This window comes from Tachypleus tridentatus, chromosome 3 (assembly GCF_004210375.1).
Source record: "Tachypleus tridentatus isolate NWPU-2018 chromosome 3, ASM421037v1, whole genome shotgun sequence".
NCBI lineage: Eukaryota > Metazoa > Arthropoda > Merostomata > Xiphosura > Limulidae > Tachypleus > Tachypleus tridentatus.
Genome location: NC_134827.1, coordinates 74,338,258 through 74,399,205, shown reverse-complemented (window position 1 = coordinate 74,399,205; position 60,948 = coordinate 74,338,258). Strand labels below are relative to the sequence as shown.

Below are 60,948 nucleotides of genomic sequence, written 5' to 3'. Positions count from 1 at the left end.
AACTAATCTCACAAGAATGATGTAGCCTAATAATATCTATATGAAAGCTGGATTTTCGTTATCGACTACTTCTAACTTTGGCCAAAGTCTTGTGATATGTGTTCTAAAGCTTATAGTGATTTGGTTAAGTGCCATTGTATCAAGCTATTTAAAAAGAACAAAAAACAACAACATTAATTTCCTACCTTGATTTCAATATTACGACTTGCATGAAAAAGCCACCATAACATAGCAGTTCCATTAGAAGTCACTAGATGGATAACTATAGAAAATACTTTAAAAATCATCAAAATTAAGATAGGTAAATATAAATCTTACTAAGCTGAAAGTTAATGTAATAGCTGTGATTTATATACTATTTATACCTCGGAGTCTCCTGCTATTATATAAAGTAGTTAGAGGTTTACTTAATGTGATTTCTAAAATTAGTGAAGTTTGAGTTCCATAATTTTTACAGAACACCGGCCTCTTTGACAATGTATTTAGTGCAACAATACACTTACATTTCGTTATTGTAAGCACAAATGCTAAGAGCGCTATCTACCCAACGTTCGGCTTTCTGAGTGAAGTCCAAAAACTCCAATAATAAATAATTAAATTTTCAAGTATCCATAAACAGTTGCGTGACCCGAAAGAGAAAAACATAATTTTTTACACTAACGAAAACCCAAACAAATAAATATCTATATAATTTGTACTTTTCATGTTACGATAGAAACAGCATATCAAGAAACAAATAAACATATATACAACTTGTGCTTATTGTGTTACCATAGAAATCAAAAAACGACAGACAAATACATTTTTTTCATGAGACTAGATTAATCAAGGTAATTTAATTACTTACCTACCTCTTTAAAAGATCAGATGAACAGCAATTTATGAGATTTGTGTATTTCAATATTACCAATACTTCATTATTAGCACTATTTCATTTTACAGTTTCTTCATTATTAGTACTATTTCAATATCACCATTACTTCATTGTTAATACTATTTTATTATTACCATTACTTCATTGTTACAATAGTTTAATCAACTAATGACAGAACATTCTGTTGTATTCAGTACAAATGTTTCGAACTGTGTTTCAATCAACACTATTTGGACAACAACGAAACGGTTCATTAATACGTAACACTAATGTTGGCGGCAGTGTAGTTTATATTGTACTTTAAAATAAAACGAGAGATGTTAGAAAATGTTGTATAGCTTGCTTCACTGTTTTCTATCATGTGACATCTACGAGTTACATAGAAATTGTAATCACGTTACTAACACTGCTGCAGTTAATATCACTAATTACTACTAGGGGTCATCTGTGTATTAAACACGTATGTATTAAATTGGCAAACATACCCTTAAAGGAAAACAAGTGAAATTACTCAACAATATTAATGAATTAGTTTTAGAAATATAATAATATCTTATTATAAATTATTTTTTCATATAAAATTAATAAAATGTGTACTTCACTGGCGTATTAAAGAGATGTTTCAATTGCCAACTTATACCACAACTTATACCAGTTATTACAAAGTTAAATTATTTTTATTTTGAATTTGATGAAATTACAACATGTTTCCTACAAATGTTTTTCTTTGGTTTTAACTTCATTTTAAGATCCATTTTGTTTCAAAATCTGTTGTGTTTATTGCAGGTGCGTGAGACATACTTCATGCAAATACGTGGTGTATGCTGTCCTAATACGTCATTACATTTCGCTGTAACAAAAGTTCAAAATCCTAAGATAATACAAGATTCAAAGTTTAGATGAGAGAAAGTGGATTATGAACTTCAACAGAACTCGATCCTCTGAATGAAAAGGTGATTGGGTTACAAGATTACGGGTAACTTCTGTAGCCTATCTTCAAACTTATAGACTTTCTTTTTCTCAGCGATTTCAGGGCTCCTAAAATCCATAATTCATATTCCCTCGTCTTTAAAACACAACCTAGATTATTTAAGAATTTCGTTTTTTGTGGTTAAAGATGTTCAGTGTTAAAAGAGAGCAGAAGGGTTTGCAATGGCGAGAGAACTCTCAAAGAGAAGTCAATACTTAAATAGCTACACAAAAAAAAAGGAGAGAGGGAAAGAGAAAGCATTAGGCTTATGTCAATTGTAGAAGTTCCTGTACCCATTAACATATTATAAACTATTTATCTGTGAGTATTCCCTCCTGTCTTTAAACTGGTGCGATGCTGTCAGCTTCATTTTGCAATTCTCTATATAAATTTATGTATATAAAATACATGTTCTGGTAAAACTTAAAGGATGGAACACGTATTGCTTTTGATAGGTGGCCAATCTGGTTGTGAAATGTTTATACAACAGTTTGGACGGTTTGCTCTATCAGTAAACACAGAAACGTTTCCTTGATGGTGGCTTTGAATACCCCCATCGTGGTACATATGAGAGTACATTGGTGGGAAGGCAATGTAACTAGGAAACCAGTCGTTCATTGTGTGCCAATGCTGCGTACAGTTACAGTGGCGATGTTTCATCCCCCTACCCCCAGTCATGATAGCGGGATATGGTTCAGTATCCCAGGCAAATCGAACATTGTTAAACTTTTGTTGACTGCCTGGGTAGGAATAGAGGTTGTTTGAAACGGACAACGACATCGGCCCTGAAGTAGAGGGTGCTACTTTGGTTCCTCTGCCATATTTCATGGACGAACCTACCATCGTAGTAGGTAACGCCTTCTTACTCTGGACCACAGACGTGTTTACATTATTAGACGTGAATCGAGAGTTCGGAGAAGGAGACAGTCTAGCGACCTCATCAGGAGTAATTGGAGAATACAAGGAGCGATTGTCATCCCGGTTTTGTTTCGCGACTTTAGTTCCAGCAACGAGTGCAGAATGAGACACTTTAGGTTGATCTGTGATTGGACGATTTACGCCTCTTCTTCTGTGCAGCCAATAAGTTTTCATTTCTCCTTTACCCTAGATTAGATATAAATAACACACTTTAAGCCTTAACTAATGGAAAAGAAACAAAAAATGAAACTTTAAACAGTAAGACATCACCTACGCGGAAAGAAATATTCTTTGGTAGATTGTTTAGGCAAATTATTCATGATAAAACTTTGTAGAATGGACGGCAACGCCACAACAGGCAGTTATCGTCCATTTTACAAAGTTTCATCAGAAAGAAATATTGTTTCTCAAGATTTTAAGAAAAATATTCTTGAAATTTTTTATCCAGAGCAAAGTTACCCAATTGATTTGATATAGAATATGAAATAAATAACATATTAATCACATTCTTTGCTCCTGAAATTTCTATTGACACTAGATTTTCTTTCTTTTGTTTGTAATTAAGCACAAAGTTACACAATGAGTTATCAGTTGGTATCGAAATTCGGTTTCTAGCGTTGTAAGTTCGCAGACAACCGCTGTGCCACTGTGGAATCTTTAAGTAAAGATCTTCTCTGTCTAGACCATCTGTCTCTAACAGTTTTCATCTGTGAAATCTCCATGTAAATATTTTATTTGTTTCAGTCTTCTATTTCTGAGTTTTATCCGTGACATCTCCATGTAAATATTTTCTATTTCTGGTTTCCATGTGTAAAATCTCAAGTAAATATTTTTTCCATTTAGAGTTGATTCATGATACAAAACATTATTCATTCATCCAAGAATGTTGATTGAAATGTTTTGAAGCAGTCCGCTATGTTGTTTGTGACTGCAGGATTTAATGAAGATTGGATTTTCTGAGTCCATAAACTACACGTAATCTACATTTCAACATACTTCAAAGAAATACTCAATGAAATCGATGAGTTAGATGTCTTGATATATTTTCCTAAAAGTAATATCACTGTAAATATAACATATGTACAACAACAACAACAAAATTACACACTCGAGATTAGGTCTAGAACTGTAAGACGGACATGATCAGTTACAAAAACTGTACGCATTGTACAATTGTTTTAAATTGTCCTATTACAGAGGTGGTCTTTAGTTTGAATGTTCTTTTGTAACAGTGAAAGCTGAATTGTCCTTTCTTATCGAAAACCGTTTTTTTGAAGAGTCGTTAGAACAACTATAACATGTTAGTTTTGACAACAATGGAAAGTTAACCGATTATTTTGCCGTCACAACAATACTATAGATTTGGAATATTAAATACACTACTTTCATCACAGTATAACCTGAATATATATTGTTTTGATCATAACAGAATGTGAATCTATCTACATATAGTAATACTGTCTGTTTGTCTGTCGCAGAGCGTGGATGGATCTTCCCCAAGTTTCACATGAAGGTTTGTTGGATATATTCAGAGATACATAATATATTACGGTATCACATCTTGTGTTTTGTAGTTTTTATGGATATTTTTGATGTTTTAACAATTACATATAAGAAAAGTAACTTTTCATGTCCTTAAGATAAGCTTACATTAATCATGAATTTACATAAATTCCGTCCAGAGGTTTGGTAACCCAGCTAGTAAAAATATATCACTTTAATCACAACAGATGTTGGATGTTAAATATATTACTTTGATAACAACAGGTGTTGGATGTTAAATATATCACTTTAATCACAACAGATGTTGGATGTTGAATATATTATTTTGATAATAACAGATGTTGGATGTGAAATATATCACTTTAATCACAACAGATGTTGAATATATTACTTTGATAACAACAGGTGTTGGATGTTAAATATATCACTTTAATCACAACAGATGTTGGATGTTGAATATATTACTTTGATAACAACAGATGTTGGATGTTAAATATATCACTTTAATCACAACAGATGTTGGATGTTAAATATATCACTTTAATTACAACAGATGTTAGATGTTAAATATATTACTTTGACAACAACAGATGTTTAATATATTATTTTCTGACCTTCACGGGAATGGTTCCTCTCTCTGAGAACTCCCACTCCATTTCATTCAACCGTTCCTTCGTCTTCTCACTGATATGTATCTTCAGAGCCTGTAATTCAGGTGGAATCACTAAGTTATTCATTCTTCTCAGTTGCTTGGTAACATGCTGGATCATCCAAAGTTTATTATTTTAGGGGCGGTTTGAATGATGAGTATTTTTTTTTTCTGATTTAAATACAATACATTTTTGATTTACTTAAAATATCAAACACAGTTTGCTCTTATCACTGTTTAAGGGAATTACTCGTCCAACTTCGTTCTATGTTTCTTGGTGACCATAAGAAACGAATTAGAAGTGTTCAACGATACTAACGTTTATCAGTTGATTTTAGGGACCATTTCGATCTAGTTTAATTTATTATATAAAACAACAACTTTCAAACTGACTGAAGAGTGTAATTTTTGACAAAAATATTCATTTCATTTTCACAACAATTTATGATACATCTCATATTTTCGCTTGAAATTAAGTAAAAAGCAAAAAAAATGAGTAATCTGTGCTCTACTCACCAAAGGTATCGAAACCCGGATCCTGGAGTTGTAAGTCTGCGGACATACAGCGATGTCACTGGGGGTGTGGCAAAAAAGTTGTATAATGTAATTCACTGTATAGTGTTTCAGAACGTAGAATAGGAATTTAAACTACTGACCACTGGGGGAAACAGTGAATTAGCAGTTGGCTCAAGGGCTTTGTTTAACTCTCTGGTTCAATTAGAGGATTGGCTGTTGTTTATATAACGCGCTCACAATTGAGCATTCAATGGCATCACATCTTGAACGTTGAACCATTACGTGGTACGAAGTGTTAGCCTAGGCAGTTTTCAGCCGCTTCTTAGAAGCTATTTGAATTAACTATACAATCAGTAACTTCGAAAACGACTACAGATAAGAAACTTAAAGACCATCACATCATGTCTATTTACCTCACTGGTACTCTCCATTCGAGATGCTGTGTTAACAGTGTCTCCAAAAAGACAGTATCTGGGCATTTTAAGACCAACAACTCCTGCCACAACCGTGCCGGAATGGATACCTGTAGGATAGGAGAAGATTAGATAAAACACATGATAGTTATTACCTTTAATCTGTTAGAGAAATATCGAACTTGATAATCGCTAGTTCTCTGCCATAGCAGAAATCGGGTATCTTTCCAAAGAGTGAATGTTTGAAAGACGTAAAATAACCCATCACAAACATTGGCTGAGCCCAGATTTTGGGCGTTACTGTCGCACACACAACCGACAAAAGATGGAAAAATATTCGAACAGCAGTAAATTATAATAGCAGTGGTCAACCAATTACTATCAAGTTTAGATAGAAATTGTTGACACAAGTTGAAAACTTTGTATTTAATTCACACAAAATTTATTATTAATTGACTTTTGTTGTTATAAAAAACTTTTAAATAGAGCAATATATAATTTTCGAGAAATTAAACCATAAAACTACGTATTACAATTAAACTAGTGAATATGTAGTGTTTTATTTCGAACATTTAAAGCATAAAAAACATCTAATATAATTAAACAAGTAAAGTTTTAGTTTTTTGTTTAGTTTTCTCTCATAACAGTTACTTATATTAGAGTCCTTCATTACGTAGAAAAGGTTTAATACACACGTCTAAGAATAACAATGTAGTTCATTTGTAGTTTTATTTACTTTTGTAAGAAAACAATACCCCTATAGACATCGCGGGAAAATATTTCTAATTAAAAATAAATCCTGTGATCTGAAAAACAAACGAATTTTTAACCATTGCTTTCAATTAAAGTAAATGGTGTTCGGAAAGTCACTGTACAGTTTTGTAATCATATTTTATTCAGTCTATTTCAAGCCAGCAACTGATAGCGGTGTTTAGAAACAAAATAAGAAGGATCCAGGCCTGTATTGATGACAACGGGGGTCACTTTCAACATTGTTTATAATTGTCACTCATATTTACCTCCTGTATTCTATATTGAAACATGTCTGTTAATAAATATATAAGTGCACAGTGACTTTCCGAACACCCTGTATATTACAATGCGGGGTTTTTGTTTTAAAGAAGTAGGAAGACAAGTGTTATGTCAAGAAACATAAACAAGTTTATCTTACATGTTACACGAGTCTAAACATGACTGTAATTCATCAGATGGAAAAATTCCGATTTTTGTTAAATTTTAAGAGGTTTTTGTAATATGATATACTTCCAGTGATCATAGAAAATTAAGGAATAGTAATTACGTTTTTTGTCACAAGATGCCACTACAATATTTATATAATGCTTAGCTGGAGTGGAATCGGAAACTTTTTTCAGTTTTGTGCCGCGAGATGTCACAACCTGCATTTAAATAATGTTCAGTTTAGTGTGGTCTCGAAAACATTTTTCTGAAAAGTGACATTATAATTGCTAAACGTGGAGCACAGCAATACTTTGAAGATATAGAGAATTATACACGGGCTTTTCTGTACGTTAATATATTGTTATTTACGAGTTTTCGGCCATCTTAGTAAAATAACCTAAAGCTAGCAAACAAAGTATTTTAGCGTATAGAAAATCCGTGTATAATTCTACACATTAATTTACCTACGTTATGAGTCTTAAAATACAGGATTATTAAGAAATACGAGAACACGCTTATGGTTCCATAAACGAGAAAATAATCAATCCCATTCGTTTAAACCAAAGCTATATTGTACTTAACATATATACCCGATATTACTTCAAAACTAAGTACATTTATTTTTAATTTATACTCAAATAAAAATAATTTATTTTCCATTTTAAAATTAACAGCTGTTTTATCGTCATTATTTGTTTATTGTTTAAAAAATATATGATGTTTACAAGATGCAGTATTGAAGTGGGTGAATCTTTAAAGATGATAATTAAACAACCATGAAGTAGTGTTGAAAAGAAATCTGTTTGTGAACATTATATAAATATAGATCATGACATCTTATAGCAAAAAAACAAAGAAAAAACACACACACAAAAAATGAAGTGCTATTTAACTATTCCGGTGATGATTATAATTTCTGCGACTAACTAGATATATTTAAACATTCGGATGATATTCTCTACTGGGAGTTCGAACTGACTAATAATTATAAATGATTAATCTTATTTCATATAAGGCTTACGTGCTTATGTGCTTTGGCCTCATGCATATCATGTGTTTATGTCTTTTTCTCACATCTGTTAATTTCATCTATTTATTAAACCGCTAGGTGTTTAGAAGTGTTCTGGAACTGTTAATTCAATTTTCCATCTCTGGTGATTTGCGTGAATGTTTAGTCGCCTGAAATATGTAAGGTCAGCTTGTTTGTATATGTTGTTCACTAACATTCTTCGTTGCACAAAATAAGAGTTACATGGTAATTTAACATTATGCCTTACACAAGAGTTACCTAAGTAAAAGGTTAAACATTAGTTTGAAGATAGTTTCAAGATTTGATTTATTTTCTTACTTTGTTATCTAATATTTGCTTTGCCTATAGGAACCTGGCAGGGATTCTGTTAGATGGAGTTCTATTAGTAGGGTTCTGTTACGTTAAAAACCAAAATATACTGACACACGTTTTTTTTGTTTTTGTTTTTAAATAAAATAAATGTTAGAAGGTTGATTATGTTCACTAACTCTAAAATTATTCAGTGTAGCATAATATGTCTAGGCAAATAGGCGTATTATCAAATAAAGACTAAAAGTCTTGTTAAACACTATCCTTAACAAGCCCATTAGGAGTCAATATGTTACAAAATGAATTTCTACAAAAATAAATCTTACCGACTCGAATGCGAAGACTTTGACCCGTGGATGGATCTTTCAAATCACCAATGACGTCTACCATATCTAAAGCTATGTCACAGATGTTTTCAGCGTGTTTTTCATCGACATCTGGAGCCCCAGATACTACCATGTATGCGTCACCGATTGTCTCCACCTATGAATAAACATTGTAAACGACATGAAGTTTTAATAATATTCAGTTAATAACATCGGTCTCTAAATAATTATTTTCTTTGGAAATACAAACGCATAAAAGTTTAAAATAATTCATTATTTTACCTATGAATAAAACTGCAAGTCGTTTGTATTGTTTATTAAAATACACATTTATTTCATTATTATTTCAATTTTCCTTTTCAGTTATTCACCACTTCAGCCTGTGAAAAAAAAAAAAGTTTCTAGATAAGTTATTAATTTTCCATTAACAAAGAGATGATAATTATACGTGGAGCCACCTAATTCCATGTAATGGTCTCTAAAGGTCAAGAGCACGCGACGTAATTCATCTCCATGACCCCAGTTTTCAACCAGATCATACTCATGTTTCACTAGTACATTATGCCCAGAAAATATAGGCACAATACACATGATGACCTGGCCTTTTCGTCTATATTGAAAATTAGAATACAAAAGTACTTCCGTCACACCATATGTGCTTGCACTTTTAGCTCTGTTGCGTTATAATGTTACGATCAATCCTACTATTAATTGGTAAAAGAGATGGCTGACGCAAATAGCTCTCGTATAGCAAAATCCAAAAACAAATGAACAAAACTTACCACGGATTTGCTTTGTGATCTACATTTATAAAACTTTGAATGACGAAACTTTGAATTTCATTTTAGAATATTTCCATCCAAACTTGATGAAACTTCGTGAAATATCTGAGAGAGGTGGGGGGAATACAGTCAGAGAATAATATCTAGAGATTTTTAATATAAATGACAGCTATTGCCAGTGTTGTTTTTACTAAGTCTAATAACAGGAAAACAGCATTTCCAGTCTTGTTCTACGCCTCCCCTAGAATGTTTTTATTGATCTTACCTTATAAACCTATGTTTTTGTTGATTTTACGTTGTAAACATGTGATTTTGTTGATCTTACTTTGCAAATCCTGTGTTTCTATTGATATTATCTTGTAAACCTTGTGTTTTAATTGATCTTACATTGTAAAACATGTGTTTTTATTGATCTGACCTCGTAAATCCTGTGTTTCTATTGATCTTACTTGGAAAACCTGTGTTTATATTGATCTCACATTATAAAACTTGTGTTTTTATTTATCTTACCTTGTAAAACCTGTGTTTCTATTGATCTCACATTATAAAACATGTGTTTATATTTATCTTACCTCGTAAATCCTGTGTTTTTAATGATATTACCTTGTAAACCTGTTTCTTTATTGGTCTTACCTTGGAAATTTGTAATTCTATTGATCTTACCTGCAAACCTGTTTTTCTATTGATATCACCTTGTAAACCCTGCATTTCTATTAATCTTATCTTGTAAACCCTGTGTTTCTGTTGATCTCACCTTGCAAAACCTGTGTTTGTATTGATCTTGCCTTGTAAATCCTGTGTTTTTTATATTACCTTGGAAACCTGTGTTTTTGTTGATCTTACAGAGTAAATCCTGTGTTTCTATTAATCATACCTTGTAGATCCTGTGTTTTAATTGATCTTAGCTTGTAAATCCTGTGTTTCTATTGATCTTTTCTTGTAATTCGCTGTGTATTTATTGATCTCACCTTGAAAAACCTGAGTTTTAATTGATCTTACTTCGTAAATCATGGGTTTCTATTGATTTTATCTTGTAAACCTGTGTTTTTATTGGTCTTAACTTAGAAATTTGTAGTTCTATTGATCTTACCTGCAAACTGGTGTTTCTATTGATCTCACCTTGTAATCCCTGTGTTTCTAGTGCTCTTATCATGTAAGCCCTGTGTTTCTGTTGATCTTACGTTGTAACACCTGTTTTTATTGATCTTGCCTTGTAAATCCTGTGTTTTTATTGATCTTACCTTGTAAGCCTTTGTATTTGTTGATCTTATCTTGTAAATCCTGTGTTTTTATTGATCTTACTTTGTAACTCCTGTGTTTCAATTGATATTATCTTGCAAACCTGTGTTTTTATTGATCTTACATTGTAAAACTTGTGTTTTTATTGATCTTACTTTGTAAATCCTATGTTTCTATTGATCATACCTCGTAAATCCTGTGTTTTTTTGATATTATATTGTAAACCTATGTTTTTATTGCTTTTAACTGTAAAATTTGTATTTTTATTGATTTTACCTCGCAAACCTGAGTTTTTATTGATCTTACCTTGTAAATCGTGTGTTTCTATTGATCTTACCTCGTAAATTTTGTGTTTCTATTGATTTTACTTGAAACCTGTATTTTTATTGATCGTACCTTGTAAATCCTGTGTTTTTATTGATCTTACCTCGTAAATCCTGTGTTCCTATTGATTTTACTTCGTAAAAACAGTGTGTTTATTGACCTTACCTCTTAAATCATGTGTTTTAATTGATCGTAACTCGTAAAACCTTTTTTATTGATATTACATTGTAAAACATGTGTTTTTATTGATCTGACCTCGTAAATCCTGTGTTTGTATTGATCATACCTGATAAACCCTGTGTTTTTAATGACACTACCTTGGAAACCTGTGTTTTTATTAGTCTTACCTTGGAAATTTGTATTTCTTATGATTTTACCTTGCAAACCTATGTTTTCATTGATCTTATCTTGTAACTCCTGTGTTTCTATTGATCTTACCTCGTAAATCCTCTGTTTTTATTGATTTTACCTCGTAAAAACTGTTTTTATTCGTCTTACCACGTAAATCCTGTGTTTCTATTAATCTGACTTCGTAAACAATGTGTTTGTGTTGATATTACCTTGTAAACCTGTGTTTTTATTGATCTTACATTGAAAATTTTGTGTTTCTATTGATGTCATCTCGTAAATCCTGTGTTTCTATTGATCTTACCTCGTAATTCTTGTGTCTTTATTGATATTACCTTGTAAACCTGTGTTTTTATTGCTATTAACTTGAAAATTTGTATTGCTATTGATTTTATATGGCAAATTTGTGGTTTTATTGATCTTAACTTGTAAATCTTTTTTTTTATTGACTTTACCACGTAAAAACTGTTTTTATTGGTCTTACTACGTAAATCCTGTGTTTCTATTGATATGACTTTTTAAACCCTGTGTTTGTGTTGATATTACCTTGTATCCCAGTGTTTTTATTGCTCTTACCTCGTAAATCCTGTGTTTTTATTGATATTATTTTGTAAACCTGTGTTTTTATTGCTCTTACCTTGTCAATCCTGTGTTTATATTGATGTTATTTCGTAAATCCTGTGTTTTTATTGATATTACCTTGTAAACCTGTGTTTTTATTGGTCTTACCTTGGAAATTTGTATTTCTAATGATTTTACCTTGCAAAATTGTGTTTTTATTGATCTTACCTCGTAAATCCTATGTTTTTATTGATATTACTTTGTAAACCTGTGTTTTTATTGGTCTTAACTTTAAAATTTGTATTTTTATTGATTTTACATGTCAAACCTGTGATTTTATTGATCTTACCTCGTAAATCCTTTGTTTCTATTGATTTTACCTCGTAAAAACTGTTTTTTATTGGTCTTACCACGTAAATCCTGTGTTTCTATTGATCTGACTTCGTAAACCCTGTGTTTGTTTTGATATTACCTTGCAAACCTGTGTTTTTATTGATCTCAACTTGTAAATTTTGTGTTTCTGTTGATCTCACCTCGTAAATCCTGTGTTTTTATTTCTCTTACCTTGTAAATTGTATTTCTATTGATTTTACCTCGCAAACCTGAGTTTTTATTGATATTACTTTGTAAATCGTGTGTTTCTATTGATCTTACCTCGTAAATCTTGTGTCTCTATTGATTTTACCTTGCAAACCTGTATTTTTATTGATCGTACCTTGTAAATCCTGTGTTTCTATTGATCTTACATCGTAAATCCTGTGTTTTTACTGATATTATCTTGTAAACCTGTGTTTTTATTGATCTTACCTTAGAAATTTGTAGTTCTATTGATGTTACCTGCAAACAGGTGATTCTATTGATCTCACCTTGTAATACTTGTGTTTATATTGATGTTATTTCGTAAATCCTGTGTTTTTATTGATATTACCTTGTAAACCTGTGTTTTTATTGGTCTTAACTTTAAAATTTGTATTTTTATTGATTTTACATGTCTAACCTGTGATTTTATTGATCTTACTTGTAAATTCTGTGTCTTTATTGATCTTACCTCGTAAATCCTTTGTTTCTATTGATTTTACCTCGTAAAAACTGTTTTTTATTGGTCTTACCACGTAAATCCTGTGTTTCTATTGATCTGATTTCGTAAACCCTGTGTTTGTTTTGATATTACCTTGCAAACCTGTGCTTTTATTGATCTTACCTTGTAAATTTTGTAATCTGTTGATCTCACCTTGTAAATCCTGTGTTTTTATTGATCTTACCTCGTAAATCCTGTGCTTTTATTGATATTACCTTGTAAACCTGTGTTTTTATTTCTCTTATCTTGTAAATTTGTTTTTCTATTTATTTTATCTCGCAAACCTGAGTTTTTATTGATATTACCTTGTAAATCGTGTGTTTCTATTGATCTTACCTCGTAAATCTTGTGTCTCTATTGATTTTACCTTGCAAACCTGTATTTTTATTGACCGTACCTTGTAAATCCTGTGTTTCTATTGAACTTACCTCTTAAATCATGTGTTTCAATTGATCGTAACTCGTAAACCCTGTGTTTTTATTGATATTATCCTGGAAACATGTGTTTTCATTGTTTTTACTTTGGAAATTTGTATTTCTATTGATTTTACCTTGGTAACCTGTGTTGTTTTTTTTTACCTTGTAAATTCTGTTTTTGTATTCATCTTACCTCGTAAATCCTCTGTTTTTATTGATTTTACGTCGTAAAAACTTTTTTTATTCGTCTTATCACGTAAATCCTGTGTTTCTATTAATCTGATTTCGTAAACTCTGTGTTTGTGTTGATATTACATTGTAAACCTGTGTTTTTATTGCTTTTACGTTTGAAATTTTTATTTCTATTGATTTTACATTGGAAACCTATGTTTTTATTGATTTTACCTTGTAAATCATGTGTTTCTATTGATCTCACCTTGTAATCCCTGTGTTTCTAGTGCTCTTATTTTGTGGGCCCTGTGTTTCTGTTGATCTTACGTTGTAACACCTGTGTTTATATTGATATTACCTTGTAAACTCTTGTTTTTTGTTGATCCTTCCTTGTAAATCCTGTGTTTTTATTGATCTTACCTTGTAAATGCTGTGTTTCTATTGATATTATGTTGTAAACCTTGTGTTTTTATTGATCTTACATTGTAAAACCTCTGTTTTTATTAATCTGACATCGTAAATCCTGTGTTTGTATTGATCATACCTGGTAAACACTGTGTTTTTAATGATATTACTTTGAAAACCTGTGTTTTTATTGGTCTTACCTTGGAAATTTGTATTTCTTATGATTTTACCTTGCAAACCTGTGTTTTCATTGATGTTACCTTGTAAATCCTGTGTTTCTATTGATCTTACCTTGTAATTCCTATGTTTTTTTATATTACCTTGTAAACCTGTGTTTTTATTGCTCTTAACTTGAAAATTTGTATTTCTATTGATTTTATATGGCAAAGCTGTGGTTTTATTGATCTTACCACGTAAATCCTTTGTTTTTATTGATTTTACCTCGTAAATTCTGTGTTTTTATTGATATTACCCTGAAACATGTGTTTTTATTGGTCTTACATTGTAAATTTCTATTTCTATTGTTCTGACCTCGTAAATCATGTGTTGGTATTGATATAACCTCGTAAACCCTGTGTTGTTATTGATATTACCTTGTAAACCTGTGTTTTCATTGCTTTTACTTTGGAAATTTGTATTTCTATTGATTTTACGTTGGTAATCTGTGTTTTTTTATTCTTACCTTGTAAATTCTGTTTTTGTATTCATCTTACCTCGTAAATCCTGTGTTTTTACTGATTTTTCCTCGTAAAAACTGTGTTTTTATTGATCTTACCTCGAAAATCCTGTTTTTCAATTGATCTTATTTCGTAAACACTGTGTTTGTATTGATATTATTTTGTAAAACAAGGGTTTTTATTGGTCTTTCCTTGGAAATTTGTATTTCTAATGATTTTACCTTGCAAAACTCTGTTTTTATCGATCTTACCTCGTAAATCCTGTGTTTTTATTGAAATTACCTTGTAAACCTGTGTTTTTATTGGTCTTAACTTTAAAATTTGTATTTTTATTGATTTTACATGGCAAACCTGTGGATTTATTGATCTTACTTGTAATTTCTGTGTCTTTATTAATCTTACCTCGTAAATCCTTTGTTTCTATTGATTTTACCTCGTAAAATATGTTTTTATTGGTCTTACCACGTAAATCCTGTGTTTCTATTGATCTGACTTCGTAAACCCTGTGTTTCTGTTGATCTCACCTCGTAAATCCTGTGTTTTAATTGATCTTACCTCGTAAATCCTATGTTTTTATTGATATTTCCTTGTAAACCTGTGTTTTTATTGCTCTTAACTTGAAAATTTATATTTCTATTGATTTTACCTCGCAAACCTGAGTTTTTATTCATATCACCTTGTAAATCGTGTGTTTCTATTGATCTTACATCGTAAATCTTGTGTTTCTTTTCGATTTTTCCTTGCAAACCTGTATTTTTATTGTTTGTACCTTGTAAATCCTGTGTTTCTATTGATCTTACCTCGTAAATCCTGTGTTTTTATTGAAATTACCTTGTAAAGCTATGTTTTTATTGGTCTTAACTTTAAAATTTGTATTTTTATTGATTTTACATGATAAACCTGTGGATTTATTGATCTTACTTGTAAATTCTATGTCTTTATTAATCTTACCTCGTAAATCCTTTGTTTCTATTGATTTTACCTCGTTAATATTGTGTTTTTATTGATCTCACATTTTAAAACGTGTTTTTCTATTGATTTTACCTCGTAAATCCTATGTTTCTATTGATGTTACCTCGTAAACCCTGTGTTTCTATTGAAATTACCTTGTAAACCTGTGTTTTTATTGCTCTTATTTTGGAAATTTATATATTGCTATTGATTTTACCTTGCAAACCTGTGTTTTTATTGATCTTACCTTGTAAATCCTGTGTTTCTATTGAATTTACATCGTGAATATTGTGTTTCTATCGATGTTACCTCGTAAACCCTGTGTTTTTTATTCTTAAATTGTAAAATCTGTTTCGGTATTCATCTTACCTCGTAAATCCTATGTTTTTATTGATTTTACTTCGAAAAACTGTTTTTTATTGGTCTTACCAGGTAAATTCTGTGTTTCTATTAATCTGACTTCGTAAACTCTGTGTTTTTATTTATTCCTCGTAAATCCTTTGTTTTTATTGATTTTACTTCGTAAAAACTGTTTTTTATTGGTCTTACCACGTAAATCCTGTGTTTCTATTGATCTGACTTCGTAAACCCTGTGTTTGTGTTGATATTACCTTGTAAACATGTGTTTTTATTGGTCTTACTTTGGAAATTTGTATGTCTATTGATTTTACCTTGTAAACCTGTGTTTTATTGATCTTACCTTGTAAATGTTGTGTTTCCATTGATCTTACGTCGTAAATCCTGTGTTTTTATTGATATTACCTTGAAAACATGTGTTTTTATTGGTCTGACATTGGAAATTTGTATTTCTATTGTTCTTACCTCGTAAATCATATGTTTGTGATGATCACACCTCGTAAACCATGTGTTTTTATTGATATTACCTTGGAAACCTGTGTTTTTATTGATCTTACCTTGTAAATGCTGTGTTTCTATTGATGTTATTTCGTAAATCCTGTGTTTTTATTCATATTACCTTGTAAACATGTGTTTTTATTGGTCTTACCTTAGAAATTTGTAGTTCTATTGATGTTACCTATAAACCGGCGTTCCTATGGATCTCAACTTGTAATCCGTGTGTTTCTAATGCTCTTAATTTGTGAGCCCTATGTTTCTGTTGATATTACGTTATAACACCTGTGTTTTCATTGATCTTACCTTGTAAACCCTTGTTTTTGTTGATCTTACATTGTAAAACCTGTGTTTTTATTGATCTGACCTCGTAAATCCTGTGTTTCTGTGGATGTTACCTCATAAACCCTGTGTTTTTATTCATATTAACTTGTGAACCTGAGTTATTTTGCTTTTACATTTAAAATTTGTAATTTTATTGATTTTACCTGGGAAACATATGTTTTTCTTATTCTTAAATTGTAAATTTTGTTTTTGTATTCATCTTACCTCGTAAATCCTCTGTTTCTATTAATCTGACTTAGTAAACTTTGTGTTTTTATTGATATTACCTTGTAAACCTGTGTTTTTATTGATCTTACCTTGTAAATCCCGTGTTTCTATTGATATTACATCGTAAATCCCGTGTTTCTATTGATTTTACCTCTAAATATTGTGTTTTTATTGATCTCACATTTTAAAACGTGTTTTTCTATTGATCTTACCTCGTAAATCCTGAGTTTCTATTGATGTTACCTCGTAAATACTGTGCTTCTATTGAAATTACCTTGTAAACCTGTGTTTTTATTGCTGTTATTTTGGAAAATTACATTGCTATTGATTTTACCTAGCAAACCTGTGTTTTTATTGATCTTACCTTGTAAATGCTGTGTTTCTATTGATGTTACCTCGTAAATCCTGTGTTTTTACTGATATTATCTTGTAAACCTGTGTTTTTATTGATCTTACCTTAGAAATTTGTAGTTCTATTGATGTTACCTGCAAACCGGTGATTCTATTGATCTTACCTTGTAATACCTGTGTTTATATTGATTTATTTCGTAAATCCTGTGTTTTTATTGATATTACCTAGTAAACCTGTGTTTTTATTGGTCTTACCTTGGAAATTTGTATTTCTAATGATTTTACCTTGCAAAATTGTGTTTTTATTGATCTTACCTCGTAAATCCTATGTTTTTTATTGATATTACCTTGTAAACCTGTGTTTTTATTGGTCTTAACTTTAAAATTTGTATTTTTATTGATTTTACATGTCAAACCTGTGTTTTTATTGATCTTACCTTAGAAATTTGTAGTTCTATTGATGTTACCTGCAAACCGGTGATTCTATTGATCTTACCTTGTAATACCTGTGTTTATATTGATTTATTTCGTAAATCCTGTGTTTTTATTGATTTTACCTTGTAAACCTGTGTTTTTATTGATCTTACCTTGTAAATGTTGTGTTTCTATTGATCTCACTTCGTAAATCCTGTGTTTCCATTGATCTTACGTCGTAAATCCTGTGTTTTTATTGATATTACCTTGGAAACATGTGTTTTTATTGGTCTGACATTGGAAATTTGTATTTCTATTGTTCTTACCTCGTAAATCATATGTTTGTGATGATCACACCTCGTAAACCATGTGTTTTTATTGATATTACCTTGGAAACCTGTGTTTTTATTGATCTTACCTTGTAAATGCTGTGTTTCTATTGATGTTATTTCGTAAATCCTGTGTTTTTATTCATATTACCTTGTAAACATGTGTTTTTATTGGTCTTACCTTAGAAATTTGTAGTTCTATTGATGTTACCTATAAACCGGCGTTCCTATTGATCTCAACTTGTAATCCGTGTGTTTCTAATGCTCTTAATTTGTGAGCCCTATGTTTCTGTTGATATTACGTTATAACACCTGTGTTTTCATTGATCTTACCTTGTAAACCCTTGTTTTTGTTGATCTTACCTTGTAAATCCTGTGTTTTTATTGATCTTACCTTGTAAATGCTGTGTTTCTATTGAGATTATCTTATAAACCTTGTGTTTTTATTGATCTTACATTGTAAAACCTGTGTTTTTATTGATCTGACCTCGTAAATCCTGTGTTTCTGTGGATGTTACCTCGTAAACCCTGTGTTTTTATTCATATTAACTTGTAAACCTGAGTTATTTTGCTTTTACATTTAAAATTTGTAATTTTATTGATTTTACCTTGGAAACATGTGTTTTTCTTATTCTTAAATTGTAAATTCTGTTTTTGTATTCATCTTACCTCGTAAATCCTTTGTTTTTGTTGATTTTACTTCGTAAAAACTGTTTTTTATTGGTGTTAACATGTAAATCCTCTGTTTCTATTAATCTGACTTAGTAAACTTTGTGTTTTTTATTGATATTACCTTGTAAACCTGTGTTTTTATTGATCTTACCTTGTAAATCCCGTGTTTCTATTGATATTACATCGTAAATCCCGTGTTTCTATTGATTTTACCTCGTAAATATTGTGTTTTTATTGATCTCACATTGTAAACCTGTGTTTTTATTGCTGTTATTTTGGAAAATTACATTGCTATTGATTTTACCTAGCAAACCTGTGTTTTTATTGATCTTACCTCGTAAATCCTATGTTTTTTATTGATATTACCTTGTAAACCTGTGTTTTTATTGGTCTTAACTTTAAAATTTGTATTTTTATTGATTTTACATGTCAAACCTGTGTTTTATTGATCTTACCTTAGAAATTTGTAGTTCTATTGATGTTACCTGCAAACCGGTGATTCTATTGATCTTACCTTGTAATACCTGTGTTTATATTGATTTATTTCGTAAATCCTGTGTTTTTATTGATTTTACCTTGTAAACCTGTGTTTTTATTGATCTTACCTTGTAAATGTTGTGTTTCTATTGATCTCACTTCGTAAATCCTGTGTTTCCATTGATCTTACGTCGTAAATCCTGTGTTTTTATTCATATTACCTTGTAAACATGTGTTTTTATTGGTCTTACCTTAGAAATTTGTAGTTCTATTGATGTTACCTATAAACCTGTGTTTTATTGATCTCAACTTGTAATCCGTGTGTTTCTAATGCTCTTAATTTGTGAGCCCTATGTTTCTGTTGATATTACGTTATAACACCTGTGTTTTCATTGATCTTACCTTGTAAACCCTTGTTTTTGTTGATCTTACATTGTAAAATTTGTGTTTTTATTGATCTGACCTCGTAAATCCTGTGTTTCTGTGGATGTTACCTCATAAACCCTGTGTTTTTATTCATATTAACTTGTGAACCTGAGTTATTTTGCTTTTACATTTAAAATTTGTAATTTTATTGATTTTACCTTGGAAACATGTGTTTTTCTTATTCTTAAATTGTAAATTTTGTTTTTGTATTCATCTTACCTCGTAAATCCTCTGTTTCTATTAATCTGACTTAGTAAACTTTGTGTTTTTATTGATATTACCTTGTAAACCTGTGTTTTTATTGATCTTACCTTGTAAATCCTGTGTTTCTATTGATTTTACCTTGTAAATCCTGTGTTTTGTATTGATTTTACCTCGTAAATCCTATTTTGGTATTGATTTTTCATTTTAAAACTTGTTTTTCTATTGATCTTACCTCGTAAATCCTGTGTTTCTATTGATCTTACCTTGTAAACCTGTGTTTTTTATTGATATTATCTTGTAAATCTGTGTTTTTATTGATCTTACCTTGTAAATTTGTATTTCTATTGATCTTACCTGCAAACCGGTGTTTCTATTGATCTCACCTTGTAATCCCTGTGTTTCTATTGATCTTATTTTGTAAATCCTGTGTTTCTATTGATCTTACCTTGTAAACCTGTGTTTTTATTGATCTTACCTTGTAAATCCTGTGTTTTTATTGATCTTACCTTGTAAACCTGTGTTTTTATTGATCTTACCTTGTAAATTTGTGTTTTTATTGATCTTACCTTGTAAATCCTGTTTTTTTATTGATATTACCTTGTAAAATCTTGTGTTTCTATTGATCTTACATTGTAAAACCTGTGTTTCTATTGATCTGACCTCGAAAATCCTGTGTTTGTATTGATCTTACCTTGTAAACCCTGTGTTTTTATTGATATTACCTTGTAAACCTGTGTTTTTTTATTGATTTACCTACTTTGTAAATTTGTATTTCTATTGATTTTACCTTGTAAACCTGTGTTTTTATTGATCTTACCTTGTAAATTCTGTTTTTCTATTGATTTTACCTCGTAAATCCTGTGTTTTTATTGATCTTACCTTGTAAAACCTGTGTTTTATTGATCTTACCTTGTAAATCATGTGTTTCTATTGATCTTACCTTGTAAACCTGTGTTTTTATTGATCTTATCTTGTAAATCCTGTGTTTTATTGATCTTACCTTGTAAATTGGTGTTTCTATTGATCTCACCTTGTAAACCTGTGTTTCTATTGATCTTACCTCATGTTGTAATCCCTGTGTTTCTATTGATCTTATCTTGTAAGCCCTGTGTTTCTGTTGATCTTACCTTGTAACACCTGTGTTTTTATTGATCTTACCTTGTAAATCCTGTGTTTTTTTGTTGATCTTATTTTGTAAATCCTGTGTTTTTATTGATCTTACCTTGTAAATCCTGTGTTTTCCATTGATATTATCTTCTAAAAAATTGTGTGTTTTTATTGATCTTACATTGTAAAACCTGTGTTTTATTGATCTGACCTCGTAAATCCTGTGTTTCTATTGATCATACCTCGTAAACCCTGTGTTTTTATTGATATTACCTTGTAAACCTGTGTTTTTATTGCTTTTACATTGGAAATTTGTATTTTACCTCGCAAACCTGTTCTTATTGATCTTACCTTGTAAATCGTGTGTTTCTATTGATCTTAACTCGTAAATTTCCTGTGTTTCTATTGATTTTACCTTGTAAACCTGTGTTTTTTTTTCTTAAAAAACTGTGTTTTTATTGATCTTACCTCGTAAATCCTGTGTTTCTATTGATCTTACCTTGTAAACACTGTGTTTTTATTGATATTACCTTGTAAATCTGTGTTTTTTGATTGATCTTACCTTGTAAATTTGTATTTCTATTGATCTTACCTGCAAACTGGTGTTTCTATTGATCTCACCTTGTAAATCCTGTGTTTCTATTGATCTTACCTTGTAAATCCCTGTGTTTCTGTTGATCTTACCTTGTAACACCTGTGTGTTTTTATTGATCTTACCTTGTAAATCCTGTGTTTTTATTGATTTTACCTTGTAAACCTGTGTTTTTATTGATCTTATTTTGTAAATAAATCCTGTGTTTTTATTGATCTGACCTTGTAAATCTTGTTTTTATTGATATTATCTTGTAAATCTTGTGTTTCTATTGATGTTACATTGTAAAACCTGTGTTTCTATTGATCTTACCTCGTAAATCCTGTGTTTGTATTGATCTTACCTCGTAAACCCTGTGTTTTTATTGATATTACCTTGTAAACCTGTGTTTTTATTGGTCTTACATTGAAATTTGTATTTCTATTGATCTGACCTCGTAAATCATGTGTTTTATTGATCTTAACTCGTAAACCCTGTGTTTTTATTGATATTACCTTGTAAACTTGTGTTTTATTGCTTTTACTTTGGAAATTTGTATTTCTATTGATTTTACCTTGTTAACCTGTGTTTTTTTTGATCTTACCTTGTAAATTCTGTGTTTTTATTGATCTTACCTCGTAAATCCTGTGTTTCAATTGATCTTATTTCGTAAACACTGTGTTTTTATTGATATTACCTTGTAAACCTGTGTTTTTATTGGTCTTACCTTGGAAATTTGTATTTCTAATGATTTTACCTTGCAAAACTGTGTTTTTATTGATCTTACCTCGTAAATCCTGTGTTTTTATTGATATTACCTTGTAAACCTGTGTTTTTATTGGTCTTAACTTTAAAATTTGTATTTTTATTGATTTTACATGTCAAACCTGTGGATTTTTGATTTACTTGTAAATTCTGTGTCTTTATTAATCTTACCTCGTAAATCCTTTGTTTCTATTGATTTTACCTCGTAAAACTGTTTTTTTATTGATCTTACCACGTAAATCCTGTGTTTCTATTGATCTGACTTCGTAAACCCTGTGTTTGTTTTGATATTACCTTGTAAACCTGTGTTTCTATTGATCTCAACTCGTAAATCCTGTGTTTTTATTGATATTACCTTGTAAACCTGTGTTTTCATTGCTTTTACTTTGTAAATTTGTATTTCTATTGATTTTACCTTGCAAACCTGTTTTTTTATTGATATTACTTTGTAAATCGTGTGTTTTTGTATTGATTTTACCTCGTAAATCCTGTGTTTTGTATTGATTTTACCTTGTAAACCTGTGTTTTTATTGATCTTACCTTGTAAATCCTGTGTTTCTATTGATCTTACCTTGTAAACACTGTGTTTTTATTGATATTATCTTGTAAATCCTGTGTTTTTATTGGTCTTACCTTGGAAATTTGTATTTCTATTGATCTTACCTGCAAACCGGTGTTTCTATTGATCTCACCTTGTAATCCCTGTGTTTCTATTGCTCTTATCTTGTAAATCCTGTGTTTCTGTTGATCTTACCTTGTAACACCTGTGTGTTTTCTTGTATTTTTTGCCTTGTAAATCCTGTGTTTTTATTGATCTTAACTGGGAAACCTGTGTTTTTATTGATATTACCTTGTAAACCTGTGTTTTTATTGGTCTTAACTTTAAAATTTGTATTTTTATTGATTTTACATGTCAAACCTGTGGATTTATTGATCTTACTTGTAAATTCTGTGTCTTTATTGATCTTACCTCGTAAATCCTTTGTTTCTATTGATTTTACCTCGTAAAATGTGTTTTTATTGATCTTACCACGTAAATCCTGTGTTTCTATTGATCTGACTTCGTAAACCCTGTGTTTCTATTGATCTTAACTCGTAAATCCTGTGTTTTTATTGATATTACCTTGTAAACATGTGTTTTTATTGCTTTTACTTTGGAAATTTGTATTTCTATTGATTTTACCTTGTAAACCTTTTTTTTTATTGATATTACCTTGTAAATTCTGTTTTTGTAATCATTTTACCTCGTAAATCCTGTGTTTTTTCTATTGATTTTACCTCGTAAAACTGTGTTTTTATTGATCTTACCTGTGTAAATCCTGTGTTTCTATTGATCTTACCTTGTAAACACTGTGTTTTATTAATATTATCTTGTAAATCTGTGTTTTATTGGTCTTACCTTGGAAATTTGTATTTCTATTGATCTCACCTGCAAACCGGTGTTTCTATTGATCTCACCTTGTAATCCCTGTGTTTCTATTGCTCTTATCTTGTAAGCCCTGTGTTTCTGTTGATCTTACCTTGTAACACCTGTGTTTTTCTTTTCTTTTACCTTGTAAATCCTGTGTTTTTATTGATCTTACCTTGTAAACCTGTGTTTTTATTGATCTTATTTTGTAAATAATGTGTTTTTATTGATCTGACCTTGTACATCCTGTTTTTCTATTAATATTATCTTCTAAAATCTTGTGTTTCTATTGATGTTACATTGTAAAACCTGTGTTTTTATTGATCTGACCTCGTAAATCCTGTGTTTGTATTGATCATACGTTGTAAACCTTGTGTTTTTTATTGATAATACCCTTGAAACGTGTTTTTTATTGGTCTTACATTGAAAATTTGTAATTCTATTGTTCTGACCTCGTAAATCATGTGTTTGTATTGATCATAACTCGTAAACCCTGTGTTTTATTGATATTACCTTGTAAACCTGTGTTTTTATTGCTTTTACTTTGGAAATTTGTATTTCTATTGATTTTACCTTGTAAACCTGTGTTTTTATTGATTTTGTGTTTTTGTAAATCCTGTGTTTCTATTGATCTTACCTTGTAATCCCTGATTTTACCTTAAAACTGTGTTTTTATTGATCTTACCCTGTAAATCCTGTGTTTCTATTGATTTACCTTGTAAACCTGTGTTTTTATTGATATTACTTGTAAACCTGTGTTTTTATTGATTTTACCTTGGAAATTTGTATTTCTATTGATTTTACCTTGTGTTTTTTATTGATCTTACCTTGTAAATTCTGTGTTTTTTGTAATGATTTTACTTTGTAAATCCTGTGTTTTATTGATTTTACGTTGTAAAACTGTGTTTTTATTGATCTTACCCGTAAATCCTGTGTTTCTATTGATCTTACCTTGTAAACACTGTGTTTTTATTGATATTATCTTGTAAATCTGTGTTTTATTGGTCTTACCTTGGAAATTTGTATTTCTATTGATCTCACCTGCAAACCGGTGTTTCTATTGATGTCACCTTGTAATCCCTGTGTTTCTATTGCTCTTATCTTGTAAGCCCTGTGTTTCTGTTGATCTTACCTTGTAACACCTGTGTTTTTCTTCTTTTGCCTTAAATCCTGTAGATCCTGTGTTTTTTGTTGATCTTATTTTGTAAATAATGTGTTTTTATTGATCTGACCTTGTACATCCTGTTTTTCTATTAATATTATCTTCTAAAAATCTTGTGTTTCTATTGATGTTACATTGTAAAACCTGTGTTTTTATTGATCTGACCTCGTGAATCCTGTGTTTGTATTGATCATACGTTGTAAACCTTGTGTTTTTATTGATAATACCTTGAAACGTGTTTTTTATTGGTCTTACATTGGAAATTTGTATTTCTATTGTTCTGACCTCGTAAATCATGTGTTTGTATTGATTATAACTCGTAAACCCTGTGTTTTTATTGATATTACCTTGTAAACTTGTGTTTTTATTGCTTTTACTTTGGAAATTTGTATTTCTATTGATTTCACCTTGTTAACCTGTGTTTTTTTTATTCTTACCTTTTCTTACCTTGTAAAAATCTGTTTTGTATTCATGTTACCTCGAAAATCCTGTTTTTCAATTGATCTTATTTCGTAAACACTGTGTTTGTATTGATATTATCTTGTAAAACAAGGGTTTTATTGGTCTTTCCTTGGAAATTTGTATTTCTAATGATTTTACCTTGCAAAACTCTGTTTTATTGATCTTACCTCGTAAATCCTGTGTTTTTATTGAAATTACCTTGTAAACCTGTGTTTTTTTATTGGTCTTAACTTTAAAATTTGTATTTTTATTGATTTTACATGGCAAACCTGTGGATTTATTGATCTTACTTGTAAATTCTGTAAATCTTACCTGTGTTTTTTCTATTGATCTTACCTCGTAAATCCTTTGTTTCTATTGATTTTACCTCGTAAAATCTGTGTTTCTATTGATCTTACCATTGTAAATCCTGTGTTTCTATTGATCTGACCTCGTAAATCCTGTGTTTCTATTGATCTTACCTCGTAAATCCTGTGTTTTTATTGATATTACCTTGTAAACATGTGTTTTCATTGCTTTTACTTTGGAAATTTGTATTTCTATTGATTTTACCTTGGAAACCTTTTTTTTTTGATCTTAAATCTTGTAAATTCTGTTTTTGTAATCATTTTACCTCGTAAATCCAATGTTTGTACTGATTTTTCCACGTAAAAACTATGTTTTTATTGATCTTACCCCGTAAATACTGTGTTTCTATTGATCTTACCTTGTAAACACTGTGTTTTTATTAATATTATCTTGTAAATCTGTGTTTTTATTGGTCTTACCTTGGAAATTTGTATTTCTATTGATCTCACCTGCAAACCGGTGTTTCTATTGACCTCACCTTGTAATCCCTGTGTTTCTATTGCTCTTATCTTGTAAGCCCTGTGTTTCTGTTGATCTTACCTTGTAACACCTGTGTTTTTCTTCTTTTTGCCTTGTAGATCCTGTGTTTTTGTTGATCTTATTTTGTAAATAATGTGTTTTTATTGATCTGACCTTGTACATCCTGGTTTTCCATTAATATTATGTTCTAAAAATCTTGTGTTTCTATTGATGTTACATTGTAAAACCTGTGTTTTTATTGATCTGACCTCGTGAATCCTGTGTTTGTATTGATCATACGTTGTAAACCTTGTGTTTTTATTGATAATACCCTTGAAACGTGTTTTTATTGGTCTTACATTGGAAATTTGTATTTCTATTGTTCTGACCTCGTAAATCGTGTGTTTGTATTGATCATAACTCGTAAACCCTGTATTTCTATTGATTTCACCTTGTTAACCTGTGTTTTTTTTCTTACCTCGTAAAAACTGTGTTTTTATTGATCTTACCCCGTAAATCCTGTGTTTCTATTGATCTTACCTTGTAAACACTGTGTTTTTATTAATATTATCTTGTAAATCTGTGTTTTTATTGGTCTTACCTTGGAAATTTGTATTTCTATTGATCTCACCTGCAAACTGGTGTTTCTATTGAACTCACCTTGTAATCCCTGTGTTTCTATTGCTCTTATCTTGTAAGCCCTGTGTTTCTGTTGATCTTACCTTGTAACACCTGTGTTTTTCTTCTTTTGCCTTGTAAATCCTGTGTTTTTATTGATCTTAACTGGGAAACCTGTGTTTTTGTTGATCTTATTTTGTAAATAATGTGTTTTTATTGATCTGACCTTGTACATCTTGTTTTTCTATTAATATTATCTTCTAAAAATCTTGTGTTTCTATTGATGTTACATTGTAAAACCTGTGTTTCTATTGATCTGACCTCGTGAATCCTGTGTTTGTATTGATCATACGTTGTAAACCCTATGTTTTTATTGATAATACCCTTGAAATGTGTTTTTATTGGTCTTACATTGGAAATTTGTATTTCTATTGTTCTGACCTCGAAAATCATGTGTTTGTATTGATCATAACTCGTAAACCCTGTGTTTTTATTGATATTACCTTGTAAACTTGTGTTTTTATTGCTTTTACTTTGGAAATTTGTATTTCTATTGATTTCACCTTGTTAACCTGTGTTTTTTTTTCTTACCTTGTAAGTTCTGTTTTTGTATTCATGTTACCTCGAAAATCCTGTTTTTCAATTGATCTTATTTCGTAAACACTGTGTTTGTATTGATATTATCTTGTAAAACAAGGGTTTTTATTGGTCTTTCCTTGGAAATTTGTATTTCTAATGATTTTATCTTGCAAAACTCTGTTTTTATCGATCTTACCTCGTAAATCCTGTGTTTTTATTGAAATTACCTTGTAAACCTGTGTTTTTATTGGTCTTAACTTTAAAATTTGTATTTTTATTGATTTTACATGGCAGACCTGTGGATTTATTGATCTTACTTGTAAATTCTGTGTCTTTATTAATCTTACCTCGTAAATCCTTTGTTTCTATTGATTTTACCTCGTAATATCTGTTTTTATTGGTCTTACCACGTAAATCCTGTGTTTCTATTGATCTGACTTCGTAAACCCTGTGTTTCTGTTGATCTCAACTCGTAAATCCTGTGTTTTTATTGATATTACCCTGGAAACATGTGTTTTCATAGCTTTTACTTTGGAAATTTGTATTTCTATTGATTTTACCTTGGAAACCTTTTTTTTTTATTCTTGTAAATTCTGTTTTTGTAATCATTTTACCTCGTAAATCCTATTTTTGTACTGATTTTTCCTCGTAAAAACTGTGTTTTTATTGATCTTACCCCGTAAATCCTCTGTTTCTATTGATCTTACCTTGTAAACACTGTGTTTTTATTAATATTATCTTGTAAATCTGTGTTTTTATTGGTCTTACTTTGGAAATTTGTATTTCTATTGATCTCACCTGCAAACCGGTGTTTCTATTGAACTCACCTTGTAATCCCTGTGTTTCTATTGCTCTTATCTTGTAAGCCCTGTGTTTCTGTTGATCTTACCTTGTAACACCTGTGTTTTTCTTCTTTTTGCCTTGTAAATCCTTTGTTTTTATTGATCTTAACTGGTAAACCTGTGTTTTTGTTGATCTTATTTTGTAAATAATGTGTTTTTATTGATCTGACCTTGTACATCCTGTTTTTCTATTAATATTATCTTCTAAAAATCTTGTGTTTCTATTGATGTTACATTGTAAAACCTCTGTTTTTATTGATCTGACCTCGAGAATCCTGTGTTTGTATTGATCATACGTTGTAAACCTTGTGTTTTTATTGATAATACCCTTGAAACGTGTTTTTATTGGTCTTACATTGAAAATTTGTAATACTATTGTTCTGACCTCGTAAATCATGTGTTTGTATTGATCATAACTCGTAAACCCTGTGTTTTTATTGATATTACCTTGTAAACATGTGTTTTTATTGCTTTTACTTTGGAAATTTGTATTTCTATTGATTTCACCTTGTTAACCTGTGTTTTTTTTATTCTTATCTTGTAAATTCTGTTTTTGTATTCATCTTACCTCGTACATCCTATGTTTGTACTGATTTATCCTCGTAAAAACTGTGTGTTTATTGATCTTACCCTGTAAATCCTGCGTTTTTATTGATATTACCTTGTAAACCTGTGTTTTTATTGCTTTTACTTTGGAAATTTGTATTTCTACTGATTTTACCTTGGAAACCTTTTTTTTTTTATTCTTACCTTCTAAATTCTGTTTTTGTAATCATTTTACTTTGTAAATCCTATGTTTGTACTGATTTTTCGTCGTAAAAACTGTGTTTTTATTGATCTTACCCCGTAAATCCTGTGTTTCTATTGATTTTACCTTGTAAACACTGTGTTTTTATTAATATTATCTTGTAAATCTGTGTTTTTATTGGTCTTACCTTGGAAATTTGTATTTCTATTGATCTCACCTGCAAACCGGTGTTTCTATTGACCTCACCTTGTAATCCCTGTGTTTCTATTGCTCTTATCTTGTAAGCCCTGTGTTTCTGTTGATCTTACCTTGTAACACCTGTGTTTTTCTTCTTTTTGCCTTGTAGATCCTGTGTTTTTGTTGATCTTATTTTGTAAATAATGTGTTTTTATTGATCTGACCTTGTACATCCTGGTTTTCTATTAATATTATCTTCTAAAAATCTTGTGTTTCTATTGATGTTACATTGTAAAACCTGTGTTTTTATTGATCTGACCTCGTGAATCCTGTGTTTGTATTGATCATACGTTGTAAACCTTGTGTTTTTATTGATAATACCCTTGAAACGTGTTTTTATTGGTCTTACATTGGAAATTTTTATTTCTATTGTTCTGACCTCGTAAAACATGTGTTTGTATTGATCATAACTCGTAATCCCTGTGTTTTTATTGATATTACCTTGTAAACTTGTGTTTTTATTGCTTTTACTTTGGAAATTTGTATTTCTATTGATTTCACCTTGTTAACCTGTGTTTTTTTTTCTTACCTTGTAAATTCTGTTTTTGTATTCATGTTACCTCGAAAATCCTGTTTTTCAATTGATCTTATTTCGTAAACACTGTGTTTGTATTGATATTATCTTGTAAAACAAGGGTTTTTATTGGTCTTTCCTTGGAAATTTGTATTTCTAATGATTTTACCTTGCAAAACTCTGTTTTTATCGATCTTACCTCGTAAATCCTGTGTTATTATTGAAATTACCTTGTAAACCTGTGTTTTTATTGGTCTTAACTTTAAAATTTGTATTTTTATTGATTTTACATGGCAGACCTGTGGATTTATTGATCTTACTTGTAAATTCTGTGTCTTTATTAATCTTACCTCGTAAATCCTTTGTTTCTATTGATTTTACCTCGTAATATCTGTTTTTATTGGTCTTACCACGTAAATCCTGTGTTTCTATTGATCTGACTTCGTAAACCCTGTGTTTCTGTTGATCTCAACTCGTAAATCCTGTGTTTTTATTGATATTACCCTGGAAACATGTGTTTTCATAGCTTTTACTTTGGAAATTTGTATTTCTATTGATTTTACCTTGGAAACCTTTTTTTTTATTCTTACCTTGTAAATTCTGTTTTTGTAATCATTTTACCTCGTAAATCCTATTTTTGTACTGATTTTTCCTCGTAAAAACTGTGTTTTTATTGATCTTACCCCGTAAATCCTGTGTTTCTATTGATCTTACCTTCTAAACACTGTGTTTTTATTAATATTATCTTGTAAATCTGTGTTTTTATTGATATTACCCTGGAAACATGTGTTTTCATAGCTTTTACTTTGGAAATTTGTATTTCTATTGATCTCACCTGCAAACCGGTGTTTCTATTGACCTCACCTTGTAATCCCTGTGTTTCTATTGCTCTTATCTTGTAAACCCTGTGTTTCTGTTGATCTTACCTTGTAACACCTGTGTTTTTCTTCTTTTTGCCTTGTAAGTCCCGTGTTTTTGTTGATCTTATTTTGTAAATAATGTGTTTTTATTGATCTGACCTTGTACATCCTGTTTTTCTATTAATATTATCTTCTAAAAATCTTGTGTTTCTATTGATGTTACATTGTAAAACCTGTGTTTTTATTGATCTGACCTCGTGAATCCTTTGTTTGTATTGATCATACGTTGTAAACCTTGTGTTTTTATTGATAATACCCTTGAAACGTGTTTTTATTGGTCTTACATTGGAAATTTGTATTTCTATTGTTCTGACCTCGTAAATCATGTGTTTGTATTGATTATAACTCGTAAACCCTGTGTTTTTATTGATATTACCTTGTAAACTTGTGTTTTTATTGCTTTTACTTTGGAAATTTGTATTTCTATTGATTTCACCTTGTTAACCTGTGTTTTTCTTCTTTTTGCCTTGTAAGTCCCGTGTTTTTGTTGATCTTATTTTGTAAATAATGTGTTTTTATTGATCTGACCTTGTTAATCCTGTTTTTCTTTTAATATTATCTTCTAAAAATCTTGTGTTTCTATTGATGTTACATTGTAAAACCTGTGTTTTTATTGATCTTACCCCTTAAATCCTGTGTTTCTATTGATCTTACCTCGTATGTTCTGTGTTATTTTTTATCTTACCTCGTAAACCCTGTGTTTCTATTGATCTTACCTTGTAAACCTGTGTTTTTATTGGTCTTACCTTAAAAACCTGTATTTCTATTGATCGTACCTTCCAAACCTTTGTTTTTATTGATCTCACCTTGTAAACCCTGTGTTTTTCTGTCAACTGATCAAAGAGACTGTACATGTCGTTTAACATCGAAACCACTTCCATAGGAGTGATCCTACTACATATTTCTGTGAAAGTGACCACGTCGCTGAATAGGATAGTTTCACAGTCGACATCCTGCTCGAAAGTACAGAGAGAAAAAACATTTACCATACTTATACCATAAGATAACTTACACAGTATCGTGTAAAGTAAAGTAACTTAAAGCTTAAGTCCTCTATTGCTGAACAAAACCTGGTTTATAAATATTCAAGTCTCGACATGATCACTTGTCTTGTAAAGCTCATCGTGTTTCTCTCACACAGAAACAGTCGTTGGACTGTTGGTGACATGTAAGAGTGTTAAAACTTGTATGGTATAAAGTTGCTGTTGCTTCTTGGATTAAACCTTAATTTACATAGCAACTCCATTAACTTTAGTCTAAACAAATTGAATCTCGGAAGAAGACGCTTTGGGGAGGAAATTATATTTAAGAAACCTGAAATTTAAATTGTTAATAATTCATTATTTTATTCCGTGTTTTTCTTTTCTTTAAAGTTTAGAAAAGTGCTTAGTTGGGTTCTCTGCGTCAGATTCTACGAAACTTTAGTGTTTGAATGTTAGGTTTCTAATCTCCTACACAGATAAGCCTGTAACAATCATTATTGTTATTTCTAGTATCGTAAATATGACACTATTTCATCAACGTATACAGTTTTTGTTATAATAAACCGTTAAATATGTTTATTCGTATATTATTTGTAATAAATGTTTGCACCATCACCAAGCAATATTTGCTTTTATAATTTAAGTTGATTGAATTTTCATAGTTTTGACAGAAATAAAACAACGGGAGAAAATATACATATAATTCCTGCAAGTTTACTTGAAAGGCTTAGTTGTTTCTGGAGATATATGACAAATATTAAATTACATTCATTTTTCTTCTTAACTGATCATCGTTTCTTAATAAATGTCTTCACTTTTCCAGTTGCAAACTCTCTTTGTTAACGTGGAGATGACCTAATAAGATTGAAACATTATTCTGTACATTATTTTAATTAAAGTTTTAATACCCATGCCAGCAATCTTGAGAATGCATTTTATCTTCACTTCTGCTTCTATTTTTAATAACCTATGACGGTTACCTGACAAGGGTCCACTGCCGTCTCTACTTTTAATAACGTATCACAGCTATCTCACAATGTCCACTGGCGCTTCTCGCTTCAATAACCTATCATGGTTACCTGACAAGTGTCCACTGCCGCCTCTCCTTTTCTTAGCCTATCAGCAACCTGCTTAGGGATCATTTGGTACAGCAACTCGTCTGTCCTTTTCATCTCGGAATCCAATTTCTTCATGGACTCTTCTAGTTGTTTACTTTTCTGTAGTTCCTGTTCGTTTAACACAACACTAATAAAATTCTACTTTCTTCCGTTATGGAAGTTTAGTCAAAGTTATATCCTCTGAATAGATATAGCAGTTGATTATTATGTTAGTTATAATAGCTTAAGTTTATACAGAACATACATCACAGGAATTATATTACTTCGATGTTACAGTCGGTGTTTGTATAAAAACATAGCGCATGATATAAATTATAGAAGTGTTAAAGTTGGTTTTTGTATAAACACTTAGCTAAGTATCTATATTACACACGAATCATAGTTGGTATTTGTATATATATAACACAAGATCTATATCACGTTAGTGTTATAGTCGGTGTTTCTTCTGTAATAATAATATTATTATTCCTGTTTGTTGACTAATCCTGTAATAATTATATTGTTCTTGTTTGTTGACCAGTTCAGTAACAATAATGTTATTGTTCTTGTTTGTTGACCAGTTCAGTAACAATAATTTTATTGTTCTTGTTTGTTGACTAATTCTGTAATAATATTATTGTTCTTGTTTGTTGACTAATTCTGTAATAATATTGTTATTGTTCTTGTTTGTAGATTATGACAAAGCGTTTAAACTTATATCAGATAATTGTCCTTAATGCTGTAAACCACATACAAAGTAGATCTGACTTCAATCGAATTGGTTCAAAACCTTTGATTCCCACTCATTCATCGTTATTTGATCCATGTTTCGGTCAAGGGAGTCAGGTTCAGCGTTCACCTCTTTCTCCCTCTCAGGAATTATTATTTTATTTGCACTGTTACTGAATCATAGGTAATGGCTCTTATTACATAGTTGTATTATTCACAGTATGCTAAATTTTGTCCATTGTGCACATTTTTAATTAACATGTGTATATATATTGTGCCATGTCCAATTTATTTATTTTTTCCACTAGACCTCATACATTTAGACACCTTTAAGTTTCAAAACGCACGTCCCCTATATATATATACATATCCTACTTCAACAGACAGTGACAGTCCACGCCTCTCAACCAATTGCCGTAAAAACGTGTTCCACAGTTTGGAAGAGAGGGGAACAAGTACACTATCAATCTCACTCACATATCCAAGAACTAGTGGTGAATGGTGCTGATTAGTTTTCCTCCATCTGGTCTATCAGTACCAAATTAGAGATAGTTATTCTCACATTGCGCAGCTTCACGAAAAAATCCTGATACAAAAAAATTTCCATTTGAACTGAGAGAAACAGACACTAATGATGATTTTACATATTAATCCATGGCCATTTTAAATTATTTTAAAAATTAATGTACGTCTTATTTATATCAAGGGCATTACAGTTTGTAGGTACAAATAAATAAATATTTTGATAATGTTTCCAAAGTTTTTAAGGGATCAAAGGTACGAAATATGGGTTTGTGTGTTCGTTCACATGTACTAATCGGGTTTTAGAGACAAGATGAAAGTTCTACTCTTAAGGGTAAAAATTTGGTTAAAAAAATCAGTTATTTATCCTAACACCTCTAACAAAATAAGAATGTGTATCATTAAACTCAAGTAAGAACAAAGAGCAATCAATCATTTGCTAAGAAATAAAATACCTGAAGTTGCCCTGAAACTTATATTTAATTTTAGGATTTTCAGTTGAACCTTGACGTTTTGAAAAATTCGGTCTCCTGCTGGGACAGAGATAAGTCTGTGGATTTACAACGCTAATATTAAGGTTTTGATTCCTCTCGGTTGACACAACAGATAGCCCGATGTGGCTTTGTTGTAAGACAGAAACACCTGCAAACACCCGAAAATTGATGACGTTAAGACAGCGACAAAATTAAACATATAAACGCAAACTTGGCAGGGGTTTCTTTAGAGAGAGAGAGAAGTCTGAAGAATTATCTCCCCAACAGGGGTGGTCAGGAACGTTATGGTTCCTCTTCGACCCCTCACACGACAGATTATTTAATTTTGCTTGGAAATTTGCCTGTATTTAACTTTTACTTGTTTAAGGTGATGCAGTGCGGTGGGGCATTATAAAATTGACGGGTGAGAAAGGAGGAAGCGAGACAAAGGTGACACAGAAGAAGTGAGCCCAAAAAGTAGATATCAACTTAAAACGACCCGATTCAGGGCTGGGCAATAGTGTTGCCTTGGCTGGGATCTAAAGATCCAATGTCTGAGATTTGGATGTGGGGGGGGGGGAACGAGAGTACCCTGAGAAAACCCACTTTCACAGGACAGGCACCAAAAGTTTTATCTGTCTCGTGCCGGATCTGAAAGGAAATACACGTAAATATAAACATGTATTTTGTTGAGTGATTTGTGATTGTTGAAATATGTTATATGGTGAAATGTATTTTGTAGGTGCACTAGCTAATTTACATAATGATGCAGTTAGTTGATTTCTATATTCTGCTTTTAAATAATATTTGTATGACATTTCTGTGAGCCTGTTTCTAAGAGTTGGTAGGTTACTGATTTCATTTATATAGCTTACAGGTGTGTATGATGGTAGTCTGTTTGCTGCTCTTAATATTTTATTTTGTTGTATTTGAATCTTCTGTAGTGTGTTGTTATACATATTATATGTCACTTGACATCCATATTCTATTAACGGACGGATGTAAGCCTTGTATATTTGGATGATGGTCTCTGGTGAGCAGTTTGAATGTTTGCTAGATATGGTCATCAAATGTGAAATGCGTTTTCTGATGGATAAGTGTATGTTGTTAACATGTTTTTCCATGTTAATCTTGAGTCGAAAGTGATGTGCTTGCTCATGTTAGTAGGCGTATTGCCGAGTGAGATGTTTACTTTTTCCAGAGTGTTTGTGTGTCTTTTTAATTTCCTATAAAAAGTGATTGCTAGAGGTTTTGTTGGATTTAAAACCACGCTCCACTTGTTGCTCCTGCTTGAGACAGTATTTAGTGTTTCCTGAACGTGAGACATGGCCATTATTTTTATTAATGTAAAGGAGACAGGACGGATCCTTGGGACACTCCTGCTGTTATATTGATAAGGTTTTGTTGACTTTTACTTGAGCTGTTCTATCTGTTAAGAAGTTTGATATCCATTTGATAATACTTTGATTTACGTTCAGATGAGTTAATTTATACTTAAGGGCGTTATGCCAAACACTGTCAAATGCTTTTTTAACATCTAAAAATACACCTATGGTTACCTGATGGTAATCGAATGCTTCGTAGACTGATTCAGTGAGTCGTGTGAGGTGTTCTATTGTTTGTCTGTTTTTCCTGGACGCATTTTGAGATTCTGGTAGTATGTTATTTATTTCACAGAAATAAAGGAGGCGATTTGAAGTTATCTTCTCCATCAGTTTACCAAGACAACTTAACAGACTGATTAGGCAGAAGTTATCAGGATTAATCCTGTTTGTTTGTTTCTTTGGAATCGTGGTGATAATGGCTTTTTTCCAAATGTCGGGGTAATAACGTGTTGTTAGTGACATATATTCATGATATTTGTGGTATGTGGCCTGGCATGGCCTAGCGCGTTAAGGCGTGCGTTTCGTAATCTGAGGGTCGCGGGTTCGCGCCCGAGTCGCGCCAAAACATGCTCGCCCTCCCAGCCGTGGGGGCGTTATAATGTGACGGTCAATCCCACTATTCGTGGGTAAAAGAGTAGCCCAAGAGTTGGCGGTAGGTGGTGATGACTAGCTGCCTTCCCTCTAGTCTTACCCTGCTAAATTAGGGACGGCTAGCACAGATAGCCCTCTAGTTGATTTGTGCGAAATTCCAAAACAAAACAAACAAAATTTGTGGTATGTTGTAATAGGAGACTGGAGCCTTTTTTGAGAATAATATTTGGTATTTGATCATGTCCGGGGGAAGTTTTTTCAAGTTTTTTAATGTTAATTTTGAGTTCAGTGGTTGTGATTTTTCTATTGATTGAATTTGAATAGCTTTCTAGTGTTTTACCGGGGAATTGTAGTGTGAAAGAAGATTGATTTGTATGTATGTAGTTGTTAACATGTTGTTGGTGTTGTGTGTCAAAGTAGGCAGAGTTTAGGTCACCGAAGGAGGATTCGTAGTAGTCGGCTTTCTCCGAGTCCGTCCTTGCGATTTTGTTGTTGTGTGTGATGCGTTATAGTAGGTAATTTGTGTTTTTGTCCGAGGAAATACTCTGAAATTTTTTCCAAAATTCTTTTGGGTTTTTCTTAGTTTTTTTTTTTTTTTACAAAAGTTATGCCAACTTGCTTCTTTTACTATTTTATTTTGTTGTTTAATTTTTGCAACACGCAACCCGACCATCAAAACACAGATCAACAGAACAAACGCAAAAATCACGTGACCAATTCAGTAACTAAAGTCGCGTGTTAACCATGTGACGTCACGCGGTTTATTTGTAACGTTTGTTACTAAAATGTCAGGGCTCATGCTACAACGAACATATTACTGTGGATATTCTGCAAAGAAATAATACAAAAGTAACTGTAGCAGCAATATACTGCTCACCAAATAAACAATTAGACACAGCATTACTCAACAACATCTTTCCTCACAACCATAACTCTATAGTTATTGGAGACCTAAATAGTAACAATGTCAATTTTGGATGCAGGTACACAAACAACAATAAAAGAAGTCTCCTACACTTCATAAATCATATCAATATAGTCCTATTAAATGATACCACCCATACACACGCAGCGTATGCCACTGACACCATGAGTCAAAAACTAATAAAATTCCAGGTGGGAAAAGATGTTGATAGTGACCACTTACCAATATATTGCGTCTTCGATCTCGCCTCCCCCCCCCCCTATAAAAATATAACCTACAAGAAAGAAAAATTTAATTATAGTAAAGCAAATTGGCAAAATTATAAACAGGAATTAGACAATCTATTACCTAATAAAGTTATAAAAGAAGTTACAACCCATATTGAGTTGGACACCTACTGTCAAACAATAACGGAGTGCCTTTAGAAAGCAGCCAAAAAAACAATACCAAAGCAACACCGTAAAACAACAAATAGCACATGGAAACCCAATACCGAAATAACTACCCTGATCAAAAGACAAAGAAAATTAAGAAGACAGTTCATGATAACAAGAGACTGAGAAAGAAAAACGCAAATAAACAATATAAGAAATCACATCAGAACACAAATAAAACAAGACAAATGGGATAACTTCTACTCAAAACAGAACGATAAAATTGACCCGAAAAAATTCTGGACACATCTTAAAAGACTTACCAATGATAATACAGCCGTAAAGAAATATCCTGCACTTGAACACAATAATGCAATAGCACACACAAATAAAGAAAAACCTGAATGTCAATTTTGGATGCAGGTACACAAACAACAATGGAAGAAGTCTCCTACAGTTCATAAATCATAACAATATAGTCCTATTAAATGATACCACCCCTACACACACAGCGTATGCCACTAACACCAGTGCACTTGAACACAATAACACAATAGCACACACAAATAAAGAAAAACCTGAAATTTTCAAAGCTCAACTTCAAAATACATTTAAAACTCATTTTGATTCAGATATGAATACATATTTCTACAATAAAGTCACCAACCATATACTAAACAATAAAAAACATTTTGAACCAATTTTTCCAAACACAAGACACATCTCAAACTATGAAAACTACGAAGACACGATACTAACGAAAGAAATAACCCTTCAAGAACCTATTGAAGCAACAAAAAACACAAAAAACAAATGTCCAGGTGAAGATGAGAGATAAGCCATCCTTCTAAAAAGGGCTCTCCGAAATTGTTTGACCACCTAAAAACATTATTCAATCTATCTCTATCCTCAGGATAGATCCCAGTGTCTTGGAAATTCACTAACATATTAATGTTCCATAAGGAAGGAAAGCCAGGAAATAAACCTAATAGCTACCGGCCAATCAGCCTGACCAGCTGTGTAGGTAAAATTCTCGAAAGAATAATCAGTAACAGACTCTCCACATTCTTGGAGATAAGATCAAAATTACCAGAAGAACAAAATGGATTCAGGAAATTCAGACAAACGACAGATCATTTAATTAGATTAACCGAAACTATAATAAATAGCTTCAATAAAAAAGAATGCACTGTCGCTTGCTTCCTCGATATCAAGAAAGTATTCGACACTGTATGGCACGATGGTCTGAGGTTTCGAATGAATGAAATGGGACTACCGCATGGAATTACTTGCTGGCTATCTAACTTTTTGGAAAATAAAAAGTGTAGAGTGAATGTAGAGGATACCTTTTCTGAGTACATTACTCCACAAGCTGGTGTACCTCAAGGAGGTGTGGTTAGCCCTATACTCTTCATCATGTATGTAAACAATATGCCATTGAAGGATCCTAATCATGAATTCACTTCACAGTTCGCTGATGATGTGGCAATCTGGAAAAGTGCCGCAACACCAACAATAGCAACCACAAACATCCAATGACAACTAAATAGAATAAGTAAATACTGTCACAAATACAGAATAAAAATAAATACAGAAAAAAACACAACTTGTAGTCTTTACAAAATTGACAAAACACAAAAACCTACAGCCTGAAATATATTTGAATGGTACACTATTTCAGACTGCCACATCGGCAAAATTTTTAGGTCTAATCTATGATTCAAAATTAACTTGGATTAACCATGTAAACGAGATTAAAAACAAAGTCTGGCGAAGAACCAACTATGCTAGGAGTCTAACTAGCAAGAACAGTGGAGCATCTACAGACAACATACTAAAACTTTACAAAACATATATCAGACCAGTAATAGACTATGCAGCTCCAGCATGTATAAATGTAAGTGACAAAATAATTAAAACCAAACTACAAACAATCCAAAACACACTCCTCACAACTGCATACAGAGTTCCAAGAACTGTACCATCTCAGTTCATACACAAATATTCGAACATACCAACCATACCAGATAGACTCCTACATAGTACAATAACCTACTTCGATAAAAAATTGGATGAAAAACGAATTACTATGCGAACTAGATAGGTACCTTATACATGATGAAGTTAGTCCTAAACATCTCTCTCCGGTCAATATATATTTTAAACATAAAAAATATAAATAAGTAAATATATATATAATAAAAATGTATGTGTGTATATATATATACATATAATGAATTAAAAAAATAAAAAAGTGCCACGAACAAACTTGACATCTTACTGATAGGGCAAAATAATACCTATATATGTATCACAATACATGGACGTTGCCCTGAAAAGGGTCGGAAAAATATTCAGTTCAATGCGACCTAAAAATGAAGTAGTTATCAATATCAAATACTGCAAGACCACATAAGTACGGGAAGGAGGAAGAGGTCAAAGAGAACCTGACCCTCCAGGGTACGAACATATATCCAAACACCGAGAGAGAGAGAGGGCTCATGCTATCGGTAACGTCACATGATTTATGTGTATATTACTAAACTCGTCGCGTAGTGTTCCTGTAGCATATGTGTTGAATTTTGTAATTTAAGTAAGGTTTTTTGTCCGATCCATCGTCACATCTGTTAGGTTTTCTAACTTAAGCAAATTTTTCCCGATCGAACGTCATATGCGTTGAGTTTCGTAACTTCAGTAAGGTTTCTACCTGATCCAACGTCACACGTATGGAGTATTGTAACTTAAGTAAGGTTTACCCGATCCAACGTCACACGTATGGGGTATTGTAACTTAAGTAAGGTTTACCCAATCCAACGTTACACGTATCGAGTAAGGTTTTTACCACACGTATCGAGTCTTGTAACTTAAGTAAGGTTTTTTACCTGATTCAACGTCACATGTGTTGAGTTTTGTAATTTAAATGTAGGTTTTACCTGATCTAAAGCCAACTTGAGCTCGGCAGACTGCTGTTGGCCAGCGAGAACCATGTCTCTGCTGAAATCATGCATGCTGAGATCGTTAATGTACAGTCCTATTTCTATCATGTCCTCCAAATCTCGCATTCTGGGAAACAAAGAGAGAGAAATTTTGGAATAAATGCTGTAAAAGGCCTAGCTGAGACATATATTTTACCACAATTAAAAAGTGTCCACAGTGTGGTATTTGGATAACTTTCTTCTAACGCTAAAGGGTTCTGATAAAATCTGTTCGTCGTAGTTATTGTGTAAAATGTACTGTTTCTCTTCAACTTTCTAATAATTTAGAAGTCTTTCAAAAATTATTTTATTCTAGAAATGGTAGAATAAAGTTCATACACGAATTTTATTTTTATGTAAATTTCAGTCTGTTTCGAAACTGTTACTACCATAAGACTGAAAACCAAAACGTACCAAATGTTCTAGTAATAGACAATTATATTTTTAATAATTTAATAGAATGATACTCCCTACTAGTTGTTTTCCTTAATTTTGGACGTACAATGTATATTAAGTCTTCATATACCATCGGATACAATGATGTTTGACACGTAGGTTGACGAAGCTTTATTCCTTACCAAAAATAAGTCATAAAGGTATTTAAGCAATGAGCAATGAAATCGACAACTGATGTGTATAGAGTTAAGTCGAGCGAAGTTTAGTGACCGTGCCAAGCTGCGTGTCGGAAGTTCCAAAGTTCGCACCGAACATTTTGACACTTCGACTATTGGCGCTTTATAAAAGTTACAACTGATCCAGTAACTCAGTTCAAAGCCAGACATAGCTTTTGTCGCGATATGTGCTCCTGACTAGCTGCCGTTCTCTCGTTAGTAGTCCAAAATTGAAAATGGATATATATGACCCCAAAGAATCACTGACCTAGTTTGTTTTGTTCAGATTTATCCTAAGTTGCTGTTTTGTCATTTTTACATAGATTTACCAGCACCAATGTATGTTGTGTTAAAAACACAGGTTTAACCTACAAGAAGCATATCATATTTTTGACTTCACCTTCTATTGTGATATAATATTTCTGGCTTGACTAATTACTGGCACACAGTGTTGGTGAAAACGTTTGCATATTTTACAACAAATAAAATCATTATTATTAATAAGACTTAGTGCTGTTAAATAGAAAAAACACATGTTATATTAAACATCTACATATGTAACTTGTATAATGAGACAGGTTCTATGGATATCATGAACGATTGATTAGAACAGTAAACAATTTTTCTCAAACACCTATAGAAAGATATGCAATTCAGCGTTTTACTTATCACAACAAAATCTTACCAAACATATATAACGACAAAATATAACATCAAATTATTAGAAATAACGTCTGTAAACTTATATCAATTAATATTAAACCAGAGTGCTTGGTTGGTCCTCTTCGTAGTCTAATAACCTCCGTAAGGTGATGCGACAAGTTGTCGATAAGATTATTAATGTAATCCACCGCGATTTTATCTCGACTTGTCACTATAAGGCACTGTAAATAAACTACAGTAGCTTATTTAAAATCGTGTTAGCAATTTTTCTACTCAGCTTCTGCCCAACATTTCTCAAAGGGATTACATCAACAGACTTTGCTAGCTACGAAAATCTTATAACGTCCTCCTGGTGGAGACAATCTTGTATAATATGTGCATTGTGGGCAGTGGCATTGTTGTCCTGGAACACAGTTATTTTTAAATATTTCCTAGCAAATAGCAGAAATATCGTATCCATGTGATGTCTGTACTAGAGGAAATGAAGAGCAGTTTTTTTTCTACCATGATGAATAGCTGTTCAAAGGAGGGAAAAGAGTCTTCCCTCCTTTGTTCTCCAATCAAACGACGAACATGAATCTTTAACAAGCAAGAACCAAGATTCACCTGAAAAGATGTCGCTAGTGTTCTAATTGTAACTTGTCATGCTGTCTTGTCCAAGTGTCACTGTGAATTCTGGTTAATATTGGCTTCAGATAGACCATCTCGTAAAATAACCTTGACTTGTCAGTCTCGTATACAAAGTTCTTCTGGATACCTTAAAATTAAGGTGTTTATACTTGAGGTATTGCAATACTTTTTTCGACTTTGGTATGTTAACCCCGTAAAAGCACAATCATTTCGGGTTGTCGTGTTTCAGCGTCTACAAGTAGGTTTTCCTATACCAACGTTTCCTATGTACTGATAACGTATCAGGGTTCTGGATGCAGTACACTGAAGGTATTCTACTGTTATGTTAATTTCCCTTTGCTTTATACCAAATCTGTAATTTTATTAATGTCTAAGTGATAACAATAAATAATCACTACCTCGAGAAGAGACAAGCATAAATAAGAAAATGTAACTACTCAACATAACTTATTAACTACTCAACATTACTTTATAACTATTCAACATTACTGATTAGCTACTCAAAATTACTTTATTAACTACTTAACATTACTTATTGAATACTCAACATTACTTATTAAATACTCAACATTACTTAATTAGTAACTGCTCAACATTACTTACTCAGGCGAAGCTAAATAAACCATATAATTCCATTCTTTTATAAGCATCATTTGTCCCTTGAGATGTAACAGGACACCCTTTCGGTCTGAAAGAGATACAGGAATTTGACAAACTTCAATAAAGCAACACTCTTTGCTACAGTATTGTTTGTTGGCTCTTTGACTCAAGTGAAAATGTAACCAGAGAAATGAAAAACTGAAAAAAAAATATTGATAAGCATTCGATAACTAAGTTAAAATTCTAGACTTGTTCGTTAAAACAAAATTACAGTGTTGTTCCAACATGAGTGTTGTTTACTTCACTTCAAATGGTGATAAAAGAAATTTTGACACGTTATCAGGAAAAACTTGGAGACATATTAACTACCAAACTCACGTTCATCGTCCAATCCATCATTCTGCACTGTGATAGAATGAGACCGGTGTTTCTCAGCCTGTGGTTTAACTGCATTGGTGGATATGAGCTCAAATATACAGTTTGTATGGCTCATGATCTACAGGTAAGATATATACATGGTACAAGTCACAAAATGTGTTTTATTGAGCAAAATGCTAAGATATATATGGTATAGGTCACAACTTTGAGTTATTTGAATAAATATTAAGATTTCCCGTTTCCCGTATATTTTAACATTAAAATATACACTGTTCCAGTTATCAGTTTGGTTATTAAATGGAAATATACAGTTTCAGTTACAAGTTTGATTATTAAACAAAAATGCACAGTTCCGGACATAGTCTAGATTATTAAAGAAAATATTTAAGTATGCATAGTACACATCGTTTTACAATTCCTCATTTAATGATATGGTTTCTGTTTAGCGCGATACAAGCTCAATAACAGAATAAGAAGCGATATAAGAGCTCAGAATCTTAGATCATATGTGTAAGAATGTCTTCCAAGCCCTATTTTAGACAAATTTTGAAAAATATTATAGAGATAGGATATTACTCCCAAAACACGATTCTAAACCAAAACGGGAAAAAAAACTAGCAATTTTTAAGGCATAAAGTTATCTTAATGAAAAACAACTATCTTCACAGCGACTCAGCGGTATGTCAAGGTAGTACAACGCTGCTGGAGTTATTCAAATGATGCAATGATCCCCAGAGAACCCTTATCCTAATCCAGTTAGGCAGATGGGGTATTTGATAGGTCAAAACTTCACATGTCAATGGCTACTTCCAACTAAACTTTATGGGAGCGTATTAGAGACATTTGGGAGGAAAACCTAAAAGTACGCTTGGATTAAATATGTTTCAACAATGCCAGAAAGACTGTTTGTTATTAGAGCACATTCACACAGTTTATATTGTACTAAAGTAAAGATTAACAATATTTTCATGTTTCACATGTGATTTACCTTTCACTGTTCTTTGAAAGTAGCCTGAAATACAACTTTTAACTTTTTCCTAACACTTTTCTACCGTACTGTATATCCAACAATAAAACGTCACCTTCATTGTTATCGTAATTTCATCAGTAAGGTAGCGCTTGTTGTCATATATTTATATCCAATAATAAGACATCACTTTCACGGTTATCGTAATTTCATCAGTAAAGTGGCACTTGTAGTCATTTGTTTATATTCAATAATAAGGCGTCACTTTCATTGTTATCGTAATTTCAACAGTGAGGTAACTTATAACAATAAGACATTACTTCCACCGTTATTGTAATTTCAACAGTAACATGATAGTTACCGTTTTCCAGGTAAGGTCAGTAATAATTGGTCTGCTGATGTCAAAGACGTCCAAGACTCCTCTTCCTACAATTTTCGGCAATATGTTCTGAAGACTGTTTCCTATAATTGTAATCAATAATTTATCATCAAAGACGACGCAGAAAGGAAACATGTCGAGAATTAAACTAGCTTTGATCGGCACCATCGCCTTGTCAACTTTGGTAGTTTCATGTTTTCTCCCGAGTTTTAAAGCAGAGTTGTCAAAGGTTAGTTTCATAGTAACGTAATGTTTATTCATAACCGTTTCCTCCTTGATGACGTCAATCTGGATGTCCATTTTGTAGAAGTGACGACCCACTTCCTTGATCTGACCAATAGTATACCATAGAAAACCTCGACGATTACTACGATAGTGTAAGGTCAAACCTTTGGCGGATTCGTTTTCACAGAAGAAAGATGGCGCCTTCATCCGAGAATAGCTAAATTTCAGGTATTCGTGAAGGTTGTCCAAACCGTTTAGGAAGTCTCGCATGTGACGTCCTAAGATAGACAAAACCCGGTCGTACCCGTACTGACTTACAAACGAGACAAAGAAAACACCCATTCCTTCTAAGAACTCTTTCTCATCCATATTTAAGACCTGTTAAATATATAGGAAGAAATTATTTATGTGGACGAATATAAGGTATATTAAACACTACATTAACTGTTAAGAAGTGTTCTATTGTATTGGTTTGGTTGTATTGAGTTTCGCGCAAAGCTACACGAAGGCTATCTGCGTTAGTCGTCCCTAATTTAGAAGTGTAAGACTAGAAGGAAGGCAGCTAGTCATCACCACCCACCGCCCACTCTTGGGTTACTCTTTTAACAACAAATAATGGGATTGACCGTCACATGTTCTATTGTATTAAAAGTTTAACTTCTTTAGTACATAATATGTTTTAACGCAACATTCTCTACGTTAAAGATAACAGATTAATTTTCACGAAATTAACTTTAACTTTTTTAATTCTAGTGAAGGTTTAGGTACAGTTCAAGCTTTTTCATTGGATTGTTATTAAGCACACAGTTACACAATGAGCTAGCTATCTGTGTTGTGCCAACTCCGGGTATCAAATCCTGGATAATTAACGTAATAATTTTGTAAACCAAACAATGTGTCGTCTAAAATATGTAAATATTAATGTAACTTTTTGGAGGAAACTTTCCAGTTTGGATAGTGAATAAAGGAAATACATTTTTCACTAATTAACGTTTCTCAGTCTTTCTAAGAAACAAAAACTGTTCGTAAATCACTGTATCGTCTACTGAGTCTCTTCTATAAGTTACTTCCTGTTAACATTTTAGTTAACCTCCGATTGACGCAACTGTAAGGTCTGGAGGTTTATAATACTAACAAGTTGGAATTCTCAATCGGTAGTATCGGACTAAATTAGTCTATGAGACCTTTGTTTCCTTTTTTGACTAGCTATATTTTTGTGTGCCACCAATACCAACCATGGGGCGCACGTACACCCGATTCGATTTTATTGCTCACAGTCTCTATAAGCCTATCCTCAAAATGTTTTTTTTTCAGGAAGGTTTGTTTGTTTGTTTTTGAATTTCGCGCAAAGCCACTCGAGGGCTATCTGCGCTAGTCGTCCCTAACTTAGCAGTGTAAGACAGCTAGTCATCACTACCCACCGCCAAATCTTGAGCTACCTTTTTACCAACGAATAGTGGGATTGACCGTCACATTATAACGCACCTACGGATGAAAGGGCGAGTATGTTTGGTGCGACCGGGATTCGAACCTGCAACCCCCAGATTACGAGTCGAACGCCTTAACCCACTCTTATTAAGGATCATAGTTATTAGACATCACTTCTATTCAGGATCAAAGTTATTAGATATCACTTCTATTAAGCACCAAAGTTATTAGATATCACTTCAATTAAGCATCAAAGTTATTAGATATTACTTCTATTTAGTTCCAAAGTTATTAGATATAAACTTCTATTTAGGATCAAAATTATTATATATCACTTCCATTCAGTATCAAAATTATTAGATGTAAGTTCTATTATGGATCAAAGTTATTAGATATAAACTTAAATTCAGTATCAAAGTTATTAGATATAAACTTCTATTCACGACCAAAGTTATTTGATGTCACTCTTATTAAGGATCATATTTATTAGATATCACTTCTATTTAGAATGAAAGCTATTAGATATCACTTCTATTCAGGATTAAAGTTATTACCTATCACTTCTATTCATGAACAATGTTATTAGGTATCACTTCTATTCAGGAACAATGTTATTAGGTATCACTTCTATTCAGGAGCAATGTTATTAGGTATCACTTCTATTCAGGAACAATGTTATTAGGTATCACTTCTATTCAGGAACAATGTTATTAGGTATCACTTTTATTCAGCACCAAATTACCTAATTACCTTCTATTAAGCACCAAAGTTATTAGATATAAACTTCTATTCAGGATCAAAGTTATTAGATATTATTTATTCGAAAACATAAAAATATTGGTTTTATTTGGTCAAACCAAGTGAATCCCTTGTGTTTATTTTATTTTAGTGGCTTACGTCTTTGGATTCTGGTTTCGTTAGTCCTATAATGGTAAACCAAATTCACGTATAAGACTTGACACTTTCATTTTTGTCTAATAAATAGAAAATGTTAGTTATTTAACCTCTTTTTATTAGTATTTCTCTGCTAGATTTCAAGTATATTCCTGCTCATTTCCGCAGTAGTTTCTTTTAATTTTTGTTAATGTGGGCTACACTTCAACAATTCATTAAATCTAGTAGCAGAGAGCTAAGACCCCAAACTTTCGTTTGCTAAGGAGTAATGATTTGTATTTTTAAACGTAAGTCTACAATTTTTTTCAGCTGAGCTGTTTGTATCTCAAAAACAGACATTTAAAAAAATGCTTGGTGTTAAGAGTTGGAAACATGAGGTATTCCTTCCACGTCGTAAGTGCCTTTCAGATGCAGGTAAAAAGTGTTTTGTTAATTTCGAAGCTACACATTTGGTTGCCTGCAATATGTTCATGCAAGGCTCGAACTCTGAATTTTAGCCTTTAAGCTCAAACATGGCGACGATTAACGTATTTAGCCCTTGCATAGCTAGGTTCAACTATTTAAATCACAAGGGAACAGGGAAATGAGAACATTGGCACCTGGAACTTAATTCTATCTAAATCACAAGGGAACAGAAAAATGAGAACTGTGGCACCTGGAACGTAATTCTATCTAAATCACAAGGGAACAGAAAAATGAGAACTGTGGCTCCTGGAATTTAATTCCAGTAATTTCTTCACTTCTACTAGTTTTCATGAAAGATGAAGAATATCTGAAATTATATTTCAAATTCTGAAAAAAGCATGTTCTGAAATTAAGTTTTAAACGACAATATGAGAAAATGAAAACGAGGAAAAGGTTTGGTTTGGTTTCGTTTGTTTTGAATTTTCGCACAAAACTTCTCGAGGTCCATCAGGCTAGCCGTCTCTAATTTAGCAGTGTAAGACTAGAGGGAAAGTAGCTAGTCATCACCACCCACCGCCAACTCTTGGGCTACTCTTTTATCAACGAATAGTATGATTGACCTTCACATTATAATGCCCTTACGACTGAAAAGGCGAGCATGTTTGGTGCGACGGGGAACGAGCAAAAGGTAAATTAATTCAGCTAACGTTGCGTTATTAAATGCCCAAAGGTGGTAGACCTGGTGTTGAGGATATAAATAACCAGTGGTGGCTCACTTATATGTTGTGTGAGTATTTTCCTTATAGCAAAGCCACATCAAGCTATCTGCTGAGTCCACCAAGGGGAATAGAACCCCTGATTTTAGCATTGTAACTTCGTAGACTTACCACTGTACCAGCGGGGGACTCTTATATACTAAACAAATATGTCCTTGCTTCCTTCTTTTGTGATCTAAGCAATATGTGTATATGTTATGTTTTTATTTCAGTCGCAGCATATCGGCTTTCAGAAGGGCTCTGAATTTGTTTGTTTTTTCAAGTACAAACTTCTACCTCATCGCTTCATCTTTTAAACAATTTGAGATCTAATTACAACAGTGGCTATTGATGATTTCCTCTTGGCTTTTCGAAGTTGTTGCAACATTTACAAAACTAAAAATTCCGATTCTGTTTTATTCCGAACAATTCCCCATATATATTATCTCCATGTTGTATATATTGTTCGCTTTGTTGTTAGGTGCGAAACCACACAATGGGCAACTCGCACTCTGTCCACTACAGCTATCAAAACCTGAATTTTAGCGTTGTAGGCTTACATATTTACCGCTAAGCAACACAGTTCATTGAAATATAAATTTAATGACAAAACAACAGGTGTGTTTTTTTTTTTTTTACGTGGAAAACAAAGTCTGGATTGTTTTAGAATTTCGCTCAAAGCTACACGACGACTATCTGTCCCTTAGCCATCCCTACTTTAGCAGTGTAAGACCAGAGGGAAGGAAGCTAGTCACCACCACCAACTCCCAACTCTGGGTGGAATTGATCTTCACATATATCCCTCCCCTCACACACACACGGCTGAAACAGTGAGCATGTTTGACGTCACGGGAATTCGAACCCGTGAACCTCACGTTACGAATCAAGCGCCCTAACCTTCTAGCGCCTCGAATGTATAGTGAGATAACTTTTATTAAAAATACTAAACATATAGAGAAAGTTATACCCATCACCTGACGATGACATGAAGTGTTGAAATGTTCTACATCTGTGATAACATTTCTTTCACTATCAATTCACCCCGTCTTTAAACTTTAATAAAAGCTTACCTACAACATTTTCTTATAGCAAAGCCATATTATGCTATCTGCTATATTCACCGAGGGAAATCGAACTTCTGATTTTAACGTTGTAAATCCGAAGACTTACCTCTGTCCCACCGGGGTACTGTACAGAATGAACTAATATCGTCTATACATTTTGTTATTACGTCCGAAATAACTAGGTAATGTTATTTTCTTTCCATTTTAACTGGGATTACGAAAACTTTTTTCCTCGCATTATTACTCATAAAAGAAAAGGTGAGCCAATTATACGATTAAAGACATTGATTTGGACGAATAAATCATTTGCATCTAGTGATGAGATTCTATATCGTCACAAAAACTAACGCTGTTCTGCCTCACGTTGGATAACTGAAGGTCAGATTACTGAATTTTCTTCAACGTCGAATGTGAAACCCGATCTAACCACAAAGACGAAAGTGTATTTTTTTTATCGTTTTTCATGTTGCGCTATCTTACAGGTGTAGTGATCTTTACAATAAGAACAGCAACTTGATATTGGTTATTGTTAAACGTAAAGATACACGATGGATTATCTGTGCCTCTGCCCATCACTGGTATGAAAACCCGAATTTGTGCGTTGTAGAAGCAATAACAATAAAGATTACACTTTATGTAATCTGTAATAAAGGTTTAAAAACACATTAGCCAAGGAGAACGTTAGACGAACTAATGAAATGTTAAAATTGTAATTTATTTATTTTTAAGTGCACAGGGCGATATCGAAAATTAAATTGATATCAAAGATATGTTCGTATTTTCCAACCTTAAAAGTACTTCATGTTAAACATGAACTCAACATAACAGTCAAAAATTAAAACTTTCAGGCTTAGCCTTTTCTAAGTTTCAACTATTGACCAGAAGAAAAGCAACTACGCGGAAGCAGTCACTGCCTACACGAATAATATTAACCAAACAATGAGATTCACTGTTGCTTTTATAATGAGCCCACAACTGAAAGTACGAAACGCTCAGTTGCGCATCGAGTCTTGGACATAGGGATGACAGAACGGCACATTAACATTACGTCTTACCAATAGTAACATTTACCTGAAGTAGTGATGCAAACCAACAACACAGATTAAGTAAACAAAACATATTAGTTTTGGACCAAAGAGTTTTAACACTAAATAAAATGAGTTTTAACCTTGTTCTAATTTCTCTGTATTATACCAGTTTTACCTACTATAGGAGTTCTATACAATAAAAGATTATACCAGTTTTACCTACTCAGGCCCGACAGGGCCAAGCGTGTTAAGGCGTGCGACTCGTAATCTGAGGGTCGCGGGTTCGCATCCCGGTCGCGTCAAACATGCTCGCCCTTTCAGCCGTGAGGACATTATAACTTTTCGGTCAATCCCACTATTTGTTGGTAAAAGAGTAGCTCAAGAGTTGTCGGTGGGTGGTGATGACTAACTGCCTTCCCTCTAGTTTTACACTGCTAAATTAGGGACGGCTAGCACAGATAGCCCTCGAGTAGCTTTGTGCGAAATTCCAAAACAAGCTTTACCTACTCTAGGAGTTCTATACAATAAAAGATTACACCAGTTTTACCTACGATAGGAGTTCTATACAATAAAAGATTACACCAGTTTTACCTACGATAGGAGTTCTATACAATAAAAGATTATACCAGTTTTACTTACGATAGGAGTTCTATACAATAAAAGATTATACCAGTTTTACCTACGATAGGAATTCTATACAATAAAAGATTATACCAGTTTTACATACTATAGGAGTTCTATACTATAAAAGATTATACCAGTTTTTCCTACTACAGGAGTTTTATACAATAAAAGATGATACCAGTTTTACCTATACAGTATGAGGTTACATCAATTTTACCTATACAATTTTAATGGCAGATATAATTAAACCTAGCTGTGGATCACTAGTCGTGTCCTTTTGTTTATCCATCAATTTCGGGCATAATATGTTCTAAAGTCTTCTGAGTCACCAGAGTTCCCTCTCTCACAATGGTGACAAAGGACTTTCAGTAGACTGCGAAAATAAAATAAAAAGTAATGGCAGTTTTTGATAGATATTTTAAAGGAGTGTAGAATTTCAACACTAAAATACGGTGAGACAAATAGGGCAGACAACACGTTGTGTAGCTTCGCGCTAAAAACAAAAGAAGTGAAATACAACGAAAAAAGTGAAAAATTGTCACAGATTTAGTCTCCTTTTCTTTCTGTTTCCTGATATCAACTATCAATTCTTTCATACGTTATTGTCTTTTTGAATTTTATATTTAATATCACATAGTGTAGTTCTGTCCTTTTGACACTTACTTTCGATATTATTGATCTAATAGTAATCTATATATCTACTCCAACGAAACGTTGCAAATTAATATATTTCTACACGAAACAATCGAAGGCTTGGCTTGGTTTGAATTTCGTGTAAAGTTGTTCAAGGGTTATCTGCTATAGCCGTTCCTAATTTAGCATTTACAGACTAGATGGAGATAGTTAATTAACACCACCAGCCGCCAGCTCTTAGGCTACTCTTTTTACCAATGAGTAGTGGGATTGATCATAACCTTATAACGACCTTACGATATCGAAAGTAGAAGTTGTGTTCCCACAGGTAGTTTATGAAATATGTGCATAAAGATTTGATGGTCACAGGGACAAGCATTATTTGCTCAAGTACGTGTTTCATTTACACCACATCCTGAAGTTATCGTGTGGGGCTGAGTACCAGAAATCCAAGGCTAGATCTGCAAAATGCCGCTATATACTTTTCTTTGTAATAACCAATCACACAGCTTGATTAAGAATGACAATGAAAATGACGCGTGCTACTGTTCAATAAGTTAAGGACGGCTATGTCTGAACCTCAGGGTATGACATTTGATCAATCTTGGTCCACATATCTCGTAAGATACTGCTCGATTTTAGAATACCAATAGCGAACTACTGTTTTGTAAATAACAAATGGAGGAGCTTTGTTATCAGATTTGATTAATCGTTATCGTAAAACACATTCTACTATCAACTACTGAACAGTTGAAGTAATATGTAGTCCTGGTTATGTGTCATTCTCCAATCAAAACAAGGACTGATGGTAGAAAAAGTTATTTGATGCCTTTTATTTGTTGTTTCTACATGAGGCCCGGTACGGCCAGGTGGTTAGAGCGTTCGACTCGTAATCTGAGGGTCGCGGGTTCTAATCCCCATCACACCAAACATACTCGCCTTTTCAGCCCTGGGGACATTATAAAGTAATGGTCAATCACATTATTCGTTGGTAAAAGAGTAACCCAAGAGTTGGTAGTGGGTGGTGATAACTAGCTGCCTTCCTTGTAGTCTCACACCACTAAAGAAGGGATGACTAACGCAGATAACCCTCGTGTAGTTTTGCGCAAAATTCCAAAATCAAACAAACAAACTGTTTTTACACAGATAAGCCTTTCCCTTCCCACGCGTTGGAAGATGTTCCGATACAGAATAGAAATAAGAATAATGCATCTAAAAACTAATAATTAAAATATTTTAATTATGTATGTACACTGAATTCTTTACAAAATTTAAAAACTACAAGTGAAAAAGTACAACTGGAACATTAAGTTTAAAGTTGTTTTCAACACTTAAAAATCCTCGACAAGGTTTAATCATTTGCTAATGTCCTCATTTTACTGCTGTTTGGTAGTGTACCCTTAAACCCAATGAATGTTACAAGTCTTAAGTAATATCCGTACGTAGTAGAAACTAAATTGTTAATTTCGTCTAGACTGGACAATGCTTTCTATACAACAATGATTTACACAGAAATGGACTACTATTTGAAGATAACGAAACTGCAAAAATTAATAAATGTTTTTGGTTAGCACTAAATTGTAACTTGTAAATTAGCAAAACTAGTTGCTTATAACAACCTTGCGAGAATTATCCAGCGTCATAAGGCAACACAAGGGAAAACGTAAGACTTATAACAAGTAAAAAACAATAAACCAACAACTGGGTACATTTGCTGGAATTTTCTCAGCTATAATTCCAAAAAATATTTTATTAGATTCAGCCAACTTAGGTTATTTGAACTTCTAGCAATCCCAACTAATAAGAAAAAAAATCGTTATTTTAAATAAATAAAAAGAATAACCAAAGGAATTTAAGGAAGTTAAGAAAAAAAAGAGAAAAACCTCACTAATTACATAGCAGGATGATAATCACTCGTTTTTTGATAAATTATAGAAACTCAGAAACAAACGAAAAGTGCAAATGATTATTAACATACACAAGTGTGCAAATGTGTACAGCCAAATGCAAGAACACACTCATGGAAATTACAAAAAAAAAGTAAATATAGATCAAAGTACATTAACAGTAAGTTTAAAAACTAATAAGAAATTCAGACAAATCCAACTGTAATCCACAACAAATTTAACAGTGCATTGGAGATATGTATTAAATACAATTTAATTCTTATTTAGAAAGATGAAACGAAAACTAAAAATTATCAGAGAATGTTTTATGTGTACTGAAAGTGTTTTAAGTTCTCTTTAACTCAGAAGGTTTAGCTGATAAAATTGGAAAGCAACTATCAGAGTACATTTTGGTGTAGTGAAAGTGTAATAAGTTCAACTTACCTTAGAAGCTTTAGCTTCTAAAACTGGAAAGAAATTATCAGATTAAATCAGCTGCTAAAATTGGAAAGTAATTATTAGAGAATAGTTTTGTGTATTGAAGCTGTTTTAATTTTTACTTACCTTAAAAGCTTTAGTTGCTAAAACTGAGAAGTTATTATTAGAGTACATTTTATGTGTAGTGAAAGTGTTTTAAGTTCTACTTACTTTAGAAGCTTCAGCTCCTAAAACTGAAAAATAATTATCAGATTACCTTTTGTGTGTACTGAAAGTGATTGAAGCTCTAATTACCTTGAAGGTTTAGCTGTTAAAACTGAGAAGTAATTATCAGGGTACATTTTGGGTTTACTGAAAGTGTTTTAAGTACTACTTAACTAAGAAGCTTTACCTGCAAAAATTGGAAAGAAATTATCAGGTAAATATTTCTGTACTAAAAGTGTTTTAAGTTCTTTTGACTTTAGAAGCTTCAGCTCCTAAAACTGGAAAGTAATTATCAGTGTACATTTTGTGTATACTGAAAGTGTTTTAATTTCTACTTACCTTAGAAGCTTTAGCTCATAACACTTGAAAGTAATTATCAGATTACATTTTTTGTGTACTGAAAGTGATTTAAGTTCTACTTACCTTAGAAGCATCACCTGATGCAACTGGATAGTAATTATCAGTGTACCTTTTGTTGTACTAAAAGTGTATTAAGTTCTACTTTTCCATAAAAGCTTTAGCATGCTAATACTGGGAAGTTATTATTAGAGTGCATTTTGTGTGTAGTGAAAGTGTTTAAAGAACTACTTACCTAAGAAGCGTTCCCTGCTAAAAATGTAAAGTAATTATAAGAGTATTTTTTGTGTAGTGAAAGTGTTCTAAGTTCTACTTACCTTAGAAGCTATAGCTGCTAAACCTGGAAAATAATTATCAGGGTACATTTTGTGTGCACTGAATATGTTTTAAGTTCTGCTACCTTTGAAGCTTTAGCTCCTAAAACTGGAAAGTAATTATCAAATTACATTTTATGTGCACTGAAAGTGTTTTAAGCTCTACTTACTTTAGAAGATTTAACTGCTAAAATTGGAAAGTCACTATTAGAGTTCATTTTGGTGTACTGAAAGTGTTTAAAGTTACACTTACCTAAGAAGCTTTAGCTCCAAAAATTGGAAAGAAATTATCAGATTACAGTTTGTGTTTACTAAAAGTGTTTTAAGTTCTCCTTACTTTAGAAGATTTAGCTGCTAAAACTGGGAAGCAATTATAAGAGAAGATTTTTGTGTATTGAAAGTGTTTTAAGTTCTAGTTACTTTAGATGCTTTCCCTGCTAAAATTGAAAGCTTTCACTTCTCGAAAGTAATTATCAGATTACATTTGTTGTGCATTGAAAGTGATTTACGTTCCACTTACCTTAGAAGCTTTAGCTCTTAAAAGTGGAAAACATTATCAGATTAAATTTGTGTGTAGTGAAAGTGTTTTAAGTTCTACTTAGCTGCTAAAATTGGAAAGCCACTATTAGAGTACATTTTGTGTGTACTGAAAGTATTTTAAGTTCCACTTACCTTACAAGCTTTAGCTACTAAAAGTTCAAAGTAATTATCATGGTACATTTTGGTACAATAAAGTGTTTTAAATTCTAATTTCTTTACAAGATTTAGGTACTAAAATTAGAAAGTAATTACCAGAGAAAGTTTTGGTGTAGTGGAATTTTTTAAAGTTCTACTTACCTAAGACGCTTTAGCTGCTAAACCTGGGAAGTAATTATCAGGTTACATTTTGTGTGTACTGGAAGTGTTTGAAATTATATTTACCTTTGAAACTTTATCTGCTAAAACTGGTAAGTAATTGTTAGGATAAATTTTGTGTGTACGGAAAGTGTTTTAAGTTCTACTTATCTCAGAAGCCTTAGCTCCTAAAAATGAAAAGTAATTATCCGATTACGTTTTCTGCGTACTGAAACTGTTTTAAGTTCTACTTACCTATAAAACTTCACCTGTTGAAATTGAAAAGTAATTATCAGATTACACTTTGGTGCAGTGAAAGTGTTTTAAGTTCTAATAGCTTATAAACTGTAACTGCTACAACTGGGAAGTAATTATCAGATTACATTCTGTATTCACTGAAAGTTTTACAAGTGTTACTTATCTTAAAAGCTTTAGCTGCTAAAACTGGGAAGTAATTGTCAGGGTAGATTTTGTGTGTACTGAAATAGTTTTAAGTTATACTTACTTTAGAATATTTAGCTCCTAAAACTGGGAAGTAATGATCCGATTACATTTTGTGTTTACTGAAAGTGTTTAAAGTGTTACTCACTTTAAATGCTTTCCCTGCTAAAATTGGAAATAATTATCAGAGTACATTTTGATGTAGTGAAAGTGTTTTAAGTTCTACTTACTTAAGAAACTTTAGTTGCTAAATCTGTAAAGTAATTATTAAGGTACATTTTGTGTGTAGTAAAAATGTTTTAAGTTCTACTTACCTTAGAAACTTTATCTGCTAAAACTGGTAAGTAATTGTTAGGATAAATTTTGTGTGTACGGAAAGTGTTTTAAGTTCTACTTATCTTAGAAGCCTTAGCTCTTAAAAATGAAAAGTAATTATCCGATTACGTTTTCTGCGTACTGAAACTGTTTTAAGTTCTACTTACCTATAAAGCTTTACCTGTTGAAATTGAAAAGTAATTATCAGATCACACTTTGGTGCAGTGAAAGTGTTTTAAGTTCTAATACCTTATAAGCTGTAACTGCTACAACTGGGAAGTAATTATCAGAGTACAGTTTGGTGTAGTTAAAGTTTTTAAAGTTCTACTTTCCTTACATGATTTAGGTGCTATAATTAGAAAGTAATTATCAAAGAACATTGTGGTGTAGTAGAAGTTTTTAAGTTCTACTTACCTTAGAAGCTTTAGCTGCTAAAACTGGGAAGTAATTATCAGATTACATTTTGTGTTCACTGAAAGTGAACAGTACCTTAGAAGCTTTCCCTGTTATAACTGGAAAGTAATTATCACAGTACATTTTGTGGACGAAAGCTCTGCTTACCTAAGAAGCCTGACCTGCTAAAATTGAAAAGTATTTATCACATTACATTTTTGTGTAGTGAAAGTATTTTAAGTAGTACGTACCTCAGAAGATTTAGCCGCCAAAATTGGAAATTAATTATCAGAGTACATTTTGGTGTAGTGAAAGTGTTTTAAGTTCTACGTACCATAGAAGATATAGCTGCTAAAATTGAAAAGTAATTACCAGAGTACATTTTGATGTAATGAAAGTGTTTTAAGTTCTACTTACCTTACAATGTTTCCCTGCTAATATTGCAAAGTAATTATCAGAGTATAATTTTTGTGTACCGAAAGTTCTACTTACCTCAGAAGCTTTAGTTGCTATAACTGGGAAGTAATTGTCAGGGTACATTTTGTGTGTACTGAAATAGTTTTAAGTTTTTCTTACATTATATGATTTAGCTGATAAAATTGGAAAGTAATGATTAGAGTACATTTTGATGTAGTGAAAGTATTTTAAGTTCTACTTACCTTAGAAGCTTTAGCTGTTAAAGCTGGGAAGTAATTGTCAGGGTACATTTTATGTGTACTGAAAGTGGCGGGCTCAACTTTGGCCAACTTTCGTATTTCTTTCCACTTGTCTTCCCCGTATACTACAATAACGTATTGACTGAGGTTTTCTAAAATTAGTCCGTACATGTTAAAAACTGCTTGTTTCACTTGACGCACTTAAATGAAATCTAAACTGGAACGTTTGAGGAACTATTATTAATTTATACTTTTTCTACCGTGAAATATATTTAATAATTTTGATTATAACGTATTCATCACCACGTATTACACGGCTTATATGCATCATTACCATCCTCACTATCGTGTGGATATGGCTTATGTGATAGGGGTCGTTTGTGACGAAATTCTAGTTCGATGCTTTCAAGTTTTCTTACGCTGAACAGAAAACATCCTATTTGGTGTTTCGTCTTTATCAACTTGTTAGGGTTTTTCCACGACAGTGTTAAACTTGTAGGTCTAGAAAATGTGAACTCCGATTAGAACTCTGCAAGACGAACGACACCGATAAATCTTTGTTTTTTCTGAAGTCGATATTCACGTGGTCACGTGGCGTTTTGAAGCTTCCCTTAATCAAGATTAGAAGTACCACAGCCAAATCTGATTGGTGGAGAGTACACAGTTTCAAACAACCAATAGCCACGAGTGATTTGTTTTTCTTCTAACAGTTTAATTTTCCATCACTGTATTATTTTTTCATCTGTATCAACCTGATTATTAAACCATCAACAGATCTTAAACAAATGATTCTTCTAAAACATAATTCTCTCTCCAACAACCCTGCAAGTAAAAGAAAATTAAAATGTCATTTACAGGGCAGAAGATCAGAAAACAGGTCAGTTTTTAAATGTATTAACAAATAAACTGTCTAGCGGTAGGCTTAGCCGTTTAACTACTGTAATATATATATAATCTTAGATTTATAATAAATTTACATAAGTGCACTAACAAACAGGCACTCATTTAATATTGCATAAATATCACAAAAATGAGGTAAAGTAGAATTAATCTCCGTAGATAATTTAACCATCCTCATCACATGGGCGTCCTCTGGTGAATGTTTCTCATACTGAATCGAATTACGTATAATTGACACATTAAACCAATTAAACATTTCCAGTTATTCCTGGTTCCGATATTATAAAATGTCAGGTCACTAAGGGGTTAAAATAAACATCTGGCTTCATATTAAACAGACAATGGAATATTCTAATAAAAATAGATAGCTTAAACAAGGAGATTTATCAACTCACATCTGACAGTACTAACCCCAGTTGAAAACTACAAAGAATATAATTAGAGAAATACGGACAAAAAAGTGCAGTTTAACATGAGTTTTATTATCAAATGAAAGGATATATGTTATAGAACAATCAATAATCAATACTACAGTGTCTATTATCGATAATTAGTTCAACCATTTCTGCTATCAATAATTAACTCAACGATGTCTACTATCAATAATTAATTATTATGAACTAATAAATCGTTTCCGTTAGTATTCATTGTTGTGACCTAAAAAATGGTGTGCTTTCACCGTTACTATTTATTACTGTGACCTAACAAATGGTGTGTTTTAATTACTACTATTTATTACTATGATTTAAGAAATGGTGTGTTTTAAACACTGTTATTTATTATTGTGACTCATTAGTTTTAACTGATACTATTTATTATTGTGACGTAATAAATGGTGCGTTTCAACCGCTACTATTTATTACCGTGATGTAACAAATTATGTGTTTCGACTACTACTACTTACTACTCTTACGTAAGAAATGATGAGTTTTAACTACTACTATTTATTTTCGTGACATAATAGATGGCGTGTTTTAACTACTACTACTTATTACGGTGATGTAATAAATTTAGTGTTTTAACTACTACTATTTATCATTGTGACGTGTATTTAGTGTATTTCTGCTGCTAGTATTCATTATTGTGACTTAACAAATGGTGTTTTAACTACTACTATTTATTACTGTGACGTAACAAATGGTGTGTCTTAATTACTACTATTTAATACTGTGACGTAACAAATGGTGTGTCTTAATTACTACTATTTATTACTATGATCTAACAAATCATGTGTTTTAATAGCTACTACTTCTTACTGTGACCTAATAAATGATGTGTTTTAATTAGTAGTATCAAGTACTGTGATGTAACAAATGGTGTGTTTTTACTGCTACTATTTATTACTGTGATGTAAGAAAAGGCTTGTTTTAAAAACTACTATTTATTACTCTGACGTAAAAAAACGTGTTTTAATTACTACTATTTATTACTATGACGTAACAAATGGTGTGTTTTAACTACTACTATTTATTACTGGGACGTAATAAATATTGTGTTTTAACCGCTACTATTTCTTGCTGTGACATAATAAATTGTGCGTTTCAACCGCTACTATTTATTACTGTGATGTAACAAATTATGTGTTTCGACTACTACTACTTACTACTCTTACGTAAGAAATGATGAGTTTTAACTACTACTATTTATTTTCGTGACATAATAGATGGCGTGTTTTATCTACTACTACTTATTACGGTGATGTAATAAATGGTGTGTTGCAACCGCTACTATTTATTACTGCGACGTAACAAATGGTGTGTTTTAACTACTATTATTTATTATTGTGACTTAAAAAATAGTGTGTTTTACCTACTAAATTTATTATTGTAACGTAACAAACAGTTACTCTTCTATTTATTATTGTGACGTAACAAATGGTGTGTTTTAACTACTACTATTTATTACTGTGATGTAACAAAAGGCGTGTTTTAAAAACTATTTATTACTCTGACGTAAAAAACGTGTTTTAATTACTACTATTTATTACTATGACGTAACAAATGGTGTGTTTTAACTACTACTATTTACTATTGTGACGTAAAAAATGTGTTTAACTACTACTATTTCTTGCTGTGACATAATAAATTGTGTGTTTCAACTACTACTATTTATTACTTTGACGTAACAAATTGTGTGTTTTAACTACGACTATTTATTATTATTACGTAACAAATGATGTGTTTTAACAGCTACTATTTTTTACTGTGACATAATAA

At 32.0% G+C, this 60,948-nt stretch overlaps 1 protein-coding gene across 1 annotated transcript; it reads right to left on the bottom strand.

The window, feature by feature from the left end:
- Positions 1 to 1,586: 1,586 nt before the first annotated feature.
- LOC143246095 (soluble guanylate cyclase 88E-like) lies at positions 1,587 to 58,332 on the bottom strand. The gene is made up of 11 exons (XM_076492311.1): positions 57,836 to 58,332; positions 44,921 to 45,541; positions 43,593 to 43,710; positions 43,218 to 43,302; positions 40,669 to 40,798; positions 32,719 to 32,865; positions 31,463 to 31,609; positions 8,688 to 8,844; positions 5,844 to 5,953; positions 4,880 to 4,969; positions 1,587 to 2,948 (listed from the first exon to the last, which is right to left on the bottom strand). Exons 1-11 carry the CDS (start codon positions 58,001 to 58,003, stop codon positions 2,268 to 2,270), a joined length of 2,454 nt encoding a protein of 817 aa, XP_076348426.1. The 5' UTR covers positions 58,004 to 58,332; the 3' UTR covers positions 1,587 to 2,267.
- Between the last annotated feature and the right edge of the window lie 2,616 nt (positions 58,333 to 60,948).

Excerpts from the sequence above, each read along its gene's own strand:
- LOC143246095 (XM_076492311.1), bottom strand. The coding sequence starts at position 58,003 with ATGTACGGACTAATTTTAGAAAACCTCAGTCAATACGTTATTGTAGTA. Across the intron at positions 43,303-43,592 it reads TGATGGATTGGACGATGAAC|ACCGAAAGGGTGTCCTGTTA; the intron begins GTGAGTTTGGTA and ends TATCTCTTTCAG. Across the intron at positions 8,845-31,462 it reads AAAAACACAGGGTTTACAAG|GTGGAGACAATCGGTGACGC; the intron begins GTGAGATCAATA and ends GTTTATTCATAG.